General features: G+C 41.1%; 1 protein-coding gene across 3 annotated transcripts; it reads right to left on the bottom strand.

Moving 5' to 3' along the window:
- Positions 1–36,263: 36,263 nt before the first annotated feature.
- GMFB (glia maturation factor beta) lies at positions 36,264–50,996 on the bottom strand. Of its 3 annotated transcripts, none has more exons than XM_023230979.1 (7): positions 50,736–50,877; positions 45,494–45,590; positions 43,959–44,008; positions 43,218–43,267; positions 42,678–42,763; positions 41,590–41,663; positions 36,264–39,939 (listed from the first exon to the last, which is right to left on the bottom strand). In XM_023230979.1, exons 1-7 carry the CDS (start codon positions 50,736–50,738, stop codon positions 39,868–39,870), a joined length of 432 nt encoding a protein of 143 aa, XP_023086747.1. In that variant the 5' UTR covers positions 50,739–50,877; the 3' UTR covers positions 36,264–39,867. The 3 variants fall into 3 exon arrangements, with proteins under 3 accessions (XP_023086747.1, XP_023086751.1, XP_023086756.1); XM_023230983.2 differs by having other exon boundaries at positions 36,266–39,939; positions 42,678–42,760; positions 50,736–50,996; XM_023230988.1 differs by lacking the exon at positions 36,264–39,939 and having other exon boundaries at positions 41,616–41,663; positions 42,678–42,762.
- Between the last annotated feature and the right edge of the window lie 21,093 nt (positions 50,997–72,089).

Raw genomic sequence — 72,089 nt, 5'->3', positions numbered from 1 at the left:
CACAGATCTTAAGTGTATAATTCAAGGAGTTTCAATACACATATTCATCTATGTAACCTCCCTCCTAAAGACAGAGAACATTTCCATCACCCCACAAAGTTTCCTCATGACCCACCCCCTAGGCAACAACTATTCTGCTTTCTAGCACCGTAGATGAGTTGTACGGGTCTTTCGGCTTCACTAAATGGAATCATATGATACGTATTGTTTGTGTCTGCCTTGTTTTGGCTCAGCATAATCTTTTGGGGTTTTCTCTTCAATATTCATCCATATTGCTGCATGTATCAGCAGTTGATTCACTTTTTAAAAATCAACTGTATTAAGGTATAGTTCATGGAAAATAAAATTTACCCATTTTAAGGGCATAGTCCATGAGTGTATGGAAAATTATACACCCGCCCACAATCAAAATGTTCAACCTTTACAATACTCCAAAAATTTCCACCACGGTGCTTCCTAACCCACAGCCCAAGGCAACCACTCATCTGCTTTCTGGCATTATAGATTGGATTGGTCTTTTCTAGAGCATCATATCATTGAAATTATATAGTATGTACTCTTGTCTGGCTTCTTTCAGCATATTTCTGAGATTCACCCTTCTTGTTGTTTTCATAGGGCTTTTTTTCATTGCTCTGTAACATTCCACTGTATGAATATATCACAATTTATCTGTTCTCCTATTTATGGACATCTGGGCTATTTTTAATCTGGAGCTATTATGGACAAATCTGTAACATACATTCTTATACATGTCTTTTTTCTGAATATGTGTTTTCTTTTCTCTTGGGCAGATATGTAGGAGTGAAACTGCTGGGTTATGGCGAAGGTGCTATATTCTTTATTATGTTTAAGTAGCTTTATTCCAACTCCCATTCCCTTTCCAGTGGATTAGTGAAAAATTCTGTCTCAGGCACTACTGGTGGCCTCCCTCCTGAGAGTCATACTAGTGTCCTGGAAATGTATGTGATTACTGTAGCAGAATGGGCAAATATTAGAATCTTTGCCAAGGTTGGGAACTCTGGTACATCCAGGCACCCCAGGGTGCCTTTCTTTGGCATCCTTTCTTTGATGCCACTGCCTCCCCGCAGCCTATAGAACAGGAGACAGGTCCTTACTGCCTGCGGACTCACAGATCTCTCTCTGATCCCTTCCCAGTTTAGGAAATTAGCTGCTCTCTCCTCTCTCCTGAACCCCCAAAAGCCTTCACTCACCATCCTCCTGCTCTGGGACCTAGGAAATTCTCTTCAGTGCAATGAGGGCTTTCACGAGAGGCAAGAAGAGCTCTTGATCAGATGGCTTCTTCTTTCTGTTCTTCCTGCAAAAACTCTCAAGGCAAGGAAGCCTAAAGGGACTGATCACCGTCAAAGCGTGGAGGAGAGAGGAACACAAGGGGAAAACACCAGTAATCAGTTCAAGAAATGATTTAGCCACCTTTTAAGTACCAGGGAGTACTCAATCTTATTTTTGGTAGTTTTGCACATTTGATTTCCTGAAATTGTAAACTGAATGTCCTCTTTGTTGAATGAAAGAAGTTTTAAAATCTTTGAAAGAAACCAAATGATTCTATGGGACATACTGCCCTCTAATTTCCTCTATTGAAGATTTTACCATTTGATGTGTGAGTGGGTTAGTCAGGTTCACTGGGGATGCAAGGAAAAGAGTCATGCCCAGGTTTTATCATTCTATGGAGGTAGACCATAAGGACACACTCGGAAGTAGAGGAGCTAGGACGGGATTGCAGCCTTTGCAAATAGCCTTTTAAAAGACTCTGGAATGCCAGTGACCCAGAACCTGAGAGCCTCTGAGTGACTAGCATGTGTTGTGCCTCTTTCCAGTGGCACATCCTTATGGTAACAATATTATCTCAGGCCCAGAGGCAGCTTTCAGGGGCCACAGAACTCAGAGAGTGTTGAACCCACATAGGAACCTAGACCCACCTTAGCAAACTCGACGTTACAGCATCATGCAGCAATTTCTGGGCTGTCTTAGTCCCTTTGTGCTGCTACACTGAATAATTTATAAACAACATACATTTATTTCTCACAATTCTCGAAGCTGATAAGTCTAAGATTCAGGCACCAGCAGGATTGGTGTCTGGTGAGGACTGCTGTCTCCTTCCAAGATGGCGCCTTATTGCTGCATCCCCTGAAGGGAAGAAACACTCTGTCCTCACCTGATGGAAAGAAAGGAAGGGCAAAAAGATCCCAAGCTAGTTCCCTCCAGCCCTTTCATAAAACATGAATCCATTTGTAAAGGCAGAGCCCTCATAACTTAATCACTTCCCAAAAGGCCCCAGCTCCTAATACCACCACAATGAGGATTAAGTTTCAACATGAATTTTGGAGGGGACACATTCAAACCACAGCATGGGCTTAAATTAAGCTGGCAGCCAGCAGCTTGCAGAGCACCTAAGATGGATGCCAAGCTTTCCAGAAACATTGATCCATAAAGACTCTGAATTTTAACTTTGAACACAAACATAATCAAAACCAAAAAACTCTATGAATAATAAAAGCTTCTGAATGCCAGCCTAGTAAATGGGAAATGAGACTGCAATGTAGGACCTTCTAGCAGATCCCCAGGAGCTGCAAATAGAAGAATCAAGCTATCACCTAAACTGTTCCCCTAGCCACATGGGTTGAGTCATCACCACCAGTTCCTTATTAAGGATGAACTAGACATCAACACTGAAACCAGCTGTGGGGAAGCATTGCCGAGGGTTAAAAGGGCACCACTGGAGTCAAAAGTCACTGCTGTACTCATAACTCTAGAGTGACCTTGGGGAAGTAACTCTGACTCTCAAAGTCTGTTTCATGCTCTGAAAAATGTGGACGATAATAACACCTACCTCATAAAGTTGTTTTAAGGATTCAATGAGGTATGAAGGTGCTTAGCTCAGATAAATAAAAGTGACAGTAATCCCTGCCAAGAAGACAACAGACTCAATATATTTGACGAAAGAAAACTTCAATGCAAAAGCAAAGATAAAAAGGGAGGAGGTGAGATTCCGAGCCCAAGTGAAAAAAATGTATATTTAGGAGAAAGACATTTATCTACACTCAGAAAGAAATCCAAGGTCATGTTCAGACATTCACTAACTTGAAGAAAAGTTCATTAGGTTATGAAGGCTTGCCAAACTCATAGCGTCTTCTGAGGAAAACGTGCAACCATCCTGTGACAGCTGATTGGACCCAGGCTGTGTCTGGACCTGCCAATCAAGCCACCAGCTCCCCAGGAGCAAGGACACAGCAGCAGTGATGGAGGCCACCTCCGTGATGCTCTGCCTCAGCAGATGCATCTGCCATACGCACCCCTGAGCAGAACACACAGATCTGTTTTCTCTTGGGGAGTTTGAATGTGAGACATACAAGGACACTCAGTAACTGAGCAAGGCAACAGGTGAAGAGATACTCAGAGAAAGCAGTCAACAGAGCCCAGGAGTATGCGCAATCCCAGACTAAGCTGAAACTCTAAATAATAGAAGTTATGAGTAGATCAAAATCACATTTAAGCAGAAGCAGCCCACTTCCCCGACAGGCACTTGCTTGCCTTCCTAAAAAGAATGTGACCATGGTGGCTCACACCTGTAGACCCTGCACTTTGGAAGGCCAAGGCAGGCGGATCGCTTGGGCCCAGGAGTTCAAACCAACCTGAGCAACATGGGGTGAAAACCCCGTCTCTACTAAAAATACAAAAATCAGCCAGGCATAGTGGTGCGTGCACACCTGTAGTCGCAGCTACTCAGGAGGCTAAAGTGGGAGGATCGCTTGAGCCCAAGAGGTTGAAGTTGCAGTGAGCCAAGATTGTGCCACTGCACTCCACCCTGGGTGACAGTGTGAGACCAGTCTTAAAAAAAAAAGGTGGGAAGCTATTCAGAATCAATAATAGTCAAAGGTTCAATCTTTCCTTAGTTTGTTTAGGCTGCTGTATATCTCATAGTTCTGGAAGGTGGGAAGTCCAAGATCAAGGAGCTGGCAAATTCAGTATCTGGTGAGAGCCCAATTTCTGATTTATAAATAAAGCCTTCTAGCTGTGTCCTCACGTGGTAGAAGGGGCAAATGTAACTCCCTTGAACCTATTTCATAAGTACACTAACCCCAGTCAGAAGGGCACCACCCTCAAGACCTAATCACTTCCCAAAGTCCCCACCTCCTAATACCATCACTTCAGGCGTTTAGGATTTCAACATAAGAATTTGGGCAGGAACATACACATTCAGACTATTGCAAATATGTTTGATGTCACTGCCTGGTTGCCACTTACATCTCCTGTTCATGTCAATTTAGGCCAACCTCTTTAGACCCTGAAGCATCATAGAACTTGACTTTGGGAGTCTAGTACCTCAACTGGCTCAGAAAACGAAAAAAAAGAGCAAACTTCTGCATTTATAAAACATCATGTCCTAGTGTATGGAGGTGCCATTCAGTTGATGCTGAGAACCCTTCTCAGTGCTTCTATGTATAGTAATTAGGTTGGATAATGATGCATGGGTATATGTTTTATCTTTGTTACTCTTTAAAATTTTTTTTATTCTTTTTTTTTTTTTTTTTTTTTTTTGAGATGGCGTCTCCCACTGTCACCTGGGCTGGACTACAGTGCTGACATCTCGGCTCACTGCAACCTCTGCCTCCTCAGTTCAAGCGATTCTCCCACCTCAGCCTCCCAAGTAGCTGGGATTACAGGCACCCACCACCACGCCCAGCTAATTTTTTGTATTTTTAGTAGAGATGGGGTTTCACTATGTTGGTCAGGCTGGTCCCAAAGGCCTGACCTTGTGATCCATCTGCCTTGGCCTCCCAAAGTGCTGGGATTATAGGTGTGAACCACTGTGCTCAGCCATTAATCTTTAAATTTTACACTCTTGTGATTAATCTTTAAATTGTAGACTTTTAATTTTCTTTTTTTTTTCCGAAACAGGGTCTCACTCTGTCACCCAGGCTGGAGTGCAGTGGTGCTATCATGGCTCACTGCAGCCTCCATCTCTCAGGCTCAAGTGATCCTCCTACCTCAGCCTCCCAAGTAGCTGGGACTACAGGCACACACCACCACACCCAGCTAATCTTTTAATGTTCTGTAAATATGGGGTTTGCTATGTTACCCAGGTCTCAAACTCCCGGGCTCAAGCAGTCCTCCTGCCTCAGCCTCCCAAAGTGCTGGGATTACATGTGTAAGCCACTGTGCCTGGCCATTAAAGTTTTATATACTTCTATTATTAGGAACATTTGTAACTTTTTAAAGTAAAAATGTTATGATTTTAAAAGAAGAACCGTTTTCCTCTAATTCAATTAGACCAATTCCATTTCTGTTTCTCAGAGAGGCAGACCCACAGGCCAGAAAAACAGTGATGAGATTGCACTGCTCACTTCCAGCATTATAAGGAGTCTTACCTGTGGAAGACTGGCTGCATCCTAGGCAGGATAGGCCTGAGGCAGGTGCCAGCCCAGTCATGCAACACATTGCAATGCACGGAACTGTTTGCATGGATGTGGGCAAGGTGGGAGGAAACTAATAAGGGGAGGTACACTGTGGCCCCAATAGCCAGAAGCTATTACCACCCCAGGCCTAAAAGTATTAAAGAGAATTTATATTCCAAGAGAGGCAATGAGGCGGGAGTACTAAAATAGACTGTGAGTGAGGGGAAAGCAGGTTGGTTTTGAGTAAACGCAAAGCAATGAGATGAAGAAACTATTAAAGGCAGTAGAGGGTGAGGTGATTTGTCTGCAGGAATGGTGGAACTAGACAGGGAAATGATTTATTACTCTAATGACAAGTGATCAACAAACTTTTGCATCTGAAGTGAAAATGAGAAAACCGAGTCTGCAACTACAGCTGGATGCTTCCAGTTCCCAGGCCACATTCGAAACATTCAAATTTCTTTTCTTTTCTTTTCTTTTTTTGAGATGGAGTTTCGCTCTTGTTGCCCAGGCTGGAGTGCAGTGGCACGATCTCGGCTCACTGCAATCTGTGTCTCCTGGGTTCTAGCTATTCTTCTGCCGCCACAGCCTCCCGAGTAGCTGGGATTATAGGCGCCCGCCACCATGCCCGGCTAATTTTTTGTATGTTTAGTAGAAACAGGGTTTTACCATGTTGGGCATGCTGGTCTCGAACTCCTGACCTCAGGTGATCCACCTGCCTTGGCCTCACAAAGTGCTGGAATTGCAGATATGAGCCACCGCACCCGCCCCCACATTCAAATTCCTATGAGGCTTGGCTGTACAGCCACCCCTAGGTTCAGTCTCTTTACTATGATGAGTAATCTCATAGTTAATCCCAGGACTAAAAGTTACCCAAGTGAATCTTTATTCCTGGCAATCTTAAGAGCTTGATTAGAATGAACAGCCAGACTCCAACAGGCATGTGTGCTATCAATGTGAAAAACATTTTGCTACCTCACTGAGAAAAATAAAGGGCCTAAATAAAAGATTTTCCATGGTTGAAGTTTATAAAGATGTCATTTTTCTCTCAAATTAATCTGTATTACCATGGTTGCAATCAAAATCCCTAAGAAATTTGGAACAAAATTATTCTAAAGATCACCTTAAGAATAAATAATGAAAATTACCAAACAAATATTTAAAAATAAAGAAAGGTGAAAAGAAACTAACCTTACCAGATTTGAAACACATTCTGTAAAGTTGTAATCGTTATAAGTACAGATGAGTTACAAGAATCGATAAAGTTATCCACATATTAAGATAATTATTCCAGAAAAAGACCCCATTCCATGTAAGAATTGTATACTTTTAAAGGAGTCACCCCAAATTATTGAGAAAAATATTTGTAACAGTGTTAGACCTTTGTTGAGGTACATTATTAATGTAAATTCTCTAGTGATAGCTTATACTTAGGTGAATCCAAGGCTAGCCAGAAAATGACAGACCACAGAAGAGTTCCGAGCATGGGCATACTTTCTGAACTAAAAATTGGTAAATTACACCCCCCAAAAAAACAATTAAAAATAATGAATACCCAACAAACAGATTCAACTATGCATAAAAATTATAAACATAAAACACCAAAATAAAAAAGGAAAGGAAACAGAGGCCGGGCACGGTAGCTCATGCCTGTAATCCCAGCATTTTGGGAGGCCAAGGCGGGCAGATCACTTGAGGTCAGGAGTTTCAGACCAGACTGACCAACATGGTGAAACCCCATCTCTACTAAAAATACAAAAATTAGCCTGACATGGTGGCGCGTGCCTGTAGTCTCAGCTAGTTGGGGACTGAGGCAAGAAAATCACTTGAACCCAGGAGGCGGAGGTTCCAGTGAGCTGAGATTGCGCCACTGCACTCCAGCTTGGTGACAGAGAGAGACTCTGTCTCAAAAAAAAAAAAACGGGAAACGGAAATATCACCAGCAAAAAAAGACAAAGACAAAGTGTTAAGTCCATTGAAAGCTCACTAAAATCAGTTCCATTAAACCCCAGTTTATGAATGGACAAAGGACGGTATCACACTATTTACATTGTAATTGATTAAAAAGCATGAAAAAAACATAAAAAGTCTTGGGAAAAAAATGGTCAACACTCCTCTAGTAATCAAAGAAAAGCAAACTGAAAAATCAAGACAGCCATTTGGATCAATTAAATTAGGCAATACTTTAAATAAATGGAAGTATTTAATGTTGGCAAGCCTCCCTTGTCCCTAGTAGCTGGGAGTCTAGTTCCGTATAATAAGCATCTTCAAAATAACCCTAAGCATAGAAAATAGATATTTTCTATGTATTAAAAAAACATACAAAAATATCTCTAGCAATAGTTTGAATCATCAAAATATCAAACAATGAGGGAATTACTAAGTAAATCATGTTATGTACACTCAAAAATACTATTAGACTAACTATAATTATATGTTTTTTAATCCTGAATGTTTATATTATGTTACTCATAATATGAAATTGGATACATACCCTATACAATATCTTTTTTAAATACATGGAAATAGATTGAAAGGAAACTCATGTATATTAAATTGTTAATGTGATTAAATGGTGCAATGAAAAATTTCCCCTATTTTTATGTCTCTATATTTACCATATGTTCCATAGTTAAAAAAAAATTTTTTTTATCCTATTTTTTTTTTTTTTCGCAGACAGCGTTTTGCTCTCCCTCTGTCACCCACGCTGTAGTATAGTGGTGTGAACCTAGTTCACTGCATCCTCAAACTTGAACTCCTGTGCTCAAGTGACCCTCCCACCTCAGCCTCCCAAAGCACTGGGATTATAGGTGTGAGTCACTTCCACCCAGCTCCAAAAAATATTTTTTTATAATTATTTTAAGGAAAGAAAGTATGCAGATACAGTTATGCACTGTGTAATTCAGTTAATGACAGACCAAGTATACAATAGTGGTCCCATAAGATTATAATGGGGCTGAAATATTCCTCTCACCTGATGACATCACAGCTGTCTACATAGCTACTATATGTTAACTCACATGTTTGTGGTGATGCTGACGGAAACAAACCTGCTGTGCTGCCAGTTGTATAAAAGTATAGCACATAAGATTATGTACAGTACATAAGACTTGTTAATGATAACAAATGACTGTATTACTGGTTTATATATTTACTATACTATATGTTTTATTGTTATTTTAGAGTGTACTCCTTCTACTTTATAAAAATAATTAACTGTAAAAGCCTCAGGCAGGTCCTTCAGGATGTATTCTAGAAGAAGGTAGTGTTATCATAGGAGATGACAGCTCTGTACATGTTCTTGCCCCTGAAGACCTTCTATTGGACAAGCTGTGGAGGTAGAAGGCAGTGATATTGATGATCCTGACTCTGGGTAGGCCGAGGCTAATGTGTGTGTTTGTGTCTTAGTTTTTAACAAAAAAGTTTTTAAAGGAAAAAAAAAAGTTTATAATAGGAAAAAAAAAAAAAAAACTGGTGCAATGGTTCATGCCTATAATCCCAGAACTTTAGGAGACTGAGACAGGAGGATCACTTGAGCCCAGGAGTTTGAGACCAGCCTGGGCAACAGGGCAAGACCTCATCTCTACAAAAAAATTAAAAATTAGCTGGGCATGGTGGCCACACCTGTGGTCCCAGCTACTCAGGAGGCTGAAGTAGGAGGATCACTTGAGCCTGGGAGTTCAAGGCTACAGTGAGCCATGATTGCACCATTGCACTCCAGCCTTGGCAACAGAGCAAGACTTTGTCTCAAAAAAAAAAAAAAAAAAAAACCTTATTGACTAAGATATATAAAGAAAAGAAATATTTTTGTATAGCTGTACAATGTTTTGTGTTTTTGTATTTTAAGCTAAATGTTATTACAAAAGAGTCAAAACTTTAAAAAAAAAACTTTTTAAGTTTATAAAGTAAAAACGTTACAGTAAGCTAAGGTTAATTTATTACTGAAAAAAAAGTTTTAATAAATTTAGTGTAGCTAAAGCGTATAATATTTATAAAGTCTACAGTAGTGTGTAGAAATGTCCTAGGCCTTCACATTCACCCACCACTCACTCACTGACTCACCCAAAGCAATTTCCAGTCCCGCAAGCCCCATTCATGATGGGTGTCCTATACAAGTGTACCCTTTTTTATCTTTTATACTGTATTTTTACTGTACTTTTTCTATGTTTGGATATGTTTAGATATGTAAATTCTTACCACAGTGTTACAATTGCCTATCGTATTCAGGACAGTAACAGGCTATCCAGATTAATAGCCTAGGAGCAATAGGCTATACAATATAGCCTAGGTGTGTAGTAGGCTATATCTTCTAGGTTTGAATAAGTACAATCTATGATGTTAACACAACAATGGAATCACCTAATAACACGTTTCTCAGAATGTATCTCTATTGTTAAGTGATGCATGACTATAATTTGGCTTCAATCCAGTCTTAATCTGGAGGGCACTCTGAGGTTATCAACTATTTTTTTTTTAAGTACACAAATAATGTTTAAACAAGTGATAAAATTGCTATTACCCCGGAGCAAATGCCCAGAGGAAGTTCAACTTTCTTACATAATTGAACATTAATCTTATTCAAAAGAATGCCTCATTTATAGACTTCAACCCTTTTCTGTAGTATGATCATAATTCAAACTCAGAGAACTAAAATTCAACTTGCCTCCCCTTTTTGATTTTCAATAAATGTGGTTTTATAGTCCAATCTATAACTCAAACATAAATAGTACTCATAATGAATTATTTGAATGATGATATAGTTAGGCTTTGTGTTCCCACCCAAATCTCATCTTGAATTATAATCCCCAGGTATTGAGGGAGAGACCTGGTGAGAGGTGACTGGATCATGGGGTCAGTTTCCCTCATGCTGTTCTTGTGATAGTGAGGGAGTTCTCATGAGACCTGATGGTTTCAAAAGTGTGGCACTTCCTCGCTCACTGGCTTTTCTCTCTCCAGCTGCCTGTGAAGAAGGTGCCTTGCTTCCTCTTTGTCTTCTGCCATAACTGTAAATTCCCTGAGGCCTCCCCAGCCTTGCAGAACTGTGAGTCAATTAAACCTCTATCCTTTATAAATTACACAGTCTTGGGCAGTTATTTACGGCAGTGTGAGAACAGACTAATATAGTAAATTGGTACAACAGAGAGTGGAGTACTGCTATAAAGATAACTGAAAATGTGGAAGCAACTTTGGAACTGGGTAACAGGCGGAGGTTGGAACAGTTTGGAGGGCTCAGGACAAGACAGGAAAATGGGGGAAAGCTTGGAACTTCCTAGAGAGTTGTTGAATGGTTTTGACCAAAATGCTGATAGTGATATGGACAATGAAGTCTAGGCTGAAGTGGTCTCAGATGGAGATGAGGAACTTATTGGGAGCCGGAGCAAAGGTCACTCTTGCTATGCTTTAGCAAACAGACTGGTGGAATTTTGCCCCTGCCCTAGAGATATGTGAAACTTTGAAATTGAGAGAAATGATATGAAATTGGAACTTACGTTTAAAAGGGAAGCAGAGTGGCCAGGCGCAGTGGCTCAAGCCTGTAATCCCAGCACTTTGGGAGGCCAAGACGGGTGGATCACGAGGTCAGGAGATCGAGACCATCCTGGCTAACATGGTGAAACCCCATCTCTACTAAAAAATACAAAAAGCTAGCCGGGTGAGGTGGTGGACACCTGTAGTCCCAGCTTCTCAGGAGGCTGAGGCAGGAAAATGCTGTAAACCCGGGAGGTGGAGCTTGCAGTGAGCTGAGATCCAGCCACTGCACTCCAGCCTGGGTGACAGAGTGAGACTCTGTCTCCAAAAAAAAAAAAAAAAGGGAAGTAGAACAGAGAAGTTTGGAAAATTTGCAGCCTGATGATGCAATAGAAAAGAAAATCTCATCTTCTGGGGAGAAATTCAAGCTGGCTACAAAAATTTGCGTAAGTAATCAGGAGCCAAATGTTAATTGCCAAGACAATGGGGAAAAATGTCTACAGGGCATGTCAGAGGTCTTCATGGCAACCACTCTCATCATAGATCCAGAGGCCTAAGAGGAAAAACATGGTTTTGTGGATCAGGCCCAGGGCCTTGCTGCTTTGTGCAGTCTCAGAACTTGGTGCCCTGCATCCCAGTTGTGGCTAAAAGTGGCCAATGTACAGCTCAGGACATTGCCTTAGAGGATGCAAGCCCCAAGCCTTGGCAGCTTCCACATGGTGTTAAGCCTGCAGGTGCATGGAAGTCAAGAACTGAGGTTTGGGAACGTCTGCCTAGATTTCAGAGGATATATGGAAATGCCTGGATGTCCAGGCAGACGTTTGCTGCAGGGGCGGAGCCCTTATGGAGAGCCTCTGCTACAGCAGGGGCAGAGCCCTTATGGAGAACCTCTGCTGCAGCAGTGCAGAAGGGAAATGTGGGGTGGGAGCCACCACACAGAGTCTCCACTGGGACACTGCCTAGTGGAGATGTGAGATGAGGACCACTGTCCTCCAGACCCCAGAATGGTAAACCCACCCACAGCTTGCACTGTGTGCCTGGAAAAGCCACAAACACTCAGCACCAGCCCATGAAAACAGCCGGGAGGGGGCCATACCCTGCAAGGCCACAGGGGTGGAGCTGTCCAAGACCATGGGAGCCCACCCTTTGCATCATCCTGACTTGGATGTGAGACATGGAGTCAAAGGAGACTATTTTGGAGCTTTAAGATTTAATGACTGCCCTGTTGGATTCTGGGCTTGTGTGGAACATGTGGCCCCTTTGTTTTGGCCAATTTCTCCCTTTTGGAATGAGAGCATTTACTCAATGCCTGTACCCCCATTGTAACTTGGCAGTGACTAACTTGTTTTTGATTTTACAGGCTTATAGGTGGAAGGGACTTGCCTTGTCTCAGATGAGACATTGGACTTGGACTTTTGGGTTAATGCTGGAATGAATTAAGACTTTGGGAGCCTCTTGGGAAGGCATGATTGGTTTTGAAATGTGAAAGGGACATGAGATTTGGGAGGGGCCAGGGGCAGAATGATATGGTTAGGCTTTGTGTCCCCACCCAAATCTCATCTTAAATTGTAATCCCCAGGTATTGAGCGAGAGACCTGGTGAGAGGTGATGGGATCATGGGGGCAGTTTCTCCCATGCTGTGCTTGTGATAGTGAGGGAGCTCTCATGAGATCTGATGGTTTTAAAGGTGTGGCGCTTCCTTGCTGGCTGGCTTTTCTCTTTCCTGATGCCTGTGAAGAAGGTGCTTGCTTCCCCTTCTCCTTATGCCATAATTATAAGTTTCCTAAGGCCTCCCCAGCCATGAGAACTGTGAGTCAATTAAGCCTCTTTTCTTTATAAATTACCCAGCCTTGGGCAGTTCTTTGTAGCAGTGTGAGAACAGACTAATACAAATGGCAAGCTATTTTACTAAAATTTTAACATATATTTATTGATAAGAACACTGATGAACTGAAAAATCCAGCAACTTACTCAAAGTTAAGTGAAACAGTCAATGGACAAAGTTTGAAGGCAATAGCTTCAAAGTCTGATCAATGAAGAACTCACATTGCCAATTTTGTTTTATTTTGTTTCAATTTTTTTTAGAGACAGGGTCTCACTCTGTCACCCAGACTGGAGTATAGTGGTGTAATCATAGCTCACTGCAGCCTCAAAGTCCTGGGCTCAATCCATCTTCCTATCTCAGCCTCCCAAGTAGCTGAGTCTATAGGTACATGCCACCATACCCAGCTAATTTCTAAAAATTTTTTAGAAATGGGGTTTCACTGTGTTGCACAGGCTGATCTCAAATTCCTGGCCTTGCTCAATCCTTCTGCCTCAGCCTTTCGAGTTGCTGGAAGTACATGCATGATCCACCACACCCAGCTCTACGTTACCAATTTTGAATCTTACTACACAGCTATAGTAATCAAAATAATGTGGCATTGGCATAAAGACAGATACACAGATGAGTGGTATAGAATTGAGGGTCCAGAAATATACCCCCACATTATGGTCAACTGAATTTTGACAACAATGCCAAGACAAGTTAATGGATGAAAGAATAGTCTTTTCTATAAATGGAGCTGAGACAACTAAATATCCATGTGAATAAGAATGAATTTGAACTTCTTCGCTATACTATACACAAAAATGAATTTCAAATAACAGACCTAAATGTAATAGCTAAGATTATAAAACTCTTTGACTTCATCAAAATTAACAATATTTGTGCATCAAAGGACACCATCAAAAAAGTGAAACGATTTGCAGATCACATACCTGATAAAGGACTTTTACCTAGCACCTATATGGAAACATTACAACTCAATAATAAAAATACATATAAAACAATTTAAAATGGAAAAATGATATGAATACAAATATTTTCAAAGAAGACATATAAATGGACAATAAACACATAAGCAGATGCTCAAAATCATTAGCCATCAAGGAAATGCAAGTCAAAACTATAATGAGATACTACTTCACAACCCACTAGGGTTGTTATAGTCAAAAAGATACACAATAACAAGTGTCATCAAGAATGTGGAAAAATTGGAATATCATACATTGATTATGTAAATATAAAATGGTATGCTGTTTTGAAAAATAGTCTGGCAGTTCCCCAAAATGTTAAACATAGAGTTATCATATGCGCTAGTCTGTTTTGTGTAACAGAATATCTGAGACTGGGTAATTTATTTTAAAAAGAGGTGTAGGCCAGGCACGGTGGCTCAAGCCTGTAATCCCAGCACTTTGGGAGGCCAAGACGGGCGGATCATGAGGTCAGGAGATCGAGACCATCCTGGCTAACACGGTGAAACCCCATCTCTACTAAAAATACAAAAACCAGCTGGGCGAGGTGGCGGGCGCCTGTAGTCTCAGCTACTCGGGAGGCTGAGGCAGGAGAATGGCATAAACCCGGGAGGCGGAGCTTGCAGTGAGCTGAGATCTGGCCACTGCACTCCAGTCCTGGCGACAGAGCAAGACTCCGCCTCAAAAAAAAAAATTTAAAAAAAATAAAAATAAAAAGAGGTGTATTTGGCTCACAATTCTGGTGCTTGGAAAGTCCAAGATTAGGTGGCTGCACCTGGTGAGGTTCTCAGGTTGTTTTAACTCCTGTCAGACAGCAGAAGGGGAGCAGGCATGTGCAAAGAGATCACATGGTGGGAGAAGATGCAAGAGAGTGAAATGAGGAGGCCGGATTCCACTGAACACACAGTTCTCTTGGGAAATAATCCACTCCTATAGGAACTCACTCACCCCAGTGGGAGGCATTAGAGGACATTAATCTATTCACAAGGGATACATTCCATAAGCCAAACACCTCCCACTAGGTTCCACCTCCCAACACTGCCATATTGGAGATCAAATTTCAACACTAATTTTGGTGGGAACAAACAAACCATATCTAAACAATAGCAGCATATAACCCAGCAAATTTGCACCCAAGAGTCATGAGAACATGTGTCTACACAAAAACTTGAACATGAATGTCTGTAGCAGCATTATTCATAATAGCCAAGAAACAAAAACAACCCACCAACTAATGAATGGATAAATAATAGGTGGTATAGCAATACAATGGAATATTATTTAGCAATAAAAAGGAATGAAGTATAGACTGGGCGTAGGGGCTCACACCTATAATCCCAGCACTTTGGGAAGCCAAGGCAGGTGGATTACCTCAGGTCAGGAGTTCAAGACCAGCCTGGCCAACATGGTGAAACTCTGTCTCTACTAAAAATACAAAACATAGCCACGCATGGTGGCGGGTGCCTGTAATCCCAGCTACTCAGGAGGTTGAGGCAGGAGAATTGCTTGAACCCAGGAGGCAGAGGTTGCCATGAGCCAAGATCACACCACTGCACTCTAGCCTGGGTGACCGAGTGAGACTCTATCTCAAAAGAAAAAAAAAAAAAAGGAATGAAGTACTGATACATGTTACAACATGAATGAAACTTGAAAGCAGGGAAAGAAACCAGTCACTAAGACCATTTATATGGTCTTAAGTGATTTATATGTACTTAAGTGATTTTCTCTCTATATATTACGATGTACAGAATAGGCAAATTTATAAAGATAGAAAGTAGATTAGTGTTTGCCTAGGGCTGGGGGCAGAAGGAAAACAGGGGGTGACTGCTAAAAGTAGGGAATTTCTTTTTGGGATAATGAAAATGTTCTAAAATTGACTGTGAGGCCAGGCACCGTGGTTCACACCTGTAATCTCAGCACTTTGGAGGCCAAGGAGGGAGGATCACTTGAGCTCAGGAATTTGAGACCAGACTGAGCAACATGGTGACAACTTGTCTCTACAAAAAATACAAAAAATTAGCTAGGTATGGTAGCATGTTCCTACAGTCCCAATTAGTTGGCAAACTTAGGTGGGAGGATCCCTTGAGCCAGGGAGGTTGAAGTTGCAGTGAGCTGTGATCACATCATTGTATTTCAGCCTGTCTAAAAAAAAAAAAAAAAAAAAAAAAGTCTCTTTTCTGGAAGATCTGAAAATAAAATAAAATAAAATTGGCCAGGCACAGTGGCTCATGCCTGTAATCCCAGCACTTTGGGAGGCCAAGGCGGGTGGATCACGAGGTCAGGAGATCGAGACCATCTTAGCTAACACGGTGAAACCTCGTCTCTACTAAAAATACAAAAAATTAGCCGGGCATTGTGGTGGGCCCCTATGGTCCCAGCTACTTGGGAGGCGGAGGCAGGAGAATCGCTTGAGCCCAGGAGGCAGAGCTTGCAGTGAGCAGAGATTGCACCACTACACTTCAGCCTGGGCGACAGAGCAAGACTCCATCTCAAAAAAAATAAAATAAAATAAAATTTAATAAAATAAAATAAAACACTACGATGATGGCTGCACAATTATGTGAATATACTAAAAGTCATTGAATTGCTTTTGGTATACACATTTTAGGTATATTCTATGACATGTGAATTATGTCTCAATAAAACTATTTTTAGGTTCTGATCATTGAGCATGTCTATGTCATTTTCAATGGGGCAACAAAAATCTGACTACCAAAATATTAAATTTGGCACAAGGCCACTATTAAAGAACAAAGAATCCACTTTATATCTCTCATTGAGAACTAATCTGGAATCTGTTCTAGTCTTAGGAGTTTACAAGCAGTCAAGGATATTACTTCCAGGTGGGCCAGGAACACTGGCAACATTGGCAAACTTTGGGGATTCCAGAGAAAGAAAGGTGCTCCCATATTAAGAAATACTGCAGATCAAACTGAAAAAGTGTTACCAATTCTGGACTTAAAGGAGATGACAAGGGCATGTAGAAAGAGAGAGAGAGAAAAAAAAGAATTAGAACAGCCTTGGCATCTTTTAGGTAATCTCCAGATAGAAGTTAATACTTTAGCTTTGGTAATCTTATGACTGTTGTGATGGTTAATTCCATATGTCAGTTTGGCTGGGAGAAGGGGTACCCAGATTAAACATTATTTCTAGGTGTGTTGGCAAGAATGTTTCCAATGGGTTTAACATTTGGATCCATAGACTCAGTAAACTAGATTTCTTTAAAGAAGATTTCAGTAAAGTAGATTTCTCTGCCTAATGTGGGTGGGCATGACCCAGTACATCCAGCACCTTCACAGAACAAAAGGTGGACGAACAAGGAATTTGCCCCTCTTTGCTTCCTGCCTGCCTTCTTGAGCTAGGACATCAGTTTTCTCCTGCCCTTGACTGCAATTAACACAGTTAGGTCTCCTGGTTCTCAGGCCTTTGGACTCAGACTAGTACTGCATTCCCACCTTTCCTGGGTCTTTAGCCTGCAGATGGCAGATCATGAGATATCTCAGCTCCATAATCATGTGAGCCACTTCTTGATAATAAACATATATATTTGGTGTATAGATAGATAGATTATCTGTGTGTGTGTGTGTGTGTCCTACTGGATCTGTTTCTCTGGAGAATCCTGACTAACAAAGCACTAAAAGAGTTGACCATAGAGCAAGGACATCTTTGTGTGTTAACACCTTCTGTTAACATCTTTATGAATAAAACATGCCACACAGAACATACACAGTTTAAAAGCCTATATTTACAAACTACATGAAGAGTTACCACTGAAACTAAGCCACTAGTGAGATTTTATGTGGAGATTTCTTCTCTAAAGCGGAAAACATGTTTAAATAAAAAATATCAATAGGTATACACATACACATATTGCTATCATGATTGTGTATTGTCATGCCAGACCCTGACTAAGTGACTCCAATAGACATGGCCCCGTGTCCAAGAGGTGGAAGAAGAGACCTGAAGCCAGTGAACGAGACATAGGATTTATTGAGGTCTTACATACAGAGGCTGTCAAGTGGCAGTAAGCTGGACAGGAGAATTGCTACTGTTTATAAAAAACATGCAATTTATATAGCATTTTCACTTGGTACCCTCCATCTAGCAACCTCCATTTAGCCCAAAACAAAGGGCTTCGATCCCCTGTATGGCCTGACTTCCAAGGCCTGGGCCAGGGGTTCAGATGCCCTTCACAGATAAGAAGTGAATCTAGGGGATGGCTACTCCCAGATTCCTTGGCTTGGGACTCCAAATCAACATTCTTCTTAGACCGTAGGATCATTCTCAAGGTATGCTTAAGTTCTTGTGGCCAGGTGTATCTGCCATATATGCATGTATTGTGTAAACTAAGCCTGAACTTGATTTGAACCAGAAATATAAAAAGTGATTGACTGGGTGACTGTAGCATAAAAACACAATAGACTTACCTTTTTGCCAAGGCAGGTCTTTAAAGATTGTCTACATCAATGGTTCTCAAAAGTGTGGCCTCTGAACAAGTAGTATCTGCTTCACCTGGGAACTTGTTAGAATGCAAATTATTTAGGCTCCACACCAGACCTATCGGATTAGAAACTCTGGGGCTACAGCCAGGAATCTGGATCTAACAAGGTGATTGTGAGGCAAGCTGAAGTTTGAGAACCACTGGTCTAAATATACGGGAGAGTAAAATATATATATATAGGAGAGATTTTTTTAATTGTCCCAAACTAGGTCTGAGTCAGAGTTTTTTCTTATACTTTAATTCATAGAGATATTACATTCTGGATAAAATACTTTAACAATTTTCTGATAAAATATAATAGCACTAAGACTTGTTCTAGGAAGCATTGTCAATTCACCATGTTAAATATCAGCTGACTGAGAACAAAGGATGTTTTAACCAGACTTTCTTTTTCTGTTATTCTTGTTGTTTCTAGACTAACAATGTCTATCTAATCATTCTTCTTTCCTCTAAAGTATACCTACTGGGAGAAAATCTTGAAATTAGCCTGCTAGGAGCCTTTTCTTTTTTTCTTTTGCCTTTTACTTTCTTCTTTTTGTGGGGGGACAGGGGGATGGGATCTCACTATGAGGCCTAGGCTAGTCTGGAACTCCTGAGCTCAAGCAATATTCCTACTTTAGTTTCCCATGTAACTGAGACTACAGGTGCACATTGCTGTGTCCAGCATTCAAGATTGAAAAAAATTTTATCCCAGGCTTGTACAACCATCACAAGAACACCTGACCACAAAACAGAGACAGAGCCACTAAACACATGAAAAGATGCTCAGCATCACTAGTCTTTAGGGAAATACAAATCAAAACCATGATGAGATACTACTTCATACTCATTAGAGTAGCTATCATAAAACAAAATAACAAGTGTTGGTGAGGATGTGGAGAAACTGGAACCCTTGTGCTCTGCTGTGGGAATGTAGAATGGGGCAGCTGATATGGAAAACGGGATGGTAGTTTCTCAAAAAATTAAACATAGAATCATATAAAATTCATCTGAACCCCTGGCCCAGGCCTTGGAAGTCACGCCATACAGGGGATCGAAGCCCTTTGTCTTGGGTTAAATGGAGGTTGCTAGGTGGAGGGTACCAAGAGAAAATGCAATATAAAGTGCATGCTTTTTACAAACAGTAGTGGTTCTCCTGTCCAGCTTACTGCCACTGGACAGCCTCTGTATGTGAGTCCTCAATAAATATAACCTAGCCATTCCATTTCTGGATATACATCTAAAAGAATAGAAAGCAAACACTCAAACAGATATTTGTACACCAACAGCAGCATTATTCACAACAGCCGAAAGGTGAGCAGAAAAACAAAATGTGCAATATTACTTGACCCTAAAAAGGCAGGAAATTCTAATACAAGCTACAACATGGATGAACCTTGAAAACATGCTAACTGAAAGAAGCCAGGCACAAAAATACAAATATTTTATGATTCCACTTATATGAGGCACCTACAATAGGCATATTCACACAGATGGAAAATAGAGTAGTGGTTGTCAGGTGCTAAGGAGAGAGGGAAATGGGGAGTTACTGTTTAATGGGTACAGAGTTTCAGTTTGGGAAGATGAAAATTCTTGAGATGGTTGGTGGTAATGGTTGCACAACACTATGAATACAGTTAATACTACTGGTATTAACCACCATAAAAAAATTTTAAAAAACCACCATGGTGAAACCCTGTCTCTACTAAAAATACAAAAATTAGCTGAATGTGGTGGTGCACACCTGTAATCCCAGCTACTTGGGAGGCTGAGCCAGGAGAATTGCTTGACCCAGGGAAGCAGAGGTTGCAGCGAGCTGAAATGACACCACTGCACTCCAGCCGGGGCAACAGAATGAGACTCGTCTTAGGAAAACCCACCATACTGTTTTCCATATTGGCTGCACCATTTTACATTCTCATAGCAATGCACAAAATGATTAAAATGCTAAATTTTACATTATGTATATTCTTTTTTATTTTTATTTTTTTGAGACGGAGTCTCACTCTTGTTGCCCAGTCCAGAGTGCAGTGGCGCAATCTCGGCTCACTGCAACTTCCGCCTCCCAGGTTTAAGTGAATCTCCTGCCTCAGTCTCCTGAGTAGCTGGGATTACAGGCACCTGCCACCACGCCCATCCGTTTTTTTAAAAAATTTTTTTAGTACAAATGGGATTTCACCATGTTGGCCAAGGTAGTCTCAAACTCTGACCTCAGGTGATCCACCTGCCTCGGCCTCCCAAAGTGCTTACAGAGGTGAGCCACCATGCCTGGCCACATTATACATATTCTCCCAATTTTTAAAAAGTACAACAAAAACAAAAATGTTAAAAAATAAAAAGAGAGGCCGAGTGCAGTGGTTCACGCCTGTAATCCCAGCAATTTGGGAGGCCAGGGTGGGTGGATCATCTGAGGTCAGGAGTTCGAGACCATCCTGGCCAACATGGTGAAACCCCGTCTCTACTAAAGATACAAAAATTAGCCAGGTGTGGTGGCAGGCACCTGTAGTCCCAGCTACTTAGGAGGCTGAGAAAGGAGATTCACTTAACCCTGGGAGGTGGAGGTTGCAGTGAGCCGAGGTGGCGCCACTGCACTTTGACCTGGGCAACAAGAGTGAGACTCTCCCTCAAAAAAAGAAAGAAAAATAAATAAATTAAATAAATAAATAAATAAATAACGAAAAGAGAAAGAAGCAGAACACCATGTGGCTCAGAGCAGTTTGGGTTCCAGCCTCACTTATACTGGAGTCCTGGCTCTGCCATCCACTAGCTCTGTCAACCTGAGCAAGTTCATTTTTCCATGCCTTAGAGCCTTCGTTTCTAAAATAGGGCAGATAATGTTACTCATAGAGTTTTATTCAATCATTCATCAAATACTTCCTTGTCATCAATCAACAATGTGGCAAATTAACATCACATGTCTTCTAATCTGATGCATTGAGAAGAACATATTTATATAGTATTCTTACTTTCTAAACAGTGTTTAATCGGAATCTAATCATGAAGAAACATCCCCAAAAAACTCAAATTGAGGGACATTCTACAAAAAAGAAGAACTGGTTTGTACTATTTTTTAAGGTCAATGTGAAGAAAGGCCAATTAAAATGGAACTGTGCAGGCTTAAAGAAGACGGAAGTGGGAGCTGAGAGAAAGCGAGAGTGCAAATATGGCCAGGTGCTAACAACTGGTAACTATCAAGAAATGTAAAGGGTCTGAGATTGTATGATACCTTCAAGCTAACAACTTTAGCCGGCTGGCTGGCATGTTGGCTGACGCCTGTAATCCCAGGAGTTTGAGACCAGACTGGGGAACATGGGGAAACCCATCTCTACAAAAAATACCAAAAATTAGCTGAGTGTGGTGGTACGCACCTGTAGTCCCAGCTACTCCAGAAACTGAGGTGGAAGGACAGCTTGAGCCCAGGAGACTGAGGTTGCAGTGAGCCAAGATTGCACCACTGCACTCCAGCCTGGGAGACAGAGTGAGACCCTGTCTAAAAATAATTAAAAATTTAAAAAAAAAAAAAAAAAATGTCAGCCTGCCATTGTTTTTTGTTTTGTTTTATTTTGAGACAGAGTCTTGCTCTGTCACCCAAGCTGGAGTGCAGTGGCACAATCTTCGCTCACTGCAATCTCTGCCTTACGCCTCCCAGTTTCAAGCAATTCTCATGTCTCAGCCTCCCAAATAGCTGGGATTACAGGTACATGCCACCACGCCTGGCTAATTTTTGTATTTTTACTAGAGACAGGGTTTCACCATGCTGGCCAGGCTGTTCTTGAACTTCTGACCTCAAGTGATCCGCCCACCTCAATCTCTCAAAGTGCTAGGATTACAGGCGTGAGCCGCTGTGCCCAGCCCTGCCATAGTTTTTTGAATGCTGGCAGAAGACGTGAGACTCCTGGGTCAGTGATTAAAGACTTTATTATTCATGGCACTGCAAGAAGCATGAGCTTCTGTTCATGTCAGTTGCTCTCGCTTCTCATGTCACATCAGAGTGATGGAAAATGGCCCAACTAAATACTGTGCATTCTGTGTAGTTAGGTCACAAATGAGAAATCATGAGCCTAGGAAACCCTAATTTGTTTATTTATTTATTTTTATGTATGTATGTATGTATGTATGTATGTATTTTAATACAGGCTCTCATTCTGTTGCCCAGACTGGAGTGCAGTGGTGTGATCTTGGCTAATGCAGCCTCGACATCCTGGGCTCAAGCAATCCTCCTACCTCAGTCACTCAAGTAGCTGGGACTACAGGTGCATGCCACCACTCTGGTCTAATTTTTTTTGGTATTTTTTATAGAAATGAGGTTTTGCCATGTAGCTCAGACTGGTCTTGAACTCCTGGGCTCAAGCAATCCTCCTGCCTTGACCTCCCAAAGTGCTGGAATTACATGGTGTGCCACCATGCCTGACCAAGACCCTCAGTCTTTTATAATGAGTTTCGAGCAACCCTGAACACCTTTGAACCAGAAACAGACATTATACTTATTATTATCTTAGACACGGCCTCACTCTGTTGCCCAGGCTGGAGTGCAATGGCATGATCTCAGCTCAAGCCATCCTCCTACCTCAGCCTCCTGAGTAGCTGGGACCACAGGCATGTGCCACCACATTCGGCTAATTTTTGTATTTTTTTGTAGAGACAGGGTTTTGCCATGTTGCCCAGGCTGGTCTTGAACTCCTGGGATCAAGTGATCCTCCTGCCTCAGCCTCCCAAAATGCCAGGATTGCAGATGTAAGTCACCGGGCCCAGCTAAGACATTATACTTATGCTGAACAGTAAACAAACCTGTCCCTCATTCCAAACGGAGACGCTGTTTTCTAAGGCTGTTTACTAGTGGGATAACCTTGAAAAGATAATCCAGAAAAGTCTTGGAAAGGCTGACAGTGCCTCCACTTGTACAAAAACTGAGATGTATAGAAAAATGAGATATCCAAGAAGAATTGTATCCCAACAGTGAATCTAGGTGGTGGATACAGGGGAGTTCATTATACTATTCTTAGAAATATGATTAATTTTTTTCAAACTAAAATGCTAAAAAATACATTTATGGAGCTTCTACTATGTGACTGTGACAGGCAGTGGAATTGCTACAAGGATTAAAAGAAATAATGTATGCAAAGCACTTACCACAGTGGCTGGTATGTAATAAGCACTCAATAAATGGCAGCTATTTAAAAACAGAAAGAAACCACGGTTTTCCCCCTTTACTTCAGTAAAAACAAAACAAGTTAGAAAGTGTTCACCCCAGACGTTAGGCAATGACAGTTTTCCAGGGTAAATTAGGATGACTAACATCCTTGAATAACAGGCTTAACAAAACACTCTAAGATCGGATAATATGTTGGGTGGGCAAAGTATCACGTTAATGTTCAGGGATCTGACATATTACCAGAAATCAAGACTGGATTTAAAAAAGCAACATCTGACTGGGCATGGTGGCTCACGCCTGTAATCCCAACACTTCGAGAGGCTGAGGCGGGCAGTTTACTTGAACCCAGGAGTTCGAGACCAGCCTGGCAACATGGTGAAACTCTGTCTCTACAAAAAAATACAAAAAATTAGCCAGGTGTGGTGGCATGCACCTGTAGTCCCAGCTACCCCAGAGGCTGAAGTGGGAGGATCACTTGAGCCCAGGAGGTCAAGGTTGCAGTGAGCCATGATGTCACCACTGCACTAGCATATCTAAAACAAACAAACAAGAAACAAAAATCTAAAACAAAAGCAAAACATTATTTAAAAAAAAAAAAAGAAAAACATCATTTCCAACCCAAGGGTGACACCAGCCAGGGAGTACAGGCTAGCTTCACGCTTGTTTATAGCCTGAAGAGTTAGTTAGGTCTTTAGAGCCACTATCCATTTGAGTTTGGGAATTGACCTATCATTGAAAACTTTGATACTTTTGGCAAAATATGAAGTATTATCGATATACACAGGATTTGTCCCATATCAGTCAGAATCCCACAAGAAAAACAGAAACTACTCTATTAATTAAAAACATGGAATTTAACACAGATAATTAGCAAGTAATGGAAGAGCTGAGACCCCAAAGACAGATGAACAGTAATAAGTAACCACCATTCCTAGGAAGAGACAGAATGATTAGAACCCAGGAGCCAAGGTCACCCATAGGAAGCTGGAACCACAGTGGGTCTAGTCAGGGTAGGGTGAGCTGGAACCACCGAAGAAATGCAACCTATGTCAGAGAAAGGAACAAGGTTGGGAATATCGTGACATCTCCCTTCCTCCCACTCCCACCTCCCATTGGCTGAAGCCAACTAATAAAAAAGTCCAGTAACTGCCCCCTCCCTATGTTCTCCAAATGTATTCTCTGGAGAAATTAAAGTAGAGAGGTTCTGAAATGAAATACACCAGATATAGAGATGGGTGGAGATGAGACTCAAGACTGAAAACAGGGTGATTAAACGAAAGTCCCTATATTGCGCTGGGAAACTCTCTGCTGTCTTCGTCTTCCTGTTCCTTCCCAATGCTAGCGAATATATGCTCTAATCCGACATGAAGATGGACAGAGGCCTCATGCTGGTAGTTAGGGGTCGCCATCGCAAAGTCAGGTTCTTGCCGGATCACCCTACAAAAAAGCAGACTACCCAACAGAGACTCACACAGAGATTCTAATTAACCTTTCGATTTAGTCCATAGAGCTCAAATCCAAATGGATTGCCAAGCATAACCAGATGTTTGAGGAAAAGCACGTCCAACATGGAAGGGAGAGACCAAAACAAACAAAACATAAGACACTTTGCCCAAGCAGAAATCATAAGTAAATGCTAAACCCAGCGAGAGAATACACCGTGTATGTGAAATCAGACAGGATGCTATGCAAAAGACACAATCCAGGCACAAGCAAAAGATCTTGTAAATTTAAACTGTGATGACTTTCTTACTTAGCATATAAACTTCCGTACCTGCACGTTCATCTTTAGGAACAAATTTTCAGCAAAGAGATTTTTTTAAATGCTTCTTCTTTTTTCCTTTCCTTTTCTTTTTTCTTTGCTCCCTCCCATCCTCTCTCTTTATGTGGATGTAAAGCGTTGCATTTATGACTATACCTCTGAGGAGCAATGAAGTATTGTTTTTCTCAGGATTTTAAAAATATGATATGGATTTTATGTTTTTTAATATCAGTGTACTAATGCACAATCCTTTATTTGCCTTGGCAGTTTATATTTTCATTTACTATTTTAAAATTAAATATTTTTTAACAATTCTTGCCCTTAAAAATTCTTTGCTGAAGAAATTTTACTTTATTCTCATCAAAGTTCTATCATTTTATATTATATTTGATTGTACTTGTATAAATGGACCTTTATTTGAAGTGTCTTATAAATAGTGCTTCTAATTAATGGACAGAAATGTTAACTCATGTTTTTGTTTTAAAAAATCATGCAATGTGCAGAGGCAAAGAAGAAAAATAATTTCTTTTTAAGTTTTTCCATATCATAAATTTTGTTGAAATAATTTTCCCTTAAATTATATCAACTATTGTAATTCTATCAATATATATATTTTCTAGTATATGTTGCTACATAAAAATGCAAATATTTTACTTAAAATTTAATTTGATTTGGTAGAAATTTACTGGCATGTTGTACCTGCTATATAAAATATCTCAGAGAGTTAGAATGTTTGAGCATTTTCCTCATTTTGCATAGGCAGACTTGGGAAAGTTTTTATTATATAGTTGTTGACATACTAATAAATCTAATGTGAAGATATGTAGCAAAAACTGCTTTATTTGAATAAGTGTCTTTCTATCATCTCTTATACAATTTAAATCAAGTAGAAAAACTATTTTAATAATTTTAAACTAAAAATTTGTTAATAATTTAAAATATTTGCATTTTTACAAAAAGAAAGGAATTTCAGGACATACAGGAGTATCTTTTAAGATGTATTTATAAAGTATTTAAGTTTTGAGATTCTGTTAATTGCCTATTCCAAGATAAATTTTCTTTCTTTAAAATTAGATAAGCCTTTTTGAAAATATTTTGTGGCTATAAAGAAATTCTAAGTATTTTCTTTGCTCAGTTTAACACTGTTAGTTCTTATCAATAAAAATTATATGACTTTAAAAAATAACTATAATGTTTAAATAAACAGGGAGATTAGTAGAGAAAGTTAAAGAAAATCTCTCAGAATAAGAACAAAAGAGTTCAACAATAGAAAAGATAAGAAAATCAGAGAATCAAATCCAGTGGTCCAAAATCCAAACCAATAAGAGCTCTAGAAAGAGAGAGCAGTAACATGGAAGTTAACAAGTAAATAATAGAAAAAAATTTCTTGAACTGAAATATATGAATCTTCAGATTCCAATGGTCCATCAAATATCTAGCACAATGAATAAAACCAGATCCACACCAAGTCTCATCAGAGACGTTTCAGAATACTAGAAATAAGGAGAAGATGTCAAAAGCTTCCAGAGAGAAGAAAAAAAGGCAATTTACAAAAGCACTGGGCTGGGCACGGTGGCTCATGCCTGTAATCCCAGCACTTTGCGGAGTGGAGGAAGGCAGATTGTGTGAGCCCAGGAGTTCGAGACCAGCCTGGCCAACATGGTGAAACTCCATCTCTACAAAAATTAGAAGAATTAACCAGCTCTGGTGGTGTGCACCTGTAGTGTCAGCTACTCAGGAGACTGAGGTGGGAGGATTGCCTGGGGAGGTCAAGGCTGCAGTGAGCCATGATTGCACCACTGCACTCCAGCCTGGGCAACAAAGTGAGAGCTTGTCTTTAAAAAAACAAACAACAACAACAACAACAAAAAGAACTGGAGTAAGATTTCTGGCATCAGATGTCTTAATAGCATATGGCAAGCTAAGCAGGAAGAGCAATACCTTTAACAATTCCAAGGGAAAATGATTTCCACTCTAGAATTTAATATCCAGGGAAGAGATGATACACTCACTCAAATTAGGATAATCTGAGGAGGATTTGATAAAGGGCTATCCCAAAAAGTGGGAATAAAATACTGCCGAACTCAAAGGCTAGCAAGAGCAGAGCTGTTACCATCACTAGGCCCAAGAAAAGATGGGAAGTAGCATCCCACAGGATTCAGAAGGAACAGATCATGAAAGAAGACTGTCTTGAGTGGAGGAGTGACTTTCAATAGAGAGCTATGGTCAGCCAAGGAGGCCCTAAGGGAGTGACTGATGGAATAATTATCCTGTCCTCACTCTCCCTCTGCCATAGAGATTGGCTGAACTCAAGCAGCAGCCAGAGGGCAAGATAACCAGATAACAGAGTTGCTAAAGCTCAGCGTCCTGGGAGCAGAAACCAGAGTGGAGAAGGGCAGAAAGTGGTTCTAGACAGGCAAAACAAAAATATCCAGCACACCAGCCAAACCACCAACTGCTTCTGAGTATGAAGGAAAAACATTTCAGAAATACAAAAGCTCACTTCTCATGTACCAAGAGCTTCAGCAGAATTAGTCAATATGATAAAGAATACATGGAATCCAACCAAGGGGCTCAAACTAAGAAAGCAAGTGAGGGAACCTTCAGGACGACAACTTTGTATCTCTTGCCTAGACAGCAATTCTTCCAGATTTTAGAAGGAGGATGGAAGGTGAGAAAGCAAAGCACCAAGTTGAAAAAATGAACTCACAGATGATCATATGCATTGAAGTGTTGGTAAAACTTAGTAGGCATTTGATAAATATTTTGCAGTATTTGGAAAGAAATAGCAATGAATACATAGAAAACTAAAATGAGAAAAAAAATTATTAATCCAAGTAAAACAAAAATTGTAGAAAGAATAATCATGTATAGAGAAAAACCCTGAAGAGCCATCCAGAGATTGATCCAAAAAATAATCTCTAGGAAAGACCCATCATTTGGATACTTGCCCCAGTTTCAGAACTTATGGCTAGTGTTAGGAAGAAATAGCATCCAAAAGAACAGCAACCATCCTTCCAGCAACGTGTGTATGCTTACATAATCTTTAACCTGTTTCCTTCCTCTCCTTCCCAACACCAAGGGGATAAGAACCTGGCAGTATAAGAGAGCAGGGCATGAGGACATGGGCTTCCCCAGGCCCTTCACCCAGAGCCACAAGTTTAGCCTGTGCTGAGGAAAGAGGTTTGAATCGAATATGAGACTGAATTTTTTAAATGAACAGAAGTGAATCTTAGTAACAGAAAAGGCACTTTTAAAAACCAAATGACTGGAATATTATGGAAATATTACATCATGAAGAAGGCTGTAACCAGAGTGAAAAGAGAGGTTTGACAGAGAATAGAAATAGCAGCTTTTGAAAAACAACTAAAACAATGTTGTTACACTATTCTGTTTAAGAGCCCTCAATCAGACCAATTACAGAAATTAGAATACTAGATGAAGGTAAATGCTGTCCTCATGTAGATGTGACGTGAAGGTGAATGTATTGCTACCTTAGGATGGATGTTCAGGAAAATCCCCTATGAGAGGCAACCTTTAAGCTCAGTTCAGAATGAAGAAGCCAGCTACAGGAATATGGGGGGAAGCATGAGGGCAGAGTGGGCAAAGATACAACTAGCAAAGACAAAATAAACTGAACATGGCTCAGGTATGGTGTGCTTGTAAGAAAACAGGACAAGATGGGATCAGGAGATAGGAGTCACACCTGAGAGCTGACCCTAATGACAGAGACAGCAAGCTGTACTCTCCCTGATGGCAGAAGGCAAAGATGCATGTTTTTTATGGGGCAGATATGGATCCTGGGTGCTATGGTCTGAATATATGTATACCCCTCAACTTATATATTGGCACCTAATACTCACTGTGATAGTATTAAGAAGTGTACTCTTTGGGGCCCCTTGTACCCTCTGCCATATGAAGACACATAGGAGGGTGCCATCTATGAGAAATAGGATCTCACCAGTCACTGGATCTGCTGGCAACTTGATCTTCGACTTCCCAGTTTCTGGAACCATGAGTAATAAATTTCTGTTGTTTATCAATTGTCCAGTCTAAGGTTTTTTGTTATAGCAGCCCAAAGACACTAAGACACAAGTTAGTACCAGAAGTGGGTGTTGCTATAACAAATACCTTAAAATGTGGAAGCAGCTTTGGAATTGGGTAATGGGTAGAGACTAGAAGAGTTCTGAAGTACTTTGTCATGAAAGTAGCCTTAAGGATGAATTCTGGTTAGGGCTTAGAAGATGAGAAGAGTGGTAGAGAAAGCCTCAGTCTTCTTAGAGATTACCTAAGTGGTTATAATTAGAATGTTTACAGAAATATGAATGGGAAAGACCATTCTGATTAGGTCTCAGAAAGAAATAAAGAACATGTTGCTGGATACTGAAGGAAAGGCTATCTTGTTATAAAGTGGCAAAGAACATGGCTGGACTGTGTTCGTGTTCTGGTAATTTTGTGTAAGGTAGCACTTGTGAGTGATGAAATAGGACATTTGACAGAAGAAATCTCTAAGCATAGTGTTGAAGGAGTGGCATAGATTCTCATGAGTGCTTGTAGTAAAAGGTGAGAAGACAGAAGTGATTTAAAGATGGAATCCATCATTGAAAAGGAAGCACAACTCAAAGATTTGGAAATTTCTCAGCCTGGCCCTGTTATAAAGAATGAAAAAAGCATGGGAGAGAATGCCAAGGCTGAGTATATGTTTGATAAGATTTGTATGGATAGAAGGGATCCAGGTGCTTTCATCAAGATAATGAAAGAAAGACCCCAAAAACATCTTGGAGACCTTTGAAGTTGCCTTATCCATCACACACCTAGAAGGCCAGGGCCATTGGGACAGAAGAATTTTAGGGCTCTACTCCCCATATTCTGGTGCAGCACTCTATGGCCATTCCAGCTGTGGCTCAAGTGGCTGAAACACAGACCATCCCTCTGAAAGGCACAGACAGTAAATCATGGAGGCATACACGCAGGGCCATCTCCATGGGTGTACAGAGTATACAAGCCATGGGGCATGACTACCTCCATCTAGATTTCAAAGGATGCCCAAAGAGCCTTGAGGCCCAGAAATATAATTGCCCCAGGGGTGAGGCCACTGTAGAGAGTCCCTGCTAGGGCAATGTCTAGTGGAGTCATAGCAGCAGGGTCACCCCTGAGACCTCAGACTGGTAGAGCCACAGGCATGTGACTCCAACCCAGGACAGTTGCTGCATTAGCTTCTCCCAGCAAAGCCATGGGGGCAGGGCCATCAGGGTTTTAGGAGCCCAAACCCTACCCCAGTATGTCTTGAAAGTGGGACATGGGGTCCAAGAAGAGTATTTTGAGGCCTAAAAATTTAATGTTTGCCCAGTTGCGTTTTGGACTTACTAGGACCTGTTACTCCTTTCTTCCTTCCCATTGCTCTCTTTTAGAATAGCGATGTTTATCCTTTGCCTGATTCACCATTGTATTTTAAAAGCACATGACTTGATTTCACAGGCTCACAACTGGAAGGGAATTGCCTTTAAATGAATCCCACCTTGAATTTCATCAGTGTCTAGTTGAGATAATATCCAGAAGAGACCTAAGACTTTAAAGTTGATGCTAGGAGAGGTTAAATTTTTGGAGCTATTGGCAGGGAATAAATGTATTTTGCATGTGAGAAGGACATGAATTTGAGGGGGCAGGGGCAGAATGTTTCTGTCCTCCCAGAATTCAAAGGTTAAAACTTAATTCCCAGTGCCATATACTCAGGGTGGGGAGGGTATCTGGGAACTGATTAGGTAATGAGGGCTCTATCCTCATAAATGGGATTAGTGCCCTTATTGGGGGAAAAAAAAAAAAGCTTGACAGAGCCTGTTTGTCTTTTTTACCATGTGAGAATCCAGAAGATGCCCTCTATGAGGAATGGGTCCTCAACAGACACCAAATCTGCTAGCAGCTTGATCTTGAACTTCCCAGCCCCTAGAACTGTCAGCCATAATTGCTGCTGCTGCTGCTACTGTTGTTGTCATTGTTGTTTGAGATGGAGTCTTGCTCTGTTGCCCATGCTGGAGTGGAGTGGCGCAATCTCAGCTCACTGCAACCTCCACCTCTGGAGTTCAAGCAATTCTCCTGCCTCAGCCTCCCGAGTAGCTGGGATTATAGGTGCCCACCACCATGCCTAGCTAATTTTTGTATTTTTAGTAGAGACAGTGTTTTACCATGTTGGCCAGGCTGGTCTTGAATTCCTGAACTCAAGTGATTCGCCTGCCTCAGCCTCCCAACATGCTGGGATAATAGGTGTGAGCCACCGTGCCTGGGCGGTGAGCCATAATTTTTAAACAAACTACTCAGATTAAGGTATTTTATTATAGCAGCCTGAATGAACTAAGACAGTGGAAAGTAGTTGAACAAGGGACTATGGCCAAGATGGCAGCCTGGAGAAACAAGGAGACTATAACAGAGAGGCAACTGCTAGAAGCCGAGCTGGCAGGGGTAGTTGTAAAGCTACTAACCAGAGGAGGCATGACCCAAGCAAGGAACTTGCAGCCAAAATTCCCAATAAGGGAATCAGCATGGAACCCACAAGAGCACCCCATGGAAGAAATCTGTTAGTATTTGACGTTGGCCACATTCAGAGGCACCAACTCCAGATGACATCTGTACCAGGCTAATAAGTCTTTTTTTTTCTGTTCACTTAGGTTGCCCCTCCTCCTCCAACCCCAGAGAAAACAGAGACAACTAGCAATGGGAGAGCAAGGAGCAGCAATAATGAGGGATAGACCACACCTCATTCTCCACTGTGGATTCCCAACATGAAGCATGTGTTTAAAGAAAGTGGGCTGGAGGAGAGGATGGGGCAAGGGAGAGAGCTTTAAAGAAAGTAAGATACTGAAGTTTTAACAGACTAGACTGGAATTTTTGTTACCTGAAAAGAAAATGAGTCTAATCCCATAATACTTAAGGATGACCAGAAAGGTTATGAGACCAGAGAAATCCTCCAGAGACAGGAAAGATAATCAAAACCACAATGGAGTTCTCTGGGTGATACAATTTTTTCTTCTTTTTGCTTATTTGCATTTTCTGATTTTTCTCTAATGACATTTGTTGTTTAAAAGTTTTCTTTTTGTTATTGCTTTTTTAAAGAAGGCACTACATTTAGTTCAACAAACAACAGACTTCATGGTTTAAATGGCATTTGGGGTGATTTTTGAAGGCTGTTGATTATGGCAAGCAGTGGTAGCAGCATGGGGAGAAAAGTGCATCTGAGGAAGATGAGGCTCAGGGCATGTTAATATAAAAGGTTGTATTAGTCAGGGTTCTCCAGAGAGACAAAACCAACAGGATAGATAGATGATTGATTGGTAGATGATTGATTGATAGATAGATGGATAGATCGATAGGATTGATTAGGTGAATTGGCTCATACAATTATGGAGGCTGAAAAGTCCTAAGATAGGCTTTCTGCAAGTTGGACCCTGGGATGCTGATGGCATGGCTCCAGCGAAGTCTGAAGGCCTCAGAACCTGCAAAGCCAGTGGTGTAACTCTCAGTCTGAGGCTGAAGGCCTGAGAACCCAGGAAGGCACTGGTGTAAGTCTTAAGAGTCCAAAGTCCAGGGAACCTGGAATTCTTGGCCAAGTACGGGAGAGGAAGGGTGCATACCAGCTCCACCAGATAGACTGGCATATTTGCCTTTTCTGTTTTTATTCTTTCCAGGGCTCCAGCAGATTGGATGGCGCTTACCCACACTGAGGGTGGATCTTCCTCCACTACTCCATTCAGATGCCATCTAAAATTAACCGTCACACTTGTTTAGGCTTAGTGTAAATGTAGGGAACAGTGACAGATGAAACCAGAGGTAGCATTGTAGTTAGGCACTTTTGTACACAAGTAAACAGACACGCCCAGGTTTACACGTAATGGAAGGCTTCCGGTAAGGACAGACATGCAGAGAAACCCAGAAAAAGCTGACCAACCAGGCCTCAGAAAAAGGGGACAATGAAGAGTGGCCTTGGATCAAAGGAGGATCTAGAAACCTAAAAGGTAGGAGTGGGGCTCCTCAGTTTGGGCCTTCATCTTTAACATCATCCAGCTATTCTCTGCACGCCTGCTTTATTCTTTTTTTGAGACAGGGTCTCACTCTGTTGCCCAGATTGGAGTGCAGTGGCACGATCTTGGCTCACTGAAGCCTCTGCCTCCTGGGTTCAGGTGACTCTCCTGTGTCAGCCACTCAAGTAGCTGGGAGTACAGGCATGCATCACCACGCCTGGCTAAATTTTTTTGTATTTTTAATAGACATGGGGTTTTGCCACGTTGGCCAGGCTGGTCTCAAACTCCTGAGCTCAAGCAATCTTCCCGCTTGGGCTTCCCAAAGTGTTGGGATTACAGACACGAGCCATGGCATCTGGCCAGGCCTGCTTTATTCTACACTATCCCAGCTGGCATCTTCTTTCCCTCTTCTCCATCTATTGGCATTCTTTCAAAGTCAGTCAGCTCGCACTGCTATCTGCCTCACTCAAGAAAGTGATTGGCCCAACTTGTTTGATACCAGTCTGGCAACATCATAGAGGCTGGCTGTCCTTGGGTTCAACTATCCGGGGCTGAAAATGTCAATAGAATCCTATGTGTACTGAGGGTGGGGAGGAGGCTTAGAACAGGAAAGTCCAGCCAGGTGCAGGGGCATTTCTACCTAACAAAGGACTGTGGGCATATTTAGGCTTAGCTGTTGCTGTGGTCTGAAGGTGTCCTCCAAAATTCATGTGTTGGAAACTTAATCCCCCATGCAACAGTGTTGGGCGATGGAGCTTTATGGGAAAAACTCTCATGACCGGATTGACGCCACCACAGAAAGGACTTTCAAGAGGGGGTTCACCCCTTTCTTGTGAGGATGCACCAAGAAGGCCTTTGCCAGATGCCAGTAGCTTGATGTTAGACTTTCCAGCCTCCAGAACTATGACAAATTTCTGTTCTTTATACATTACCCAGTGTCAGGTATTGTTAAACAGCAGCACAAAATGGACTAAGACAACTGTGCAGTGCATGTAAGAAATGAGCTGAAATGTGAAGAGCCTTAAATTCTAGAGTAAGAGAATCTATATTTAACTTAGTAACAGTGACTTTGGAAGTCACACATACACCCTCCTCCTGCTTTGTCTGATTTGCATGGTGGCATTTGGATATGCAACCAAGGCATTCTTTCTTTCCTGTAATTAAAAGAGGGCAGCAACCTCAGTAGGGAGCTTTCACACAGCCTGGGGGCAGATCTCAAGTAGAAGATAAGAGGATTATCTGTGAAAACTCCCTAGTGTTCAGCAGCAACATCTTTAATTGGCTCCCCAACACAGCTAAAACTACACTATAGAAGGATACGATATCCACTCAGGGTGTACCCTCATGCAAATGAGTGTAAAACTGCCTTTGCAAAAATTCTAACAATGAGAAAATTAGGACAGTGAAAGAGGCCTGATCTAATCGACTCCATCTTGCTTCTAACCTCCAAGCTGTCCTGGTTTATTCCTGGGCATGGGCCGAACTAACTTTGGGAAGAATTTAGTTTACAATTTAACTTTGAAAGAAAGATGATAACAGCCCTTTCCTGAAACAAGCCTCCCTTCTTGCCTGGGGACCAGTCTGCCTTTGTAGGACTAATAAATTAGCTACAAGATTAGAAATTATAGTTTAGGAGTCACCGCGGCTGAGGCTGCATGATTCTGGAACCTCCCCAAATTGTTCCTGGGGATAAAATCACTGTTGAAAAACATAAGGATCAGTGCTTGAGACATTCTGCAGACCCTGTGTTCTGAGGCACCACAGGGCTGAGCCTGTTTTGAGCTGGTAATCTGGCTCAACCAGTTCTGTGATCCCACCTAGGAACAGAAGACAGCAAGAAAAACCCACTTGACCCCCTACAATTTCATCTCTGATCCGACCAATCAGCACTCCTCACTTCCCAACCCCCTACCCACCAAATTATCCTTAAAAACTCCAATCCCAGAATTTTTGGGGACACTGATTTGGGTAATAAAACTCAGGTCTTCCATATAGCCAGCTCTGTGTGAATTAAAAATTCTTTATTGCAGTTCTCCTGTCTTAATAAATTGGCTCTGTCTGGGCAGCAGGCAAGGACAACCCATTGCGTGGTTATAAGAATGCGCCCATGCTCAGAGGCTAAGTGCTTACAAATGCTTCTTGCTGCTGAAAAGTGAAAAGGACAAAAAGACAATAGGTATTATTTAGTGAAATTTAAGAGCTGGCTGTTTGAGTAGGTTAAGTGGCCAAATTTGATAAATAAGGAAGATATAAATGTTTCCATGCTTGGGCCAATTTTCCTTGTGAAATTCTTTTTTTTTTTCTTTTTTTTCTTTTTTTTGAGACGGAGTCTCGCTCTGTTGCCCAGGCTGGAGTGCAGTGGCCAGATCTCAGCTCACTGCAAGCTCCGCCTCGCGGGTTTACGCCATTATCCTGCCTCAGCCTCCCGAGTAGCTGGGACTACAGGCACCCGTCACCTCACCCGGCTAGTTTTTTTGTATTTTTTTAGTACAGACGGGGTTTCACTGTGTTAGCCAGGATGGTCTGGATCTCCTGACCTCGTGATCTGCCCGCCTCGGCCTCCCAAAGTGCTGGGATTACAGGCTTGAGCCACCGCGCCCGGCCGTGAAATTCTTAAAGACAGGAAGGCATAAACTACTCCTTTCACAATCATAACAAATTGTGACTTACAACATACCCAATCACAGGAAGTACATGGCAAACTCTAAAAACTATGTTATTAGTGATTTGTATTCATTCAGTAGACACCTATTAAACACATACCATATAGTACAGTTGGTAATAAAGGTAGGATGGGTTGTCAATGGGTGTTTAATACATAAACTATATTCAAAAAAAAAAAACTATATTCAAAAAAAAAACCTTCAATTTGATCTCTTAGGAAGTACGCAGCTCTCCTAACTTCTAATTCTCTCTTAGAAAGCAAGCGTTCATCGTTTGAAATAGCTCTCTCTGTCCTTACTACTGTTTACTGACATTTTCTACATTTTAGCATCAGACCAAGTTTTAAAAATTTTTATAACTTGATTACCTTCTCCTTCCACCAAGCTGCCAAATGACTCTTGTTTATTTTGCCTCTCAGTTTGTCCAGATAAAGTTTATGGCTCACACTAATCTAGCCAGGTAGATACTAGTAACTCCAAAGGGGGAAAGAGGTGAGTAAAAAAAGAAAAGCTGGAAGTCTTTTAATGTTAACATTTTATTTAAACCAGTACAAGCACCATGCTTAACAAAAGACTGTCCAAAATAAACATGCAATATGAACTAGCAGAGACTGAAACCACAGCTTAAGAAGTTGTGCCAGTTGTTGGTTTTGTTAAATGATGACAGAGAACTGTTAAAATTCACAAGACTAAACCATTAATGTTTCAAGCCTCCTGAATGAGATTATATTGGACCATCTAAATCAGTGGGAACTACCCTGGGATGTTAACGATCTCAAACAATATTCAAGTAATTATATGTATATGAATTATATTCCAAAAAGCAAGAAAATACAATTTCTATCACAAGTTTACTGTATATGAGCACTGATTTGAAATGTCAAATGGCATAATAAAAACAAATTTCTCAAGAATATTCAGCTTGGGACCATTGGTTTTAAGTGGTCTAGAAGATTATTACATTCTTCCAGAAATACAAAATAAGATTCGTCCAGAAATGTTTGAAACACATCCTCACAAAAGTTGTAATGGCTCAAACTCTATAGATTCCAGTATTATCAGTCTATTGAACAAACAGGGAAAGCAACCATAGTAAGAATACTTCAATTGATAGAATACGAGTTACTCTCTACTTCCACCAAATATCAGCATTTAAACTCTTATGAAAATATCTATTCATCACTAGTCCACATATGGATTAATGACATTGCTCAGGTTTTAAAAGTAGTCCAAACATTTTTTTAAGTACACCTTCCTTAATATCTATATGGGTTGGGGGGAAACAGCCAAATTTAATTTGGCAATAAACTCCCCTAACAGGAAATTTTTAGCTAAAGTGTCAGACAAGGATACAGTTTATGGCTACATTTGACTCCTGAAAATAGGAGATAAAAAGGGAGGGAAAAGTGCTGACACACATTTTGCTACACAGATTTAGTAATGACAGTAAAAAATTTAGCAACACGCTCTTAAACAAGAGTATGTTTAACTGCACTAGGCATTTAGTAAACTTTTAGAACTAGACAATTTGAACATTTATTTTAGAAGTCAATTAAACACAGTCAACCAACTTTTTTCCTAATATAATTGCATCAGTACCAGAACAAAGTGATCACTATTCAAAACTCAGACATTTTGGAATTTCAGCATAGTAACCTGAGAAGTTTTCTTCGTATGTTTTTTGTTGTCATGGAAACCATACTAAATAATACTGTGATTACCAGTTGATTCTACTTTGACATTAGATGCTATGCAGAACTTATGCAGGGCCAACAATTTCAAAACTGACTTAGAAGACCACAAAGGAGGTCCCAGGAAAAAAGCTGCTGCCAAAATGGATTAAGTTTTAAGGCTGAATGGGAATAGTTGTACTAGAAAGATACGGAATGTAAAAACTGCAATTATGAAATACAGAGTTATTATTTGGGAAACGGCAGAAAAAGACACTAAATAGGAAACATACTTGAAAAGAACAATGCAAAATTTAGTAAGATGAAAGGGAAATCTATACAAATGTTTGAGCACACTTTAGAGCATGGGATTTGTAAAATCTCCCCATAGAACAGATGGAATAAAAATGTCCTACTGATCCTCTAACCTCAATCCGTTGTCTTGCAAAAAACATATTATTAATTAGGAGTCAGACAAGCTCAAAAAAGCATGGTTTATCACAGCTCTTTGCTCCTGTTAAAGAGAGTAGGGGAACTAAGAGTTCTAGTGTATGGCAGGTCAACATTATCTGACATTATGGAGTACTTCTAAATTTAAAAACAAACAAAACTAAAACATGCAAGACAAAATAAGGAACTCCATTAAAAAATACATTCTTGCAGCACTAGTTTCTCTTATTGCTGCAAATCAGGTGAAACAAAACCTCATTTCCTTCATTCAAAAACATTAAAAACACTCTCCACTCACTTGGATTACATTTGCATTTCTACAGAATTATATACATGTTACTCTCCAATATCAAAATACCTGTTTAAAGAATTCTTAAACTTCCTGGGTGAGTTTTCTCTCTCTCTGGATATTGGAAAAAAGAATCTTTTCCCTCCAAGAACCAAAACAAACACCTACTCTAGCACTTCCTCATCTCCAACTTTCTATTGCTTCCTGACTTCTAAATTAGTGAAGCCAAACAGTGTTGGGAACAGAAGATGTTCTATTCAATATCGCGAAAATTCCAACTATCTTTACTTCTCACAGAAACCTCAAAAATAAAATGCAAAGAACATATGAATGGAAAACATGCCAAAATTTAAATTTTGCTAGTTTTGAGATGACTAAGATATTCTTAATATAAGAATACACTCACCAAGTTTGGTTAGTCTTTAGAGTCTCTAGACCTATTATCAAATTCATGTTCAATGGTTACTTATGTATTTGTTTTTACAAGTATGCCAAATATCAGAATCCTTGCTTTATGCCAAGAGTACCATCATCTAACAAAACTGGTTTAGTTAACTATTCAGGCATCCAGTTCAGAATATCTTCTGATATTTAGGCTATAAGATGTGATTGCTATTGAAGTGTTAATGTTATTAACTATGGCCAAAGTTTTAAGATAATTTTTTCCTATGGCACAAAACTAATCACGAGTATACCCAAAATTATAACTCTCGACTGCCATATATTCACCAATGCAAGCAGATAGTTGGAATTTTTAAAATATGAAGTTGATTTTATTACAAATTTCAGATATACACATTAGAAAATTATTTTATTTGGACCCTTTAAAAAAGTTATTATTTTCACCAAATCTGGAATACTGGCAGTGTAAAAGTCTTAAACTAACTTTAAAGCTAACAAATCAAAGGCACAGTATTAACACATTTAAAATAATTAGTGTTCACAGGACATTAAGAGGTGCTTTATAAATAAAGTGTTATTAACCTAGATTCAAAACTGTCTAGAAATGACATAAAAGGAATGAAGCCCTTGATTATTACAACCCACTGATTTCTAAGACTAAGATGCTATTTTCCATAAGGAGAAAAGCTAACAGTCATAATTCTATCTTAAAATCGAACTCCCTGACCTTAAAACTGAGTGATTGATGAACATAGTTTCTAGACTTGATTAAAAAGATACAGGAAACCAAAGAAGATACAGAATTCATCAATGTACTTGTAATGCAGGTTACACGAAATTATTTCATGGCTCAATACTGGGTCACTCAATTCTTTGACCCCAAATGAATTTCAATGATTTGACAAGTGATAATATGCTATTTTCATAAATAAACTGCTAATATCCAGTATTTGTCAAAAGGAGGCAACTGTTGTCTCTCACAATCTGATATATCCACTTTCCAACGATGTCTGTAAATAGTAACAAATTCTGAACCATAAGTTACAGAAATTAGTCACAAGAGTGCAAAAAGTCCCTGGAGAAAAGTAGTCCACCTAACAATTACCAATATAAGGAAACACTTTACAAAGTTTCATTACTATGAAGATGATTTCCTCTTTGTTCAAACTTTGCACAAATGAAGAATTTTTCTTTACTGCAGGAAACAAACTGTAAGTAACAGTGCATTTTTTAGGCATAAATAAGTATTTATGTCTGGTTCCAGTACGGTCAGGTTAATACATAAATACTTTAGAAACACAGAAGTTCACATTAGTGGAAAAATCCAAGTTTCTCACGTAACCATTCTTCAGTTAGGTCTTCAGTATTTCTTATTTCAAACACCTTTAAAAAAAAAATTAGGTCATACTTTGACATTCCAAAAAAAAAAAAAGGCAAATATTTGAGGTTTTTTTTATATATTAAAAATAATTTTTTATATATTTGAGTATTATATCCCAAATTATTTTTCGTTATATATTTGAGTATTAAATACCAAATTCTGCTTGCTTTCATATTGTTTATGACTTAACCTGTATAAATCAGATATACCTTTTAGGTAGTACTTCACTTCTTTTAAATGCTAAGTACTCAGTTACCAAAGTACAGCCATCAAGACAGCATTAAACCAAAACTCTCTCAAAAGCACAAATCCACAAATAGTCTAAAAGAGCAGTTCTGTAAATCTTATCTCCTAGAAGACATCCCAAGTATACACAACTAAAATCAATCTAGTTAGGAACTGAGGAACATACGCTGGTATTCCGGAGTCTGAATGTCAAATGGAAATATTGGATGGAGATCAGTCACAAATCTCTATCAAGAATCTGAGTCAGGCCCAGAAAGTATAATGGCTATAGAAAAGCAATGTATTACAGCAGAAAGGATGGGATTTGAAGCCGGATGGGATTTGAAGCCATATGTGAATCCTAAATCCTAGACAGAGCTAAATCCTAGCTCTAAATTTACTGTTATGCAACCCTGAGCAAGTCATTCATCCGCTAGGTCTGTTTTCCTATCTACAGAATACCTCACAGGGCTGTTGTAAGGATTCAATGAGATTATCTGTGAAAGTAACTTGTAAACTGTAATGTCTCAACTTCAGCACTGTAGGGCATTCCCAGGATTAGAACAGACTCAAGGCTGGTAACAGCTCCTTCTTAACTGCCCAAACCGTTAGAGCAACTCCAGTGCTCCTGTGTTACAAATTAAGAAAAAGTAATGTCTATAAAGCAGTGGTAACAATCACATGGGCTAAGGGGAAACAGCAGAGGGCACTTAAAGGCATTCCAGAGTTGATTATTAAGCACCCAAGGGGAAAATACTGATGCTGTTCTTAAAATAAAACTTGAAAGGAAATATTGTCTGACACAGTTTTAGCAATATAATATTCTATTTCAAAACCTTACGTGCATATACCTTTTCAACTCAAACTAATATGTGGAAGTTAAAGAAAGTTTGAGAGCCAAGTACCTCTCTTACCTTTAACTTTCAAAAATACCATAAAATAAGGACATGTTAAATCTTAAAGCAAGTTCTCATATAAAACAGAATGTTCTAACTTTATTAATATTCTTAACAATTTTATATTTGGAAAAATACAATTAACTGCATAATACTGAATTTCAGCACAGAACGCGGTTCATTTTAGGCTATGGTAAAGGGTTCCGAGAAACTTCAATGCTGACCTTTATCTATTAGAAATTACCTTATGGCAGATAAAATAACTTTCAATAGATTTAACAGTTACAGTGGCTTTCTAAAACTGCCTATATTTTGAATGTGATTTCTTCCAATCAACTTACTCAAAAAATACACTTTGGTTCAAATGCTTCTATCTTGTTCTATTTCCAGTTAACAAAAAGCTTTGGCTAACTTACTAATCTGGTCTAAATAACCTTCACCTGCATAAAAAATACTCCTTTAGACTATTTTAGCTATTGCTTTATAGCCTAAAGGAAAATACTGTCTCAATAAGTCAAATATAAATACCACCTTGGTTAGTTCAGCTGTCTGGACTAGCTTATTCTTACTCCCAGCATACATCATCTGTTGTTCAGGCTTACATCCTGGAAAAGAGAGATTAGTGTAGAAATGAGACATAGATTTTGAGAAAGTTATGGGTTATCATTATTTTTATTTTTTTAAATGACACATTTAGGATTTCCTTTGCTATTGAGTTTACAGAATGTATATGTGTTGCATTTTGAGTCTTACATTGCACACTGCCTACAGAAAGAGACAGTTAAGTTATAAATAAACAAGAACAAGTCTACAGGTTGGCAAAAATAAAGATTCTAGACATTTGTAGATCCTGACTTTTAGAGCCTTGCAAACAATTAAAAACTTTCTGCACTATCTTAACTTTAACACTAAATATCAAGATACATTTTATGGATGACTAAAATACACAAGGTTGTGGGATGGTAGCGGACCAGTAGGGCAGGGAGATCTGCTCTGACAAAAGCTTCCCTCTGCTGATATATTAAGTTAAAAATATACTGCAGTATATTTTGAGTGCTAAGTAAATTATACAAATTATAAAGTTTGGAGAATAGCTCAGTGAGTGCAGTTTTTATTGTGGGCCTGAACAGTGGTGACAGAAGTTCTGGTGATAATGAATTCCTTAAATACCAGTAACCCATTTTAATACCCAATGTAAATTACTCTAGGACCATTCTCAAGATTATAAGCATATCACTGTTAACTACTATTTAAAAGAAACACAAATACATACAATTATATGTGAAGTTCACATTTTTATAAGATTAAAATATAAAAAGAAAATACTTCTGATATATTAAAATGTCATCAAGTTTCAAAATCCTTAAAATATATGTGTGATTTGAGTCAACAATTACATGTCTAGAAATTTATCCTAAGAAAATAAGTTCTAAGAGATGATGCTTCGTTCTTTCTAGGGATGCATGCACACAGGCACATGGACACACACAGACACAGACCCTCCTCAATTTAGGTTATTCAACACTGTCCATCTTTAAAAACAGCATAAAATTTGTCTAGTATAAAATGGCTTAATTGGATCCAAGTCAAATATGTGTTATTTAAAGAAATTCACTTACCAACAGGACTGGAGAAAATAAAGCACAGAGGATATGAAACTCTTCCATCATCATGTTGATATTTATAACTATACACAATGAAGGTTTTTCTCAAGTTAAAGAAACTAAAGTTACTGCTCTGAGACAGGTATTTACCAACACCTGGGGAGCTACTGAGCTGCAAGTTTCTGTCCTATTCTTTTAGACCACACCTTTATTACTATCTTTCCACAAAATTAAATGGGTCCCAAGGATAAGTTATAAAATCACATAATCTCTCAAAAAAAAAATAACTTTTTAAAGTACAGGTTTAATACAGATTATTTTCTTCTCAATTTTTATTGTACACACGTTATAATAAAGGAAATAGTTTAAAAAAGAAAATTATTCATCCCATGAATAAACCAACTTTTCATTTTTCCTAGTCTAGTATACTCATACATATTTTAATTTGGCTGTGATCATGACACAGAAGGATACTTTTAGATGTTTAACAAATGAGCTCACAAACAGTTCTGATCACTAAAGAATAAATCTTTTAAAGCACTAAGAAAAGGATATCGAGGTTGTCGTTCAGGTAGTTCATCTTTAAGTTCATCTGGTGAAATGCCCTGGTACCACAGAGAAAAGCAACTTTTAAACATTTTCTTACCCATAAGTCCTTAAGAGATACACCAAGCACCCATTCTACTAACAGTTATACATTTATTACCATATGCTACAAAATAAAATTTTATCTTACTAAATTATACATAAACTCGGGTTACTAAATTCTCAATCCAATCAAAGCCTCCTTCTGTCCACTTGGTCTAGCTCCATTTATTAACTAAATATGGGGCTGGGAGGCACAGATTGTATGCTTATGTTCCAGCTGTCAGGAAATACAGAATGACATAAGCCAGTATCTTAGCAGTAAGAAACAATGTCTGATTTCAGAAAAAAGAACTCAATTCTTTTTACTCTAGTTACTTAATTTGACAAACTAGATATTTAAATTGTAGGGTTTTAGGTTTTATGTACTAGTCAAGCAACTTAGAAGCAACTTATAAAGTTGACTCACTTCTTACTCAGTATACAACCCCAACTTATACCACTTATTACACTGGACTTCACTAATGCTTTTAAAGAAGGTAGTTAAATTAGCAATATAACATACTACACAATTAGCACATGCTTTTATGCATAATGAACATGTATTTAAAGGAGGTTCAAAACTCATTTTAGAAGCACATGTAACTATAGCATCTTTTGAGAAATAATAATTACTTAACTAGAAAATTGTATTTAGTTCATTGAACAAACCTCAAGCTCCTCATCCAGTACCACCAGGCGTTTATCCTTGTCAATCTTCACTAAAATAAAAATCAATTATGAGTAAGCTGGGATTCTAATGTGACCTTGATCTACCCAACCCACACAATCTCAGCCTTTTTTTCAGACATCTAAAATTAAAACGTCAAGAAACACAAGCATAAAACTCACAGTTTTAGTTTATGGTTTATTAGCTAGCTTTGCTTTTCAAGCAGTCAGCTTTTAAAAGCTTTTACCCATAATTCCCAGTACCTAATTTGCTTATTTAGAACTTTATGTTAGTTTCTTATATTTCCTGTGTATATGAAGAACTTTGTAACTCAAATGCAACTTCTAGATAATAAGGTCTATATGCAACATGGTCAGAACTGCAACCCTGAAAGGATAACTGTACCTGAGACCATGATATGCAACATGGTCAGAACTGCAAGGGAAAAAGTGCCTGATCAGGGAATAAAATAGAGAAACCTCAAAATTCCTGGCTTCTCCAAGGTCAGGATTTCATGGCACAGTATCATTATTCTGAGAAAGTGAATAACCAAATAGAAGTGATAGATACTTTCAAATATATCTAATGTAATCCAAAGCTAAATCAAAATAAGTTTAGATACTCTATGCCTCTATTCTTTCCTGGTGGTTTGGCAAAGTTGACCATGTTTGGTTTTGCACCAATTTCATAGTAAATCTTGTGAGATATAATATAATCTCAAATAGTTTCAGCTTTTGCAGTAAAATAGCACTAACACACATTTTCACTTTGATTTTTTTTCACTTTTAAGAACCATATGTCAACATTGTAGTATTTATTTGTAATGAAATCAGAATTCATGACAAGTTGTCATGACCTCTGATTATATCAGATCTGCCAGATGCATGTCTGTTAAGCATGGTCTTTAGAGTTTTACATTTTCACTCCCTCATTCTTTCCTCATCTTTCTAAATCACTACCTACATATTAAATACTGCCTATGAATACAAGGGAAATCTGCATAATGTCAGATATAGCTCACAGTGGGAGAAGCAATATGCAAATCACTTTTTCCATTTTCAGAAGACAGTGCCAGTGCCACTTAAAAGTACTCTTCCTGAAACCAGAGTTCAAGTCTACAACTGGAATAATGCCCAAAGTCACTCTGCACACAGTGCTGAACTTTGTCATTTTAGGTGTAGGCAAAGGTTTCTTTTGAGGATGAATGGCCAGGCTATTTTTAGTCCCCCAAGAAGGATGGGTTGGATGGGTCACTGCAAATGGGAATCCTCATTACCCAAGGACCAAGACGACCGCCTTCTCCAGAGCTGTACAGGCAGCTGAGAAAAGGACTATGGGGGAGGTGGGACAATCCACCTCTGTTCTGTGACATTAGAATTAGCTGTTACTTATTTTTTAAAGTGATCTAAAGGTGGTGGTGGGGAAATGAAACAGAGGAAGTAACATTGCTTTCTAAGGGTTCAGTTCATGCAATGTAGCTACAAGATTAAAAACAAATTAAGACCATGTAACTTTGAGGCAATCACTTTTAGCTTACTTATAATAGCAGCATTGTTCGTTTCTTTGCGAAAACGAAACTTTCTCAGCTTTTCCACTAAATCTTCAGCAACATCACAAACAACCAAAGACTCACTCTATAAAAGAAAAAAAAATACATATAAAATGCCATGACTTCAATATATGTACATGTTAAAGTTATGAAACCTAATACCTTTATAATGCATACTGACATTCACAAATGTCAATTAAGTGAAAGCATTAAAGTGAAATACACGAACACTTAAAAAAACTTTAAAATCAACCAACCTTTGGATCTACATTGCTTAATCCTACATATCTGTTCATCTCATATATGTAAGGTATACTTTAACTTTCTCTTTGGCTAATGAATGTCTCAAAAACCAGACACATAATAATGTGCAATGTCATCAGAATTGGAGAGGAAGGCAAGAATATGAGGAAAGTCAAGAATCACTGTCTGCTGTTAGAAAGGAAGTCAAGCATACTATTTTTATACAGTGAAGGAAGAACAAGAAAATAATCTGATTATACTTAGAATTAATAAATTATTTTCTGTCCTTACAATTACAGAGGAAAAAAACAATTCAAGCAACATAAGTGTTAAAAACCCCATAAGAGTAAAGACCAATAATATTTTATATTATAATTAAATGATTATGGAGATATAAAAAGGAGCTACTAAGAATGTGCAAAAGAAATAAAAGCAGAGACAAAAAAAAATTGCAATTGATACCACAGAAATACAAAGAATCATTAGAGACCATTATGAACACTATACTCTAACAAAATGGAAAACCTGGAAGCAATGGATAAATTCTTGGACACACACAATCTACCAAGACTGAACCATGAAGAAACAGAAAAATCTGAACGAACCAATAATGAGTAACGAGACTGACACAGCAATAAAGTCTCCCATCAAAGAAAAACTCAGTATCTGACAGCTTCACTGCTGAATTCTACCAAAGATTTAAAACACCACTTCTACTCAAACTATTCAAAAAAACTGAAGGGGAGAACATACCTCCAAGCTCATTCTACAAGAACACCATTACCCTGATACCACAACCAGAGAAGTATACAACAAAAAAAGAAAACTATAGGTCAATATCCTTGATGAACAGAGATACAAAAATCCTTAACAAAATACTAGAAAACCAGATTCAACAACACATTAAAAAAATCATTCACCATGATCAAGTGGAATTTGTCCCAGGGATGTAAGAATGGTTCAACACGGCCAAATCAATAAATGTGATATATTACATTAACAGAATAAGAAAAATCATATCATTTCAAGAGATGCTGAAAAAACCATCCTTTCATGATAAAAACCCTCAACAAATTGGGTATGGAAAGAACACACCTCAAAACAAAAAAGGCCATATATGACAAAGCCATAGCTGACTGCACACTAAATGGGGAAAAACCGAAAGCCTTTCCTCTAAGTTCTGGAGTAAGACAAGGATGGCCAATTGTACCACTTTTATTCAACATAGTACTGGGAGTCCTAGCCAGAGCAGTTAGGGATGAGAAAGAAATAAAAGACATCCAAGTTAGAAAAAAAGAAGTCAAATTATCCTTGTTCACGAAACCATGATCTTATATTTAGAGAAAGCTAAAGACTCCATTAAAAAAAAAAAAAAAAAAAAACTGTTAGAGCTGATAAACGAATTCAGTAAAGTTTAGGATACAAAATCAACATACAAAAATCAGTAGCATTTGTATACAACAACAGGAAACAATCTGAAAAAGAAATCAAGAAAGCAATCTCATTTACAATAGCTATAAAAAATCTAGGAATAAATTTAACCAAATAAGTGACAGATCTCTACAATGAAAATTATAAAACACTGATGAAAGAAATTGAAGAGAACATACAAAAATGGAAAGATATTCCAAGCTCATGGATTACAAGACATAATATTGTTAAAATGTCCATACTAACCCAAAGTGATCTACAGATTCAAGGCAATCCCCATCAAAATAGCAATGACATTCTTAACAGAAGGAGAGAAAAGATCCTAAAATTTTTAAGGAACCACAAAAGACTGTGACTAGCCAAAGCAACCCTGAGCAAAAAGAACAAAGCTGGAGGCATTGCAGTACTTCAAAATATACTACAAAACAGTAGTTAGCAAAACAGCATGCTCCTGGCATAAAACCAGACACACAGGCCAATGAAACAGAATAGAGAACTCAGAAGTAAATCCACACATTTATAGCCAACTCATTTTGGACAAAGATACCAAAAACATACACTGGGGAAAGGACACTCTCTCCAATAAATGGTGCTGGGAAAACCAGATAGCTATATACAGCATAAAACCAGACCTCAGGCTGGGCACGGAGGTTGAGGCGGGCAGATCATGAGGTCAGGAGTTCGAGACCAGCCTGGCTAACATGGTGAAACCCCGTTTCTACTAAAAATACAAAAATTAGCTGGGCGTGGTGGCTGGCGCCTGTAATCCCAGCCACTCGGGAGGCTGAGGCCAGAGAATCGCTTGAACACGGGAGGCGGAGGTTGCAGTGAGAGCCGAGATCATACCACTGCACTCCAGCCTGGAGACAGAGCGAGACTCCATCTCAAAAACAAAAACAAAAAAACAAAAACAAACAGACTGCAACTCTCAGCATACATAAAAATCAAATCAAAACGGGTTAAAGACTTAAATGTAAGACCTGAAACTACAAAACCACTAGAAAAAAAACATTGGGCAATTGCTTCAGGACACTGGTCTGAACAGATTTTTTTTTGAGTAAGATCTCAAAAGCACAGACAATTAAAGCAAAACAGACAAATGAGATCATATCAAGCTAAAAAGCTTCTGAGAGGAAAGAAAACAATCAACAGAGTGAAGAGACAACCTACAGAGTGGGAGAAAATATCTGCAAATTCTCCACTCAACAAGGGATTAATAACCAGAATATGTAAGGATCTCAAACAACTCAATAGCAAAAAATCCCCATTTAGTCCTAATAATAGTTAACATGTATCAAACCCTATGAGAGAAACACTGTTATATCCTTTACATAGATTTCCCTTTATGCTGAAAACAATCTCACGAAACAGATACTATTATTACTCCCATTTTGCAAGAAACAAAGGTTTAGAGAGGTTAAGTATCTTTCCCCAATTACATAGCTAGTGGAGTCAGGATTCAACCCAGGCAGCCTATCTTAACTCACTCTCTTAACCACTACAAAGGAGGTGGTGACAGATTGGATACTGGGGTTGGGGGGGGGGGGGGAGTAAAAAAAAAAAAAAAAAAAAAAAAAGGGGGGGGTTACCAAGATAACTCCTAGGCTTCTGGCTTGTATAACAGATTGTCTTGTATAACACACAGAAGACCAGGTTTGAGGAGAAAGGGCATGAGTCCTACTTTGGACAAACTGAGGTGGCTCTGAAGTGCCCAAGTGGAGGAAAAGCTTCCCAGGGAATGGTAACTAAATATTGAAATATTAATATATAGATCTGAGGCCGGGCGCGGTGGCTCACGTCTGTAATCTCAACACTTTGGGAGGCCAGGGCAGGTGGATCACTTGAGGTCAGGAGTTCCAGACCAGCTTGACCAACATGGTGAAACCCTGTCTCTACTAAAAATACAAAATTAGGGCCGGGAGAGGTGGCTTACATCTGTAATCCCAGCACTTTGGGAGGCCGAGGTGGGCGGATCACGAGGTCAGGAGATCAAGACCATCCTGGCTAACAAGGTGAAACCCTGTCTCTACTAAAAATACAAAAACAAAATTAGCCGGGCGTGGTGGCGGGAGCCTGTAGTCCCAGTCACTCGGGAGCTGAGGCGGGAGAATGGCGTGAACCCAGGAGGAGTTTGCAGTGAACCGAGATCGCGCCACTATATTCCAGCATGGGCGACAGCGCGAGACTCCCATCTCAAAAAAACGAACAAACAAAAAACAAAACAAAATTAGCTGGGCGTGGTGGCACATGCCTGTAATCCCAGCTTGAACCCGGGAGGCGGAGGTTGCAACGGGCCGAGATCGCTCCATTGCACTCCAGCCTGGGCAACAAGAGTGAAACTCTGTCTCCAAAAAAAAAAAAAAAAAAAAAAGTACATACAGATCTGGATTGGATCTCAGAAGCAAGGTCTTCTGAGCTGTAAATTCACAAGTCATCTGAATATAGGTGTTAACTGAAGCCATAGTTTAGGATAAAGAATATATAATGGAAAATGAAGGATTAGGATGAAGCCTGGGACTCCCTCGAGCATTGTCCAGGGTAAGGAGAATAGTCTGCAAGGGAAATAGACCAACAGGAGAAGCAGGAGGAGCTCTGTATCCCAGAAGCCAAGGGGGAAGAATGAAGGAAGGGAATGCTTCAAAAACAAGAGAGTGTAACACTCTGGAATGCAGCTGAAAGGTCAGAGAAGATGAAAACTGAAAAGAATCCAATCGATTCAGTGACCATGACAAGATCTATTCGATGAAAGTGGGTTGAGAATTGAGTGGACGGGCAGAGAGAGCAGTGTTTTGTTGTTTCTAATGAAATTTACGCATATTAAAAAACCTAAAGGGATGGATCCAAAAGATCCTTGATGGCGATTTATTTAATTCTCCACTTTATTTTTATGCTTGGGGTCCATCCCATGTAAGAACAGAAGCCAGAGCCCCCAGAACCAACAAAACTAAAGCTTTTGACAATTACTTTAAGCCCAGTGCCAAAGCTTTGGGTCGAAAGGTTTCCAACTGCCATAGGAAAGCAAAGATAAGGAGAAATCCTCTGTAGGAGGCTAGGGAAAGGAGCAGACAGAAAAAGCTAAGGTGAGGCCGAGAGAATTCAATTAGAATTCGAGTCCTCCCCCAAAACGCCGCCAGGTGGAAGATGCTGGAGGCCCACCAACCCCTGGAACCTGGCCACGGCCCTGGCAGGGAAAGCGGGATTTGGGGGAGCCCTCCGATGGAACAGACTCCTTTCCCTCCAATCTACAGCTCAGAAGCTGAAGCCCTCCATCCCGAAAGGCCTTCGAGGGGCCTCCCCAACCCCCCTGCTCGCGGAAGCACCCTAGTCCCATGGCCAGCTGGGCGGGTCCACCCCGGGCCCGGCTGGAGGATGCTGCCCTGAGGCGCGGCGGCGGAGGCCAAGTACTCTGGCTGAGGGCAGTGGCCAGCCGCTGGGGCGGAAGCGGCCGCCGCGCCCTCCCGGGCGCTGCCCGCCGCCGCCGGCTCCGGAAACCGGGAAAGCCCAGCAGGTCGGCTCGCCCAGCCCTCCGGCCCCCGCCCTCCCAGCGGCAACTCACCATTTTCCTTCCGGCCGTCAGCGGCCTGTCGCCTTCACTCGGGCGCCTTTAAGAATGGTACGGTGGCCGCCTCCCTTCCTGCCCCGGCGCCTTGCCCAGTCGCCCCCACCTATCAACGCGGCCTCAGCGGGCCGGCACGTGACGGCGGACGGCAGGAGGCGCGGCTCAAAATTAGCCAGGATGCGAGCGCCTGATTTTTATTTTTTTATTTTTTCTTCCCCCTGCGCCCTCTACAGGAGGATGCTCTGCCTGGCTGCAAGTGAGAAACAAACCCAAGGTGCATACTTAAAAGTCATGCCAGTTATCCGGACCTTATTAACAGTCTTCAAGCTCTGAGAGCATGTTCATGTTTTCAATGGTAAATGTGTGTACTGACCGCAGCCTACCTTCCAAATTTGATCTCCCTCAAATCTAGGCACAACTCCTTTCCTCCCACCCTCTCCAGAACCCCACCTCTGACCATTGCTGCCTTCCAGGACTTAGTTAACATCTCTCTCCCCCCCCCCCCTCCACTGTCTCTCTCTTTCTTCCCCCACTCCCTCTCCCATTCTCTCTCTCTCCCCCTCCCCCTTTCTCTCTCTCTTTCTCTCACACACATTTCTTCTCTCTCTCTCTCTCTTGTCTCGTTCTGTTGCCCAGGCTGGAGTGCAGTGGCACAATTATAGCTCACAGCAGCCTCAAACTCCTGGACTCAAGCAATCCTCCTACCTCAGCCTCCTGAGTAGCTGGGACTACAGCCATGTGCCACCACACACCCGGCTATTTTTTAATTTTTTTGTAGAGATAGAGTCTCCCTATATTGCCCAAGCTGATCTTGAACACCTGGCCACAAACAGTCTTCCTGCGCGCCTCCCAAAGCGCTGGGATCACAGGTGTCAGCCACCATGCCCAGCCTCTTTTCTCCGTACGAGTTATTTATTGAAGTATGAATGAATGATGATTGGTTCTTCAATGAACACTCTTATGGGCCACTGCCTAAGTAAACATCGAGAAGTCTCTGTACCAGAAGCAGACTTAGTGTAACAACCAGATTAGAGGCATGAGCCACCACACTGATGGAGTGGCCTGCCCCTCCACACCTGTGGGTATATCTCATCAGGTGGGACGAGAGACTGAGAAAATAAATAAGAAGACACAAAGTATAGAGAAAGAGCACTGGGCCCAGGAGACCGGCACTCAGCATACCAAGGACCTGCACCAGCACCGGTCTCTGAGTTTCCTCAGTATTTATTGATTACTATTTTCACTATCTCAGCAAGAGGAATGCATCAGGAGAGCAGGGTGATAGTGGGGAGAAGGTCAGCAAGAAAACATGTGAGCAAAGCAATCTGTGTCACAAATAAGTTCAGGAGAAGGTACTATGCCTGGATGTGCACATAGGCCAAATTTATACTTCTGTCCACCCAAACATCTCAGTGGAGCAAAGAGTAACAAAGCAGCATTGCTGCCAACATGTCTCACATCCCGCCATAGGGTGGTTTTTCTCCTATCTCAGAACTGAACAAATGTACAATCGGGTTTTATACCAAGACATTCAGTTCCCAGGGGCAGGCAGAAGACAGTGGCCTTCCTCTATCTCAACTGCAAGAGGCTTTCCCCTTTCACTAATCCACCTCAGCACAGATCCTTTACTGGTGTCGGGCTGGGGGACAGTCAGGTCTTTCTCATCCCACGAGGCCATATTTCAGACTATCACATGGGGAGAAACCTTGGACAATAACCGGCTTTCCAAGGCAGAGGTCCCTGTGGCTTTTTGCAGTGCATTGTGCCCCTGGTTTATTGAGACTAGAGAATGGCGATGACTTTTACCAAGCATACTGCTTGCAAACATTTTGTTAACAAGGCACATCCTGCACAGCCCTAGATCCCCTTAAACCCTAGATCCATATAACACATGATTTTGTGAACTCAAATTTGGGGCAAAGTGGCTGGGGCAAAGTTACAAATTAACAGCATCTCAGCAAAGCAATTGTTCAAGGTACAGGTCAAAATGGAGTTTCTTATGTCTTCCCTTTCTACATAGACACAGTAACAGTCTAATCTCTCTTTCTTTCCCTACACACACCCAGTAGAAAATAGTATTTTAAAAATACTCAAAAACAACAGACAAGACTAGAGTCTACCAGCAGGTATATTATAGTATTTCTCTCTTCAGTCTCTCATTTTTATCAGAGACAAATCAAGGTAGGACCAATTTGTAAAATAAGTTTTAGTTTTATTATACTTGGCCTTATTATTTGTATAAAGTGCAGCAAGAATAATTATTTGCCATACAGGCTCTCTTTTAAATTGACTTTGTTGGAACTTTTTCCATAAGGAATCTCAGATGAGACTTTTTAAAGCCTTGAGCAGGCTGTATAAACTGGGTGAATTCCTCTCCTCTGGACATCCCAAGATTACTTGGCGATTCTGGGCCTGTTAGAAAATGACATTATTGGATGGGTGCAGTGACTCACACTTGTAATCCCAGCACTTTGGGAGGCCGAGGCAGACAGATCACTTGAGCCCAGGAATTCGGGACCAGCATGGGCAACATGGTGAAACCCTGTCTCTACAAAAATTACAAAAAACAATAGTGGGGCATGGTGGTGTGCACCTGTGGTCCCAGCTACTCAGGAGACTGAAGTGGGAGAATTGCATGAGCCTGGGATGCAGAGGTTGCAGTGACTGGGTGACACAGTAAGATCCCCTGTCTCAAAATAAATATAATAAAAAATAAAAAGAAGGTGACATTCTGCACATACCACAGGTTGGGAACTCTGTATAGGGCTGCATAGACTATGAGGCCAGTTTTCCTAAGGGACTCCTATGGGCTGTATAAGTCAACTTTGATTCCCTAGTCTATTTATATTTGGAAGCATATCATTTCAGTGAAAACCTTGGTAAAACAACCAGTGTTTCTAATTGTGTTCTGTTATCAAAGAAACAGATTCTTATTGCAATTATGCAAATAACTATATTGCCATAAGTTAAGAATACTCAGGAATAGTTTCCAAATTCTGGAGAAGTCAGATAGAAAGAAATATGCTTGGGCGTGGTGGCGGGTACCTGTAGTCCCAGCTACTGGGGAGGCTTAGGCAGGAGAATGGCGTGAACCCGGGAGGCGGAGCTTGCAGTGAGCCAAGACTGTGCCATTGCACTCCAGCCTGGGCAACAGAGCGAGACTCCATCTCAAAAACAAAACAAAACAAAACAAAACAAAAAAACAAAAAAATGTGCTCCAGTTTTTGTTCACAGGATTATACCTTACTCAATTGTTAAAAGCCATAAAAAGCTCAAAAGAAAAAAAAGTTTTCTTGACTCCACAAAACAAAAAGGATCAGCAACAGTTCAAGCAAAAACTCATAAAATGATTGTTTTAATCTTTTATTACTTCCGTCCACGTAATTAACTTCTATTCTTGATATTTGACACCTTAGCTCTCCAGGAGAGCCTTGGAAGTTTTTCCCTCTATTCTAATGACCCAGTCTCCAAAGTTATCACAGAACTATATTTAAGAGTATCCATCAGTCTTATAGCTGATTATAAACTGCCTTTTGAAAAGGATCAAAACAAGGTAACAGGCCAAGTGAGGTGGCTCAAGCCTGTAGTTCCAGCACTTTGGGTGGCCAAGACCAGAAGAAAGAATTCAACTGAGGGGCAGAGGCAGAAGTAGAGACCAAGACAAGTTTCAGAGCAGGAGTGAAATTTTATTAAAACGCTTTAGAACAGTGAGGAAACAAAAGAAAAGAAGGCACGTACAACTTGGAAGAGGGCCAAGCAGGCACCTTGAGAAACCAAGAGCAGTGTCTAACCTTGATCCTAGGGCATTTATAGGCTGGCTCCTTTCACCACGATTCTTCCTTTAGGGTGGGCTGCCTACACCCGCCGTGTTCCCCTTACCCCGCCGTGTTTCCCCTTACCTCGGGAAACACGGTGTGTTTAGGATGTTGTATGCATGCCCAACTGAGGCTTTCTTCTTTTTTCCGGTGGAGTCCCCCCTCCTCCCAAAGTAATACAAAGTAATACTCTAACATTTTGTCTCGTTTTTCTTTCTTTCTTTTTTTTTTTTTTTTTTTGAGATAGAGTCTGGCTCTGTTGCCAGGCAGAAGTGCAGTGGTGCCACCTCAGCTCACTGCAACTTCCGACTGCCTGGTTCAAGCAATTCTACTGCCTCAGCCTCTGGAGTAGTTGTGATTACAGGCATGCACCCCCCAGTTAATTTTTGTACTTTTAGTAGAGACAGGGTTCCACCATGTTGGCCAGGATGATCTCAATCTCCTGACCTCGTGATCCGCCTGCCTTGGCCTCCCAAAGTGCTGGGATTACAGGCGTGGGCTGCCCATGCCTGGCCGCCATTTTGTCTTGTAATGGGCATGCCTAAGAAATTGTTTCTCCCTGGGGCCTGCATTCAGTTAACGCTTTAGTGGAACAGTGTGGACCATTAGGAAATAGTCTCTCCCTGGCATCAGCGCCCAATTTATCACTTTTAAGAGGCAATGTGATAATTGTCAAACCATCACGCCAAGTTCCTAGTTGGTGGGGGAGAGCCCTCTCCTGCCCCACTCATGCCTGTCTGACTACCTGTAACAATAGAAGGAGTTCATGACTTTGAAGCATCTAGTAAAGACAGTGTCTGACCTGCCTAATTTAGACCAAATGCCTAAATTTTGAAGATGTTTTTATTTTATTAATAATTTGTAAAACTGTCTATTTACCATCGATTACTAAAATAATGTGGACTAAAATGCATTAAGGCTTTTATTTTTTTGACCGAATTTTTTTTAAGCACTAAATTTTCTTTAAGCCAATTGATTAGCGCTCTTTTATATAAACATTACACACACCACATGTAAGCACAGACACAGACAGACAGAAGCAGGTCTAGTAGGGTTATACATTTTTCATTTGCCAGTTTAAGTTTTTCTTTCCCGTTTTAGACTATCAGTCTCTTGATTACCTGTTTTCTGCCTTAAACAATTGTCAGCTAGGCAACTCTAAATTTGCATTTTTCAAAAGACAACTCTTAGGTGAAACAAGATACAGAATTCACCTTTTACTCAAACCAAGAAAAAATGGCATGAGTAAAAGTTAAGATGGCCAAGAAAAGCAGACATTCTTACACATTGAGATTTCCTTAAAGATGTACATTTTGAAAGTTGGATTACTGGATTTAGAGTGGAGCCTTTTAAGGAACAGGGCCAAGAAAGCATGCAGTTTCTAAGACCTAATAGGTGAGCACGGCTGAAAGGCAGAACAGAACCCCAGAAGCCAAGGAGCTCATTTTTATACCAAATTTTGGGTTCTCAAAAAGAAGAAACCGCTACAGGATGCGACAATGTAGTGCTTTCACAGCGTATTTCATTGCTTTTTGTTTTGTTTTGTTTTGTTTTGTTTGTTTGTTTTGAGATGGAGTCTCCCTCTGGTCCCAGGCTGGAGTGCAGTGGCACAATCTTGGATCACTGCAACCTCCACCTCCCAGGTTCAAGCAATTCTCCTGCCTTAGCCTCCCTAGTAACTGGGATTACGGGCACATGTCTCCATGTTCGGCTAACTTCTTTGTATTTTTAGTAGAGGTGAGGTTTCACCATGTAGGCTAGGCTCGTCAACTCCTGACCTCAAGTGATCCACCCACCTCAGGCTCCCAAAGTGCTGGGATTACAGGCGTGAGCCACTGTACCCAGCCCACAGTGTATTTCATTGTAAGGACATTTTCTGAAGCTGCTGGACAACCAAATGCCTATCAGCCAGCTCTGCAATCAGCCCATGTCACATTCCATACCATCCAGGTGCACAAGAGCCTGTTTTTCTCAGTGAAATGTGCAAAGAAAGGAGTATTACCCTGTAATAATAACTGTTCACTGTAAGCAACTGTCATTAGCCATCCCTAAAAGTGTATTTCCTACCTATTACATACAAAAGCTAAAAGTTTTCTCATAAAGCAAAATAATTTTTGATGCCCCCAACAGTAAAACAGGTCAGGTAACACAATGCAAAACAGAGCAAAGCCTTCGATTTTAAGAGGAACCTGTCTGTTTACAATTCTTGAGGTTCCACGAAGACAAAAAATTTTCTACCAAAACACGGTCTGTGGCACCTCTCATGTTTTTCCCAAGGAGTCCCAGGCTGTCAGAAATTACCTTAGGTCCTCTCATGTGGATATACAGGGTGGCAAGAAGATAGAAGTAAATGGAGAAACAATTCAGTCAACTGAGAAGAAAAAATACATTGTTTTTTCCAAAAAACAAGACCCAAGAAGAGAAAAAAGCCTAAAAGCCTTATAAAATTAAGCTGACTTTTAACCATAGAACTCTTAAGAACAAAACAAAAAACTTGGCCAGGTGTGGTGGCTGATGACTGTAATCCCAGCACTTTGGGAAGCCCAGATGGGCAGATCGCTTGAGCCCAGGAGTTGGAGACCAGCCTGGCCAATGTGGCAACACCCTGTCTCTACTAAAAATACAAAAATTACCTGGACATGGTGACGTGCACCTTTAGTCCCAGCTACTCAGGAAAATGAGGCAGAAGAATCACTTGAACCCAGGAGACTTAGGTTGCAGTGAGCCGAGATCATGCCATTGCATTCCAGCCTGGGTGACAGAGTGAGACTCTGTCTCAAAAAAACAAAACAAAACAAAACAAAAAACGCCAGAGGTGTCAGCTGTTTGTCCTAGATAACAAAAGATTTAAAAATATACTTATACTTTTTGAGAAGGAGTCTCACTCTGTCACCCAGACTGGAGTGCAGTGGCGTGATCTGGGCTTACTGCAATCTCTGCCGCCTGGGTTCAAGCGATTCTCCTGCCTCAGCCTCCTGAGTAGCTGGGATTACAGGTGCACATCACCACACCCGGCTAAGTTTTTGTATTTTTGTACAGATGGGGTTTTGCCCTGTTGGTCAGGCTGGTCTGGAACTCCTGGCCTCAAGTGATCCACCCGCCTTGGCCTCCCAAAGTGCTGGGATTACAGGCGTGAGCCACTGTGCCCGGTCACCTCTGTCTTTTAAACCTTTTATATATATGTATATGTCTCCCAGCCCCTACTCCCCCTTCTCCAGTCCCTGCAAAGGTATTTTCCCTAGTGAAACCAATAAGCCTTAACTAAAGCTATGACTTAACCATGAGTGTATGAGGTGTCTTCAAAGAGATGTCAAGTGGTTTTTTACATAATCTAGAATCACCCCAAAGGTAGCTTAGAGAAAGGAAAATTCAAGACAGAAAGTCAGAAGTTGTTTATGGAGGGGAAAAGAATCAATAAATAGCAAAGATCAGACAAATAACAAACCAGAAAGGACTCATTCCCTGGGAATTGAACCCAAGCGGCCCCTGTGAAGGGGGAAAGCCTTAGCTACTGAGCTAAGGAATGGGGTAGTTACCATGCTCTTCTCTGACGGAGCCTAGAGCAGTCATTTTCAAGCCTACATAGGATTTTAACTGTTTGACATGACTTTTTTTTTTTTTTTTGAACAGAGTCTTGCTCTGTCCCCCAGGCTGGAGTGCAGTAGCACGATCTCGGCTCACTGCAAGCTCCGCCTCCCGGGTTCACGCCATTCTCCTGCCTCAGCCTCCCCAGTAGCTGGGACTACAGGCGCCCGCCACCATGCCCAGCTAATATTTTTGTATTTTTTAGTAGAGACGGGGTTTTACCATGTTAGCCAGAATGGTCTGAATGGTCTCGATCTCCTGACCTCGTGATCCGTCCCCCTCAGCCTCCCAGAGTGCTGGGATTACAGGCGTGAGTCCCCGTTCCCGGCCACTGCTTGACATGATTTTTAAGGCTAATCATGACATTATTATGTATTCTTCTTTTAATTTAAATCTTTTTCAAAAATTGTTAAGAATACATGATCTCTAAAGTCCTTTTTCTCTGAATGGTGTATTTAGTTCCGACAGAGACTCAACCCAAAAGCCTTTTAGAGCCCAGATGGTAATCTTTCAGTTTTTTATTTTTTAATCACATAAGCAAAAGGTATTTCTAGAGAGATGGTAAACGAGGCATCTTCATGGTCCCCAAAAATTCACTCTCAGAAATGAGCTTAAGATAGCAAAAGATGACAAAAGTCCCATATGGATGGGACATTTTAAGACAAAACTCACCCCAGGGCTTGACACTTTTGGACCAAGAGTGTGCTGACTCATCTCAAACTCCCGGCCTTTTCAGACTGGCCTCCTGACATGAACTTGAAAATTCCTGCCCTCTGGATGGAAGAGACCACAAGAGAGTACCCCCACGTGGTCACAAGGTCATGCTCCCAAGGACATCAAACGAGATGAGAGAGAAACTTCATCCACTTTTTGGTTCAGGGATCCACAGCAAAGTTTGTAACTAACCAGTTTGCCAGGTTGCTGAAAGCAGCGGGCAAAGTTTGTAACTAACCAGTTTGCCAGGGCAGCGGGCTTTTATAAGTTCTAAGCCTGCATTCTATGCTGTGGTATCCTTCTCCTTGACAGAATGACATAGAAAGACAAATTCATAGCACAAAGAATACCAGATTCACTACAATCTAAAACTTGTCACACAAATCCCTGTTCCCATTAATTAAAACCTTGCAGAAAAGACAAACGGTGATTTTCACTATTCACTTAACTGGTTTGCACAGAGAGAGAGAGAGGCCAGAGGCCTGGCTAGTCAGGAGTCCTTACCCTTTTACTGGCATGCCAGAGGTTTGGGTTATCTTTCTCTGAATGGCTCAGGTGACCCTGCTCTCTGTGCCATACCTGTGGGTTACCTGTGTGCCATACCTGTGCCAAGGTGCCTATGAAAGAAAATCATCTTTTCTGTTTTATGGAACCGTGGGCAAAAGCCTCTTGAATTTAAATTTATGGAGTTCATTTTACTTATCTCTATAGTTGCAGGTTAACCATTTGAGCTCTGAACTTTTCCTATTATGCAGAGAACCAATACTGGCAGTCGCACCCAGGCATCCCTGGTGCCTTCCTGAAGGCTAGATGGGTGTCCCCAGCACTGTTTCAGGCAGTGTCCCCAAACCAACAGGACTACACATTTGTACAGGCAGGCATTCTAAAAGACAGCAGGACTACGGAAGTGACATAATGAGGGGTTTCAAATAGTTACAGGATCAAAGTTCAGGATGCCAGAGAGGGAGAGAGGAAAACAGAGGAAGAATTTTTTTCTTGGGATTTGAACTCACAACAACTTAGGCCAGGGGAGGGGTGTGACCTATCCCAGTGCCTGCTGAGTTGATCAGACCTGGATAGTCAACTGTTTTCATCCTTCCTGCATGGATGTCTATTCAGGTGACCCAGACCAGTAAAATAGGGAGGCCGTTTCAACCTGTCCCTCACAGATGTTTATTCAAGCAACCCAAACCACTAAGGATTAGGAGAGGAGAGGCAAAGCACCCTGCGTGACAGAAAAGACAGGAAGAGGAAAGAAGACAGAGGGAGAAAAGGGAAGGGAGAAAGGCATTGTCTGTGTGGGAAGGTGAGGAGTTCCAGGAGGCAGGAGAAAGACTCACCCATCGTGGTCACACTGAATCAAAACTTCAGGCAGCTGCTTGTCAGCCATAAGGGGATCTTTTCCAGCAGTCCTGTCACCTCACAAGTCACCCTCTCAGATAGAGAAAGGCTCTCCACATCCTGTGATCTTGATGAGTCCCCAAAGAATATGTTACTGACCACGAGTTTTGGGGCTCTCAATGCAATAGGAATTGACATGAGGCCAAAATAGTTTCCTCAGACAAGGCTTCATTGGAGTTTATGCCCAGGCATAATAGAGGCAGCACAAGATAGAGAATTCCCTGACTCAACCTCTGAAAAGAGCTGGTAGGGTTTTTTTACTAGGCAATACTAAATACATTTATATAGCCTATCTCCAATTAATTTGCCTTTTGTCAGCTGATTTTTCAGCAAAACTTCAGAGGGCAAAGGGGAAGTTTCCCCTTGGCTCAAATACCCTTTTCCTTTGGTTTTTTGGTTTTGTTTTTTTTTTTTTTTTTTAATGTTTTCCAGGCCAGGCGCCGTGGCTCATGCCTGTAATCCCAACACTTTGGGAGGCCGAGGCGGGCGGATCACGAGGTCAGCAGATCAAGACCATCCTGGCTAATACAGTGAAACCCCATCTCTACTAAAAATACAAAAAATTAGCTGGGCGCAGTACCGGGCACCTGTAGTCCCAGCTACTTGGGAGGCTGAGGTAGGAGAATGGCATGAACCCAGGAGGTGGAGCTTGCAGTGAGCTGAGATCGCACCACTGCACCCCAGCCTGGGTGACAGAGCAAGACTCCATCTCAAAAAATAAAAAAAGTTTTCCTAACAATATAAGCTATACAATGTCTGGTCTCATATAGACCCGAAACAGGCTGCAGAGACTGATATATTGACAAGGAGGCCAAATTGTTGAAAATGTGATTTAGTGTATGAGAGGTGTGAAATGAATATAGACTATTTGAACTCAGTCTATACAATATATTTAATTAGGAAAACAATATTTCTATTTACAATGAGGTTAGGGAATGTCATTCTGGCTTGGGTTATTGTAGGGTAAGGAGCAAGTTCCAGAATGTTTTCCAGCACTTTTCTGCCATGAAAATAGCCCTAGGTCACCTCTGTAACAAATTCAAGAATCCAACAGTATTAAGCTATGTCAAGGTCACCGAAATGTGCTTTATCTACGAAAAGATTTGATGTAAGACGATATCAGGGGAGTATTCTCATTAAAAACTGGGGAAAGATCAGAATTAGATTAATCATTTCTGACTTGGATTTTTCTAAGTTCTTCATTCTCTGAATTAGCAGCCTTGCTTGTATGTTTGTATTATCAACCTAAAATAATTTGAAAGATCAGGATCCGGTTAAGAGTTTATTCGAGCGCAAGGTATGAGGGTAGCAGGCTGGCCATGGGCACTCAGACACCGAAGAATGGTGATTAGTGCTCCTATGTGGGGGAAAGTGAAGATTGTTTGCTTAGGCAAAAAAGGATGTGCTGAACAGAATTATAACATGTTCCATAAAAAGGCTAGCATACAGACATAAGATTTGATTGGCTACTACTGATTACTCTCTAAAAGGGTTCCTTAACATTGGAAAGAGGTAACAATCACAAAAGTGTCTATCTCCAATGTCATTTAGTCTAGGTTTGAATGCAGAATAGGGATTCTGGTTAATACGTAACAATCCAACACAAAGGTTAGGAAGCAACAGTCATGCACTAAAGAAGAAAAACAGCATGTTATGTGACTCCGTTTCCAGGGCTGAGTCTTTCCCTTTGGCATAATAAATTTGGAAAGTCCTGAAGTTTTCTTTTCTTTTCACAGTTTTCTTTACATATTCCCACACATTCATTAGTTCAACAAATAGTTTTTTTGTTTTGTTTTGTTTTTGATTTTGTTTTGTTTTGAGACAAGGTCTGGCTTTGTGGCACAGGCTGGAATGCAGTGGTGTGATCTCAGCTCACTGCACCCTTCGCCTCCTGGACTCAAGTGACCCTTCCACCTCAGCCTCCTAAGTAGCTGAGATTATAGGCGTGTGCCACCACTCCCAGCTAATTTTTTTGTATTTTTAGTAGAGACAGGGTTTCACCATGTTGCTCAGGCTGGTCTCAAATTCGTGAGCTCAAGTGATCAACTTGCCTTGGCCTCCCAAAGTGCTGGGATTGCAGGCATGAGCCACCGCGCGTGGCCAACAAATAGTTTTTGACCGCCCATTATGTATCCTTCCTGGATGCTAAGGTCCAAAGTCCTTTTCTCCTGGAAGTAACATTCTGGTGGAAATAAGGAAGTGACAGACAAGAGCATAGTAAACAATATTGTATGTTAGAAGGTGATTAGTGCTGTGGGAGAAAAAATAGGAAAAGGGAGGTTGGGAGTGCAAAGAAGGAGGGATTTGTAATTTTAAATAGGATAGTTGTAGTCCTCACCAGGAAGGTTATGTCTGAGCAAATATTTGAAACTGAGAATAAAAAGAGGGGGACTGGGTGCAATGGTTCATGCCTGTAATCCCAGCACTTAGGGAGGCCAAGGCAGCACGATCCCTTGAGTCCAGGTGTTTGAGATCAGCCAGGGCAACATTGTTAGACTCTGTCCCTACAAAAAAAGAACAAAATTATCTGAGCATGGTGGTGTGTGGCTGTAGTTCCAGCTACTCAGAAGGCTGAGGTGGGAGAACTGCTTGACCCCAGGAGGTCGAGGCTGCTTGCAGTGAGCCAAGACTGTGCCACTGCACTCCAGCCTGAGTGACAGAGAAAGATCCTGTCTCAAAAATTTAAAAAAAATTTTAAAAAAGAGAGATTTTGAAGCTGGGGTAATTAGCCATGTGGATATCTGGAGGAACATCCTATGCAGAGGGAACTGCACTGCAAAGGCCATGAGGCAGAAGCATGTACGTTTTAGGGAATAAGAAGGTAGTCAAATGACTGGAGCAGAATGGGCTGGGGATGAGCTGTAGGACATGAGGTCATATTGGGATTGGAGGGCTGGATCATGTAGGGCCTCCTTAAGTGATCACAAGGACTTTGCCCATCCTACGGTTATGGGGATAGCTGAACACACCCTACCTGACACTGGACAGGTGAGATCAACAGCAGTTTATTGTTCTTATATACTTCCAGCACAGGGGAAGAGGACACAGCATGGCCCAAGGGTGCTGCACTTGGGAACAGAATGAACAATCAGGAGCTGTGGAAGGCAGGCTTTGTAGTGTGTGGGATACTCAAGAGGGTGGGATACTCCAAAGGAGTTCAGGGAATGCCATCCCCAAATATGATGCCTTGGTATGCTGATTACTTTGAACTGAGGACACGTGGGGAACAAGGGTTGCAGGCAGAGGCTTTCTCTGAGCATCCCCCAATCTGCCTGAAGATGAATCCTCCAAAAGGAATTTGATTGTCATGAATCCCCTTTCTGGGAATCTTATTAACCGTATCAATCAGGGAAGATGAACTTGGATTACAGGGGAGGAGACTGGAGGTTTACCCATGCTCAGACAGACTATCACCTATTTTTTTGAAGACTGCTTTAAGACAACTTTTATTACCCAAGGGACTTTTTATCTGTAAAACAAGACAACCTTTATTCAGCAAAATTTCCTCCCCTCACTTTTCCATAACTTATATCACCATCACCCCTCAGAAGCCCCAACCCACTATTCCTTTCTGTAGCTCAGGATGCTATATAAGCTTCAATCATCTGACTCTTCTTCGAGTCTCATATTTTGTGGGATTCTCATGCACACATCCATGATTAAATATGGCTTTTCTCCTGTTAATCTGTTGCATGTCAATTTAATTTGAGGCCAGCCAAAGAACCTAGAAGGGTAAAGGGAAGCTATTTTTCCCTCCCCTGCAGCTCTTTGGTTCCTGCAGTAGGATGTGATGGGCTTGTTTGAATAATCCTGTGGGCTGGCAGGGAACTGAAACCCACTACTCAGGGATAAGCAGGCACTGTGCCTGGTCCTCCTGATAAGGACAGCTGTTTGGCTAGGGACTTTATCCACGGGAGCAGAGTGGGGAAAGGAACTTGAGGTTAAGCCTTTCCCCATTTCACCAGATGTCAAGACAGCACATAATATTAGATCTTAACTTCAGGACTTGCACCACAGGAAGTCAAAACTTGCAGAATGACTAGAATGACACCCAAATGTCCTAGTTATTTTTTTCTCCTTTACTGTTTGATTCTGACCTAAGCAGGCTGAATCAGAGAAGCTGACTCAGCAGAGTAGAGGCTGAAAACTGAACTGCCCTTCTGTATCTTGATTGTGATTACAGTTACATGACCTCTATACATCTGTGAAAACTCATAGATCTGTACACCAAACATGGTGAACATTACTGTATATAAATGAAAACTTAAATTTTAAATAAAGTTTTTTTTTTTTTTTTTGAGATGGAGTCTTGTCCTGTCACCCAGGCTGGAGTGCAGTGGCACGATCTCAGCCCACTGCGAGCTCCGCCTCCCAGGTTCAAGCGATTCTCTGGCCTCAGCCTCCTGAGTAGCTGGGATTACAGGCATGCACCACCATGCCCGGCTAATTTTTGTATTTTTAGTAGAGATGGGGTTTCACCATATTGTCCCGGCTGGTCTCGAACTCCTGACCTCATGATCCACCCACCTTGGCCTCCCAAAGTGCTGTGATTACAGGCATGAGTAACCGTGCCTGGCCTTAAATAAGTATTTTTTAGAAAGAAAAAGAATAGACTGTGGAGAGCAGAGGCAGAAGAGGGACACTATTCAGGAGGCTACTGTGGTAACCCAGGAAAAGACATGGCCTGGACCAAGGTGGAAACAGTGATTTGGTGAGAAGTGCCCAGGGTCAATAGAATTTTCTGTACCAGGGTTTCTCAACCTCAGCAACATTGACGTTGGATAATTGGATAATTTTTTGTAGTGAGTAGGCAGCACTGTGCATTGTAGAGTGTTTAGCAGCATTCCTGGCCTCTACCCACTAGAGACCAGTAGCAACTTCTTAGTTGTGACAAACAAAAATGTCTCCAGACATTGCCAAATGTTGAAGTGGTAGGGAGGAACACTTCCAGTTGAGAACCACTGTTCTAGATGAATGTCCTAAGCTTTGGGCCATAGGCTAAATACCACATTAATCATCAGTGTCAGCTCAGTTGGAGCAGGCTTCAGGTGGCCTCCTACCACTTAGTATGTATACACAATAGAAGCCCAACATCTGAAACCATGAGAGTTTCAGGAACTTGGAAGTTCTATGGGCTACAAAGGGTTAAGCTGTTAGGTTCTGCCAAAGTACTATAAGATTTTTCACAATCCCTGTTATCTATGACCTCATATCAAAATTGCACGTTCAGTTCCGTTTGCCAGTTTCTCAAGTTTGAAACTCAAAGTTAGGACACTTATTATTTATATTCCTACCTATTTATATTTCTAAATTGAGATAAATCTGACCTTCCAGGAAAGCATGTGGACTATAGAAAGACAATATAAATGAAAGGGTTGGCAGCTCCAAGACAAATATATAAGGGAGATTATAACTTTCAAAAACATGTTAATATTTTTGCATTTCTTGGCTGGGCATGGTGACTCACACCTATAATCCCAGCATTTTGGGAGGCCAAGGTGGGTGGATCACCTGAGGTCAGGAGTTTGACACCAGTCTGGCCAACATGGTGAAACCCCACCTCTACAAAAAATACAAAAATTAGCCGGGCATGGTGGCTCGCACCTGTAGCCCCAGCTACTTGGGAAGCTGAGGCAGGAGGATCGCTTGAACCTGGGAGGCAGAAGTTGTGGTGAGCCAAGATCGTACCACTGCACTCCAGCCTGGGTGACAGAGAGACTCCGTCTCAAAATATATATATATATATATATATATTTGCATTTCTCTTATGAGACCTTCTCCTTGGTCAGTCAGAAGTATCTATCAGCATCAAAGGATAAATAGAACTGTGATGTCAGAAATTAAAAAGAAAAAGCTAGGCTGGGCGCGGTGGTTCATGACTGTTATCCCAGCACTTTGGGAGGCTGAGGTGGGTGGATCACAAGGTTAGGAGTTCCAGACCAGCCTGGTCACTATGGTGAAACCCCATCTCTACTAAAAATATAAAAATTAGCTGGACATGGTGGCGGGTGCCTGTAGTCCCAGCTACTTGTGAGGCTGAGGGAGGAGAATCTCTTGAACCCAGGAGGCAGAGATTGCAGTGAGCTGAGATTGCACCACTGTACTCCAGCCTGGGTGACAGAGCAAGACTGTCTCAAAAAAAAAAAAAAAGCAGCTTTTGACTTCTAAAATAAGGTGTTTGAATCTCGAGAAACACAGTCATCTTGAAAAAGCACCAAGAAGGAAAGGCTTTATAAACTTTTAAAGCTCAGTTAACGTTTCAAAATCGAGACCTTGGCAACAGTAAAAGTGGTATTTAATGTATGCCATACGGCAGGGAAAGTGAGGCTATGACATAAGGAAAGTACCTGCCGGGTGGGAGGGAAGGAAAGTCTTCTGCTTGTGATCTGCTGGAGTGTGGGGAGGAGAAAGGGCTAGAGCAGGTGCAGCATCATATCCACCCATTCTGGTTTCTGCCTTGTTCCATGAAATGGCAGTATAGGCAAAGCAGCTCCCAAAAGCCGAAGGAGCAGAGAAACCAAAGGAGGCAGACAAATCGAGTTTGTTTGTTTTGTGTGATTTATTAGGGAAACTTACAGATAGAAATGTTGTCTTGGGCAGCTGCAAGACAATTAGATCTCTACACTACAACACCCCAGACCCAGGGCTTATATCTTGGGAAAAGAGCGTATGTGCTCTTGAAGGAATGTATAGGTGGCTATGGGTGTCAGAGCAGAGCCTGTGATTTCTGCAACAACGCGGGTTGTTTTGGAGGAAACTTAAAATGAATAGGTGTTCCTGTTAGAGAAACCCCTGCTTTTCAGGCCTCTGGTTTAATAAAGCATGAACAGAGGGACTCCATCTTGAGTGAGTAACTAAGCACTCACAAGGCCACCTATAAGGTTAATACTTCTGGTCTGAAAATAGTCGCATCTCAAGCTGACCACCACTTATAAACGCAGAGTATTTATAACCATACATCTCCCACCAAACCTTCCAAATGTCCAGATGTCCTAAGAGTGCAGCCCACTTTACTTAAAGATACCATTAACTAGGAGCCTTAGGTTGAAGGATTAATGGTCATCTGTAACACCAATAGCCCCTACTTTAGCGAGCATATCTGCATGTTTCAAGTTCATTATTGATCCTTGTAGCTTCGTGTAAGTATAGAGGCACTAACAAAGGATGGAATGTTCCTTCTGCTGAAGACTCCTACTTTGTAACAGAGTAGTTTCCAATAAACTTGCTTATTTCACTGTTCTCTCTGACTCACCTGAAAATCTTTCCATACACGAGATCCAAGAACTCGCCCTTGGGGTCTGGATTTTCCAGCAATGTTTCTACATAAAGAGTAATACATCAAGGAGACCCATTTTGAAGGCATTCCTGACTCAGGGTTAGTCAGAAGTTACATGGCAGATTAGCATTTAAAATAAAGTCACTTGACTGGGCGTGGTAATCACCTCTGTAATCCCAGCACTTTGAGAGGCAATGGCAGGAGAATCACTTGAGCCCAGAAGGCTGAGGCTACAGTGAGCCATGATCACGCCACTGTACTCCAGCCTGGGTGAAAGAGTGAGACCCTGTCTCAAAAATTAAAATAAAATAAAGGCAGTTTTGTCCCCACATCCCTCCAAGCTAGAATCTCAGGGAAGCAGGTGGTTGTAGTGGAAGCATCCAAATAGGTGGGGTATTGGGGCCAGGTGCAGTGGCTCACACCTGTAATCCCAGCACTTTGGGAGGCCAAGGCAGGCAGATCACTTGAGGTCAGGAGTTTGAGACTAGCCTGGCCAACGTGGTGAAACCCCGTTTCTACTAAAAATATAAAAATTAGCCAGGCATGATGGTGGGTGCCTGTAGTCCCAGTTACTTGGGAGACTGAGGCAGGAGAATCACTTGAACCCAGGAGGTGGAGGTTGCAGTGAGCCAAGATTGCCCCACTGCACACCAGCCTGGGTGACAGAACGAGCCTCCGTCTCCAAAAAAAGAAAAAAAGAAATAGGTAGGGTACTGGAGAAACTGAAGAGATTGGAGCTGGTAGTCCACTTTCCCTCTAGGAAAGGAGGAAAGGCCTTGCATTTGGCTTCGCACCACCTTCACCATGGGGCTAGAGCAATGGCCTTCAGTGGAAGAGGTAGCCTGATTGGGCATCCTAAGATCACTGCTTCTCAGTAGCCTGCATGTGACGTATGCGAGAATCTACATGTTTACATATTGCCCCTGTAAGTAACACTGGAGATGGTGAGCAGTCTGGTGAACTAGTAGAGCTAAGGAGCCATAGCTTATGAGGGTTTTACAACCAGAGGTAAATGGCTGGAACCCTGGATCTCTGCTGTGAAGGCTGGCCTGGTACCACAAAAAGCCAGATGAAACCCGCTTCACCTTAGTGAGGACCTACAGGTGTCATGCAGAGCTGAGGTCTCATTTTCCTGACCTCCACCATCAGGTCATATGAACACCTTGTACAATCAGATATTGTCTTGGGAAGAATCATAAGAGAGAGAAGAGACTAAACATTTTCCTAAAGGAGACCCGCTTCCTAAAAGGCACAATTAAACTTGAAGAGTCTAAGATAGTTTTTTTTTTTTGAGCCGGAATCTCACTCTATTGGCCAGGCTGGAGTGCAGTTATACAATTTCAGCCCACTGCAACCTCCACCTCCCAGGTTCAAGCAATTCTCCTGCCTCAGCCTCCCAAGTAGCTAGGATTACAGGCACCCACCATCACGCTGGGCTCATTTTTGTATTTTTAGTAGAGACAGGGTTTTGCCATGTTGGCCAGGCTGGTCTCGAACTCCTGACCTCAGTTCTCTGCCCGCCTCGGCCTCCCAAAGTGCTGGGATTACAGATGTGAGCCACCATGACTGGCCTAAGATACTTTTTATTGATAAATTTAAGCTCACATTGTCTTCTTACCCCATCTAATAGTAGGGTGGGGCTTCTTTCTTTTACTTCTTTTTTGAGACAGGGTCTTGCTTTGCTTCTTTTTTTTTTTTTGAGACAGCATCTTGCTGTGTCACTCAGGCTGGAGTGTAGCAGCACAATCATGGCTCACTGCAGCCTCAACCTCCCTTGCTCAAGCAATCCTCCTACCTCACCCAGTTAACTTTTTAATTTTTTGTAGAGACAGGGTCCCACTATGTTGCTCACGCTGATCTCAATTCCTGGGCTCAAGCCATCTCCCTGCCTTGGTCTCCCAAAGTGCTGGCATTACAGGTATGAGCCACCATGCTGGGTCTAGAGTGGGGTTTCAAGCTAAACTAGATCAGTTATAGATAACAAAGAACAGCCATTCTTCCTGTTCATCTGAGTCAAATTAAAAAAAAAAAAAAAAAAACTCTAATATAGATACTTTGTGCTTCCAAGTAATCTCATGGAGAAAAGCTTATTTCATTTATTAATTCAGTAATGTGACTACCCAACATATGCTAGGTACTGGTGGTACCAACATCAATTAGGTGTCATTCCTGTACTCATAGAGCTGGGTACCTAGCAGGCTAAATACACTAGTGAGCAGATGCTCACCCAGAAATAAGAGGGATCCCATACAGTTACCTACTGGGTCCTTTGGGAGAGGCATCTCCCCAAGGGTTTGGAAGCATCCAGGAAGGCTTGCTGGAGAAGGAAGCTTCAGAACTGAGTCCTTAAAGGTAACTAAAAGGTAGCCAGGAGAAGGAAGAGGAGGAAAGAAGAAGGGCTTTCCAGACATGGGAAGAAATATGCATGGCCAATTCTGAGATCTGCAAATGGCTTATTTCACTAAGTTAAAGATTGGTGTCCTCTTCCCATCCCCAACCCCCAAATGTTAACTTCTCTGAAGTCAGGATGCACCTAAAAATCCATCTTAGAATGTTTAATCTTGGGGATAAAGTAAAGATGCAGCTTAAAATATCCTAGTGTGAATGAAGTTTATTTAAGTTTGGGGGCCCCTCATTTGCCTGGGGCCTTTCCAAGGCCTTATGCTTAATTTTGTAATTGTAATTTTATGTTCACCTTCTTGGAATGGGTCCCCCAAATGGCATGAGTTTCAGGCCTTGAAAATCTACATCTGCAATATCTCTAGTGTGTTTTAGAAGACTGGTAATTCAGTTGGGCTAAGGTTAGTGTTTCTAATAAGGAGGAGAGGATGCGGGAAGGGGAACAAGGATGAATGGTGAGAGACTGGAGATTTAGAATCCAGTTTCAGTGAAAGATAGACATCCATTGGGACATCTTGGGAAAGAAGCCAGAAACCTCAACTCCTGCCTCTATCCCATATGCCATGTCCAATCAAGCATGAAATCTTATATACTTCTATGACAGAGACTCCTATTTCCCTTTTAATTTTTTTCCTCCTTCTATCAGTAATAGGACTCTCTAGTGTAGCCAAGCACATGACTATCTTGAACAAAGACTGTGTTTTCCAGCCTCTCTTGCAGTTAAATGCGGGCAAGATGTGGAGTTTGGATGTACGGTGTGTCCCTAGAGTATCATCCTTAAATGGAAATGGTGTCTTATTTTCCCTCCCCTTCCACCTCCCCGCTAACAGGAATATGAACCTGATGGCTGGAGCTGGAGCAGCCATCTTGGATCATGAGGTGATCTTAGGAATGGAAGCTGCACATGGTAGAGCAAAATAGAAGCCTGGGTCCCTTGCACTGTGGAGCACTATATTGGCCCTGTATTGCCTACTTGTGGACTTTCACTTGAGAGAGAAACACACTTTTATCTTCATTAAGATACTATTATTGTTTTCTGTCACTCACAAAGAAAACCATTTCTAATTAATAATTCACTTTGCTGCAAGTCCTGATGACTTTGCCAATCAGAGTTAGTAATATTTCTTGCCTGATCTTTTGAAAGAATCTATTAATTGATGTCCCTATATTCACTCACATCTGCCTCAGCCTCTTTCCGATTAGTTTTTTATACAATAGCCAAAGTGATTGCTACAAAATGCAAATAGATTGCCACACATGACCCCTTCAATCTTGTCACTGGAGTCTCATTGTTCTTAGTATAAATTTATGTAGTTAAAATGGCATGACTCCTGTATGGTCTGGGCCCTACCTATCACATACCCTGTTCCTTCTCACTCACTATGCTTTAGCCATACTAGTCTTTCAGTTTCTCACCTCAGGACCTTTGCATGTGCTGCAGCTTTTGCCCTAAATGCTCTTCCTCCCCTCCTGTTCCTTTGCCTCTCTCCATCAGACCTCATCTCAACTATCTGTTCTTCAGGGAAGGTTTCCTTGTTCTACATTATATTCTCCTCATTCTCCCCATTATATGCTCTCAGAGCTCCATATTTCTCTCTCTCTCTCTCTCTCTCTCTCTCTCTCTCTCTCTCTCTGAGACAGAGTCTCACTCTGTCGCCCAGGCTGGAGTGCAGTGGTGCAGCGAGTCTCAGCTCACTCCAACCTCCACCTCCCAGGTTCAAGCAGTTCTCGAGCCTCAGCCACCCAAGCAGTTGTAACTACAGGTGTGCACCACCACACCCAGCTAATTTTTGTATTTTTAGTAGAGACAGGGTTTTGCCATGTTCCCCAGGCTGGTCTCAAACTCCGGCTTCAAATGATCAGCCTGCTTCAGTGTCACAAAGTGCTGGGATTACTGGCGTGAGCCATCATGTCTGGCTGCCCATGTTTCTCTTTTTAAAAACACTTGTCATAATTCTGCCTTTATATTTTGTTCACGATTCTTTGGTTAACATTTATCTCTTCCCTGAGATACTAAGCTCCATAAAAACAGGGATATGTCATTTTCTGATTATTATTGTATCCCTAATTGTATTCTAGAGTGTCTGGCACATATCTGACACTCAAACATTTTCTGAGTAAATGAGGGAAAATTAGAAGTTGAGTCATGAAGAAGCGAGT

Source organism: Piliocolobus tephrosceles, chromosome 6 (genome assembly GCF_002776525.5).
Source record: "Piliocolobus tephrosceles isolate RC106 chromosome 6, ASM277652v3, whole genome shotgun sequence".
In the NCBI taxonomy this organism is placed as follows: domain Eukaryota; kingdom Metazoa; phylum Chordata; class Mammalia; order Primates; family Cercopithecidae; genus Piliocolobus; species Piliocolobus tephrosceles.
The sequence above is the reverse complement of the archived record's forward strand: the minus strand, read 5'-3'. Positions and strand labels throughout refer to the sequence as shown.

Excerpts from the sequence above, each read along its gene's own strand:
- GMFB (XM_023230979.1), bottom strand. Across the intron at positions 42,764-43,217 it reads CTACCTGAACGACAACCTCG|AACCTTCATTGTGTATAGTT; the intron begins ATATCCTTTTCT and ends TAACTTGAGAAA. Across the intron at positions 41,664-42,677 it reads TATTTTCTCCAGTCCTGTTG|GATGTAAGCCTGAACAACAG; the intron begins GTAAGTGAATTT and ends TCTCTTTTCCAG.